Below are 70298 nucleotides of genomic sequence, written 5' to 3'. Positions count from 1 at the left end.
ACAAATGATACTGCTTAACTTCCGGCTGGAGTTACAGGGGAGGAAATGTAAATATGCTAATTTCTCACTGATTTTAGAGGAAACTAATGGATACTGTCTAAAGAAATGAAGAACTAAGGTGCTAAATAAAGATGTAATAATACAGGTATTCACTAGAATAGAAATATAAATACCAGAATTATACCCACAAAACCCGCAAACATAATATGGAGCGGAAAAAAAAAAAACAACCCTGTAGTTTAAGACATACGGTATGATTTCATTTGTATAAAATTCAGAAGCTACAAAGCTAGACTGTAGACTTTTTTTTATTATTGAAGTGTAGTTGACATACAATGTTAGTTTCAGGTGTACAGCACACTGATTCAATAGTTCTGTACGTTATTTAGTGCTCAACACAAAGCATAGTCCCCATCTTTCACCATGTAACATTATTACGATACTATTGCGTATACTCCCCAGGCTGTGATTTTCACCTAGGCTGTTTTTAGGTGATAAAACTAATGAAAACCCAATGACTACACAAATTGTGAGTGGGGAATGGGGAGAAAGATAGAGTCAGGACTTAACAGGGCTTCCAAGTTCTCAAATGGCCATTTCAATATTTCAACATATCAGTAGAATATTTCTTAGCATACTACTCAGATTTTCTAAATGTAAAGAAATATTAAAAATTTAGTTGTAAATCTTTTAAGCTAGGAGCTGAGAAACTTTTTACTCTGATATCAACATGCAATTTGGTGGGTTTTCTTGTTCACATCTTGATAATGTGTTTTTTTAAAAAACTGAATATTTTTTTCCCTAATATTTAAATTAATGTCTATATTTGGTGGACATTTTGGAAAATAAACAAAAGTATCAAGAAGCAAATAACCATCACATTTTATACACTACTCAGAAATAGTCAAAACTACTCAACATTTTGGTGTATTTCTCTCTAGCTATTTCATGCATGTTTGAATATAGGTAAATCATACTGGGTATATAATTTTGTATACTGATGTTTCCCCTTCAATTTTATGTTGTAAGCATTTCTCCCTAGTATTGAAGACTTTCAAAGGCAGGGGACAGGCTGGGACTGAAAATGGGTTTTTGGAAAGTGTGCTACTAACTGCGGACTCAAAACCATTGCTCACTCTCTTTCTCCAAGGGAGTTCGGCTTCCAGCTGGGCAGGATATTCAAGGGCTGTTTTCTAGAAAACTATTTTCTGGAACAGATCTAAAGGAAAAAAAAAAATACCAGTGAGAGCTTTGGCGTTTTACCACAAAATTATTAGCTCTTTCCTTTGCATGCCCCCATTTCTGCACACCCATCTCTTCACCCCCAGAGCACCCAACCCAGTATTTAGTGCCTCTTTAGAGGAATGGATCATCAGACTTTTGGGAAAATCTCCAAATATGAGAAAGAGAGAGATAGAAATAAGCAGAGACAACAAACCAACAGACCTCTAGTATTAATGTCTTCATACAGGTAAGAGATTAAATTTATTATTTAGAAATATGGAGGTAAAAGAAGATGGACCTAAAAGATTTAAAAGTCATTGCTTTTGGAGAGCAGGACTGGGGTAAATAGAAATGGGATAGAAAATGGTTGCTTTTCATTATAAGCCTTATTTATATTTGATTTTTTTTAACTGCAGGCATTTATTTGACTAATACAAATATTTTAAAAAACATGGATTTTTTAGGGTCTCAAGACATCATTTTCTTTTTTCTTTTTTTTTTAATTTTTAAAAAGATTTTATTTATTTGACAGAGAGAGAAACAGTGAAAGAGGGAACACAAGCAGGGGGAGTGGGAGAGGGAGAAGCAGGCTTCCAACTGAGTGGGGAGCCTGACACAAGGCTTGATCCCAGGACTCTGGGATCATGACTGGAGCTGAAGGCAGACACTTAATGACTGAGCCACCCAGGTGCCCCAAAACATTATTTTCTTCATGCGTATTTTTCCATCATGTAGGTGTTTCTTATCAGAAAGAACTTTCCATTCTGTTACATTAATTTTTTATCATGAGTTGTCATTACTTAATGTTTTTAAAGAGCTCTTCCTGTTTTTACCCTCCCTGTTAAGATAAAATAAATTCATGTTATCTTCTAAATAGTTCTTTAAGAGATCAGATGTGGTAGAAGAAAGAATTCACAGATTCTAATAACTCTTCAGGATTTGTAAAACTTTCTGTGCAGCACTCAAGTATCTTTTCTATACATGCTAGTTAGTAAAACCACTGTTCGTAAAATTCAAACTGTATAGTCACAGCTTTCACACCCAGCAAGGTATATGGGGAAGGTTATTTCAGAGGGTGGGTGCTGGACAATGACCCAGATATGTGACCTCTTTAGGGTTTTAGCTTGGGCGTTTAGCAGTTACACTGAAATTAATGACCAACTACCAAGTTGACCACAGTTTCTGGGTTATGTTTTCTAAAGGCAATAGCTTTCTGGTTCAACCACAGAGATATCTCATGAGTTGTAGAGGAACTTGAACATATTGTGTTTGTAAAGAAAGAAACTTAAAAAAATTCCAGATTTTATAGCTTTCCTTCTTGTTTTCTTCAAATTATATTTTAGTGACACTTGAAGGACCTGTTACCAATGGCTGCAAAACCTCAACATGGTTTCCTTGGCAATCCTTAGAATGGGGAAATGAAAGGAAAGTTACCCAATTAAAGAACAAAAACCCACAACCCTTCATGCTCCCCTTTGATTCCCACCAAATTAGAGGAAGCTCTGTGGAGGGGATAAGCCAACCCAAGTATTAGAGAAAATATCTGGCCTCCTCCCCAGATGGTCACACAATCTGTGGGAAGCCACCACAATATTGTTACTTCATGGTCAGACTGGTATGAGATACAGCACAGGTGAGCAAAGAGATGAGATTGAAGGATATTTTCTGTTGAGGAAAAATGAGTTAGAAGCTGAAGAACACATCTTCCCGAAGTCTTTAGGCTTTTTTTCAGTATTGATACATGGTTAGGTTTACACCCTGGCCAGGTTCTTATGTGGACAGTTGGGGTAGAGTCCTCTCATTCTTATTATACTTCTGCGGTGGGATATTCTTTCACTGTTATTTGTTCCTCATAATTTTTCAGTGCCTTGCTATCATTTTACATAAAGCCATATATGCCTCAGACTCCTCTTATTGGCATAGGATGAAATTGTACATCAGTTATTATCAATTCAGAAAAATATGTTAGAGTATACACATTTGAAATGCGTATGTACAAAGACAACATAGCAAATGTTTTCATTGTTTGACACTGTCTTCTCTACTCATATGTCTTTTCCTTGAACCCTCCAATTTTCTCTCATTATAAAATATTTTTACTTACATAAATCTCATAAAAATTTAGGTGTATATCCTAAAACAAACTCATTTTCCCTTTTTTGTAACTCATCTTTTATTTTTTTTAATGTAGAGTTTTTAGTTCATTATCGTATCTCTGTGACTTGATGTTTTATCCTCTGGATTAATTTCAATACTTTCTATTCTGTTATTACAATATTTTCCCTTGCACACACACTTGGGCTTTCATTGAACATCTTTTTAAGTTCTGGGGATTTATCACCTGTATCTCTTCATCATTTCTTCTTTGATTTGGATAATTCATGTATCCCTTCCTTATATGTGGAAATCAAAATCTAGCCTTACATAATTGCTTCAAATAATGACAATCTGTTTACTTATGATACTTCTAATGTATCCTAAAAAAGAATTAAGGTGATTTATAATCACACATAATATAGGATGGGATGAATTCAATTAGAAGTAAGAAAGTTAGCACTAATGCTAAAAAATTAAGAAGGCAAGACTGCATTCTATAACTGTATGTTGCCAGAGCCACAGTTTGTCTTCTTAATGTTGGATCCCTGGTTTTTGTTCACCAGCTTTAATTTTCTTTCTTGTAGTCTGAGGATTACAACTCACTTGTATTAAGTCAGGGGTTTCCAGAGAAATCAAACCAGTAGGATGTATATGGGATGGATAGATAGATATAGATATATTTCCATCCATCAAGGTATATATGTGTACACAGAGATCTATTTTAAGGAATAGCCTCATGTGGTTATGGAGGCTGGCAAGTCCAAAATCTTAATCCCACAGACTGGAGACCTAGGAAGGAGTCAATGCTACAGTTACAAGTCCAAACGAAGGCCAACGGCTGCAGATTTTCCTCTTGCTTGGCGCTGGTGGATATTTTGTTCTCTTTGGGCCTTCAGAAGATTGGAGAAGGCCCACCCACATCACGGAAGGCAATCTGCTTTGCTCAAAGTTCACTGATTTCAATGTTAATCTTATTGAAAAATATCCTCACAGAAACATCAAGAATATTTTTTGACCACCTATCTGGGCACAGTAGCACAGCCAAGTTGACATATAAAACAAAGTGTCACACTGCTAAAGCCCTCTCTTTACCTTTATCTTTTACCTTTGCCTTTACCCTCCACTTACCTTTCTTTTCCTCTGTATGTGCTCCCTTTCCATTTTTCCTAATCTTTGAAACTTCTCTTCATCCTTTTTTTTCTTACATCTTACACTAAAACTAAAGAGATTCCAAAGGTGCCATCAGGCCACAAGTTCATATTTCTAGGATTGGGTGCAACTTCTCACCTTTTTTGGTGGCCAAGAACCGCTTATCAGTAGGCTCTTGGGGCATCTTGGGCTCCTGATAACCTGTCCTCCAATGGCCCTGCCCCCCTCTCTCTTGAAAAAACTCTTTATGTTGCTCCAGGCCTGTCTTGAACCACCATTCTGTTAAAGCATTTCACAGTAGGAAGTAGCTTTGCTAATCCAGGCCATATTTTCTAGGTGCTCATGAAGACAGTACACAGGGTTGTGGCTTTAACAACTGACTTTAGTCCCAATGAGGATGAAGCAATGGGACAGTTCTGGGAAAAGCTTTCTGGGACCCAGCCTTCAGATGTGTCTCTGCTGCTGGAGGGGCATCTTGTGCTATCATTCTCTCTCTTGTTTCTCTGAATAGGGCCCCAGGCCACACTCAGGAAGTCGTGGGAATTAGTTGCTCTCCCTGGCAGGGTTGTGAAGCTTGTGAGGAAAAATAATCCTCTAGTTTTCTTTCAGAGGGAAAACAAAAACAAAAATGAAATGAAAGTAAGACCAATAGAGGGCAACACACACACAAAATATAGGCAGAGACTCAAATATAAGTCTGTATTGTCTGTCCTTCCCCCAAATTTTCCTTTTTCAACCAGACACCAGGAGTCCCTTAAATGCATACTGATCATTTCTGAAACGTTTTACAATATTCCCATTCTATCCAGCAGCAGACGGACCAGTCATCCCTCTGTGATCTAGGGAAAGTCACACAGACTCTACTCTTAAGTTACCTCATTTGGAAACTAGAATGAGTAATGTGAACTTCTCCAAATTACTGTGAGATAATGTGTGAGAAAGAGTTCTGTAACCTCGTAAGTGTTGTCTGAGTAAATCAGTTAAAATCATCCCGAAGACATTAAAACAAGCGATCAGAAAAATGGACAAATGAGTAGTGGTCACTTTATTTATTTATTGTCACTAGATTTATTTTTTTATTGTGCTATGTTAGTCACCATAAAATACATCATTAGTTTTTGATGCAATGTTCCAAGTTTCGTTGTTTATGTTCAACACCCATTGCTCCATGCAATATGTGCCCTCCTTAGTACCCACCACCAGGCTCACTTTAAAAGTAGGGAGTAGATGAAACTTGTCAGGAAGAAAAGTTGAGTTATTTGCATTATGCTTACTCCCCTCCAGGTAGGAATTATAAATGTACCTGTATGTTTTCCTGTGTGGGGAAAGCTGGATTTTTCTGCCTTACACATAAACACCTGTGCTACCTGCCGGGAGCTTTCCACCTGGCCAGGCAGCAGTGGCCATCAAAAGTGACCTTACCAATTCCAGGGCTTCAGTCTGTGGGGTCTTAAATAAAAAACCCTTTTGGCGTGAAAAAAAAATTAATTTAATTTAAAAATCAAAATTAAACTGCTTTTCACTTGTTCTGGTCAATGTAAGAAATAATCATTACTTTTAAAGCTAAAAAATGTGAGGGATGCCTGGGTGCCTCAGTCCATTAAGCGTCCAGCTTTGGCTCAGGTCATGATCCCACGGTCCTGGAACCGGGTCCGGCGGGGAGAACCTGCTTCTTCCTCTCTCTGCCTGCTTCTTCCCCTGATTGTGTGCCTCCCCTTCTCTCCGACAAACAAATAAATAAAATAAAATAAAATTAAATTAAAATAAGAAATTTGAGACATCCAATGGAGAAATTTATCTGGAAAAGTGGAAAACAATTCAGTGATAGGTACTTAACATCTATCAAAATATTAAACACATTTTAATATATATATATTTATTGGGGGAAGGAAGTAACATGTTACCTCTGTGTATCTAATTCTTTTTTTTAGCACTGTTTCCCATGTATTATTTAACATTTTAATTCTCTTCTTTATTTTTCTGTTTTGTTCCTTTATGGCCAAGTGCACATCACAGACTGGGGACAGTATTTGAAAGTATGCCACATTAAAGATGGCCAGAAGAATTTGCTCCCTGGCCCCGCAAAAGCCTCATACCCCTTACAGTTGGCCCTAGTGCCCCCACCATATCCATCTCACCCCACGTTGAACCCAGGAATATTTGGTATCTGTAACTCTTTTCTGATTCTCATTCACTGCTTAGCAGTATCATTTACCTTTTTGCAAATTTAGATTTACACTTAAATGCTCTATTTCTCCTCACACTAGCTAATATTAATAGCTACCCTAACTGGGGATTTACTACGTGGCCGGCACTGTTCTAAAATTATATGAGTTAATGTATTCAATATTAGAAATATTCCTATGAGACGGATACCATTATCCTCATTGCAAGTATGAGTAAAGCTGAGGTGTGGGGGTCGGGTAAGTGTTCCCAGCCACAGGTTGTCTGAGTTAAGAAAGCTCCTTTGGGGTCAAGACTTCCCTGACAGCTGGGTACCTTTCAGCAAGTCACCACGATTTGCATTCAATAAGGGACCTGTAACTGTGCGTGGTAGTTCTTCTGTGAAAACAAAACCTATCATTATGGAAAAAATAAAGAAAAAAAAAAAGGCCAGGGAATTTACGCTCTGCTAATGCTATTTTTATGGTTTTCTCCGTATGTTTTTTTTTTTTCTTCATTAACTTAAACATTTTAGATTAAGCCGACTTGTACTCAATTCAGAAACGAAGAATGTTAATGATACGGAGGCTTTTCTGGCACTGAATTTTTTTCAAAGTATCATCCTGTGCTTTGGAGACATAACTAGAAACATGGACAGAAACTCCCTATTATGCAACAAACCACTTCCTGTGTCTGTTTATTCATTTATCTGCAGTATTTTAGCTAAACTCTTTTCCTCCAGTAGGGTCCTATAATTGCGGCTATCTCATCACAATATCACAGTATGGAAGAGCAAGGAATTGGTAGCAAGATATTGAGGTTTGGACCTTAGATAATTTGGTGTAAATAATACTTGTCTCATTAGGGTGGTTGAAAGGATTACTTATGTTAATATATGTAACACACTTAAAACAGCGCAAAACACATAATTAAGTACTTTATATCTGTTCACTATTACTAAAACCCCACAATCTTAGGAGACACACTTAATTACGCCTTCTGCAGTCAGCAGCTTCAACTCAGCTCAACCTGAAGGATAACAGAATGGAAGCCTCTATTCTCACAGCAACATCAGAGACTAGATGTGAAAGGAACCCCAGCATACGCTGTTCACACTTCTCTACTATGCACCTGACAGGTGGCAGTCGCAATTTTCCTTGAACATTTCCAGTGATGGGAAGTTTACTATCTCAGGCAATGTCCTTCCATGATTGACAGTTTAATTATGAATACGTTTATACTTTATACTGAACAGAAATTTATCCTTCTGTAAATTCTACTCACTGGTTCAAATGTTGGATCAGCAAAGCAGTGGTTTTCTGATTTCTTAGGCAGAAGTGCTTTGGGAGTTTTTAAAATGTTTGATTCAACTTTTATTATTTTTTTAAATTATTTGTTTTGAATTATTTGTTAAAACTGAAATTTCAAAAAAAATGTTATCTAATATCCCTGGGGAGATTGTTTAGCTTCTCCTATTCTCCTCATTTTAATCTGTAAAATGGGCATAATTAGTAAATGAATAATCAGCATTCAATAAATGTCAGCTGCATCTTTATATAGTTATCATTGTATTTGTGGCATTTTGATACAAACTATTAGGAGGAGACCTTAAAAACCTATAACTCTAGCTTGCTCATGCTTGCTGTAGACAGTCCTCAACTGCCCTCTTCCTCAACCCAGCGGAGGTCTTCTTGAATTTGTCATAGAAGTTTGTAATACAAACTTGACCTTGTAATACACTGAGCTGGGCCCACATCCCCAGCCTGATAATCCATCATTAAGTGATCACTCTTGCCGTCCCTGAGGATCTTCCAGGAACGATGTTCACATTCCCCGTTCTCCTGGTAGTGGATCCAGGGGAGCTGAATTTAACTCACACTGCAGTGTCGAGAGGCTTTCCGTGGTGGTTGAGTGACCCTGTGTAACCGCTCCCCACTGTGAATCTTGCCATTCCTGCACGTTTTCAGCTGCCAGACCCTCCATAGGACTCTGTGGCCTCAGAATAGGGGGAAATCCACCACTGTGGCTTTTCGCTTTGGGATAACTCCCGTCTCATGTGAATCCGGTTTTGCAGAGTCTAGAGACCTGGAGATTAGGGAGACTTCATAGCACTCAATCTTCCAATTCAGAAAATCCTCTTAAGTTTCTCCTTGCAGCTCTGAGCAGGAGCTAGAGTAAGGAGGAAGTCTGAGCTTGGCTAAAATAATATCCCCCTTTCTTTATCTGTCCTATAAATATCTATGAAGCATATTTTTAAACTAGATTTAAAAATTATAAATGTAATATATGTGTATAGTAACATTTTTCTCAAGACTTACCCGCATAGGTATACAGCATAAAACAAAAAGTTGCATATCCCTAACCACTATCACCTTCAATTCCACCCACTAATAAAATTCCTTATAAGTTGTTGCCGAAATGGTATACTCTTATGTATATCATTATGCAATTATGCATATATGCCTATTTTAATGAGAATACTCAGGGATTCTTACTATAAACATATAAACGTATGCTCCAAATTTAGGTCATGTTTTCTGTGGCAGCACATATAGGATGCTTCTGCTGCCTTCTTTCCAAAGGCTCTACAACATTTCATTTAAGAAATTTATTTAACCAGCACCTTATTTGTTAATGGATACTGAGATTCCTTTTTTTGTCATTGTTACTTTAGACTGCGGTAGCCAACCTCAAAGGATGCCCTCCAGTGAGTCTCATGTGCCCTTTAATTGCCCTTGGGAATCCCCATCCCTCACTGAATGGGGCTGATCTGTGTAACAAGAAGGAAATATGGATACAGTGATGTGGAACTTCTAGGACTAGGTCATAAAAAAGCATTGGGACTTCTGCCTTGCTCTCCCTTGGGTCGCTCTGTCTGGTAGAAGCCAGTTACCATGTCATGGGGACCCTCCAGCCTTCCGCTGACTGAGAAGTCTGTGGGGTGAGGAACTGTGCATCCTTCAGCTTGTCAGCCATATGAGTGAGTCACACTGGAACCTGATCTCCCAGCCTCATTCAGACCTTCAGATGCCTCCACCCACACCTCGCCTACAGTCTCGCCTGAGAACCTCTCCTGAGACACATAAACTGTATAAGATAATGAGGTTTATTATGACTTGAAGCTTTTAAGTCGTGGGGTAATTTCTTATGCAGTAATGGATAACTACAACACAAACAGTTCCATAACAATCATCTTGGTCTGCTCATTTTTGTGAAAACATGAAAGCTTATACAACAAATTCCTAGTTTTAAAATTACTGAGGTGGAAAGAATGTGAATTGTAAATTTCACTTAATAATGTTAAGTTTAATTTAATAATGACCTACAACAGTAATGAATGAGTGGGTTTCCTGACATCCACCCCAGCATCACAGCCTACACTAGATTTTTGCCATTTTATAAATTTAAAAACGTATTTTTTTTTCAATTTGGATTTCTTACTTATGGATGAGGTTGAGCATGTTTTTCATAGATTTATTAGCCTGTTATATTTCTGTTAACTATCAACTGCTGTCTTTTACTCGCCTTTATATTAAATTGCTCAGCTTCTTCTCATTAATTTGTTAGAGCTCTTTGTATAAGAAAAATTAGCCCTCTTTTTATATGTGTACATATTTCCCCCCATTTTGACATTTTAATTTTAACATTACTTGTAGAGCATTTTCCGAGAAGAAGATTTTTAGTCTTTGTAGGGTATCTTTTAAAAAATATTTTGGATTTTGTAAAAAACTTTATCACCTCTAAAATTACTAAAAGAAGTCTTCATATTATCTTCTGGTTCATATCATGTATATATTTTTTTCTACCAAGAGGCGACTGGAAAATTAGGTCTCAAAACACAAAAACAACAGCAAGAGTCCTGATTTGTAGTATTTGCCAATTACTGAAGTGTAAACACTCCCACCATGCCCAATTATAAGCTATCAATGTGAACCGAACACAGAGTGAACTAGGAAAAGATGCCCACAATTGGCTCCTGTGAGTTGGTGTATGGCAGGTCTAGCACATCCCTGCACCAGAAATGTAGTTTGACATAAGGGATGAGAGAGATCCAGGTTCTTTTTTTGTTGTTTTCCATATGGCTCCCCCCCCCCAAAAATGGTAAATTCACTTTTTTTTGTACTGAAGTGCTCAACTTTATCATATTCATATCTCTTACATATATTTGGGTCTATTTCTGTACCTTCTCTCTTTTATTGATTGTCTATCTATTCCAACACACAAATAGTTTAATTACTAGAGTTTTATAATATCTTAGACTATCTGGCAAGGCTAGTCCTCTTCAATAGTCTTCTCTTCCAGCATTTACCGTAGCTCTATTCAGAGATTGCTCTTATAGATAAGTGATCGATTTAGAAAACCTTATAGCTTGACATTTGCAAAATTTAAGCCTATAAAGGCACACCACTAAACGTATACCATCATAATGGTTATGTGATTGTGTTCCCGGCAAGACCCAAGAATACCTTTTGGTGAATGTTTTTGTCATATGTTAACACTCAGATAAAAGCAATTGAGCACATAACTTGGTTGCATTTTGATATTTTTATATAGATAGTGTTAATGCTAAATTTATGTCTTAGATACATGTCAGACTTTAATATGTATACGAGGGAATGAAAGAAAGTAGTGCCCTCAAGAAGTTTTGATTCAGTTTATTGGAAGTAGTCCAAGACAGCTAGGTGAGTTCTTTTAAGGAACTATTTGTATATTATTTATTATTATAAATTAGATTTTTTCAATGCCATACAACTAAAGAAAAATTTTAAACGAATAGATTGGAGGCTGCCAGCAGAAGTAGATGCTGAGGTGTGTATAAGACTATAACTTTCATTGAAGTAACTAAATTTTCATTTTAACATAAAATTTTACCAATTACATTTTTAGTTAATATTATATATATATATATATACACATATATATATATACACACACATGTATATGTATATATATATATAGACACAAATGTAAGCTTTTATTTCAACATAGGTTTTCACTGTTAAAAATGTTTGAAATCCATGAGCTGAGCCTTCAGCAAGATGTAGGGATGGCTGGGGCAGAGAGTTGTGTCTCTTAACTCAATTGTAAAAAGTTGCTAGAGTTTATCTTTCGATATTCAGTTCCCCAACCCACATCACCCCATATACCTTAGGAATGAAATGCCTTCATCTTCTATGTTTTTTGTTTGTTTGTTTTCTAATATTCATCTACCCCCATCAAAAAATGATTTTAAAGATTTTTTATTATTTATTTATTTAACAGACAGAGATCACAAGTAGGCAGAGAGTCAGGCAGAGAGAGAGGGGGAAGCAGGCTCCCTGCTGAGCAGAGAGCCAGATCCAGGGCTCCATCCCAGGACCCTGAGATCATGACCTGAGCCAAAGGCAGAGGCCCAACCCCCTGAGCCACCCAGGCACCCCCCAAACTGAAAAAACTATTTACATTTAGAAATGTAAATAAAAAGATCAGTGGTCACCAGGAGTTAGGGTGGAGGTAGGGATGAATAGGCAGAACATAAAGGATTTTTAGGGCAGTGAAACGACTCTGTGTGATAAAATAATAGTGGACACATGTCATTATGCATTCATCCAAACCCCCAAAATATGCAACACCAAGAGTGATTCCTAGCATAAACAATGAATTTTGGGTGGTAATGATGCATCACTGTACATTCATCAAATTGATGATGATGAGGAAGGCTGTGCATGTGTGGGGCAAACCCATTCATTCAGGGGTGTGTGGGAAACCTCTGTACCACCCCTTCAATTTTCCTGTGAACCCAAAACTGCTCTAAAAAGTAAAGTTTATTAAAGAAAACCTGGTCTCAGACCCTTTGTCACACTGAAGTGCAAATGAAAGATTTGAGGTGCCCCTTCTCTTAAGGGTTTCCATGTTTTAACAGGGAACAAAGCTGTAGAGCTGATGGACTAACACTTCAGTTCTGACCGCAGGTGGATGTGAGAATTTACAGACATCACAGTCTTCTCATGAATCATAAGGAAAGGAGGGGGAGCAGAGATGAAAGGCAGGAGGTAAAACTGAAAAAGCTAAAGAATTAAAGGCACAGGATTTGTGTTCTAGTTGAGGCTTTATCATTTCCTGGATGAGTGTTCCCAAGACTCGTTTTTCTTACCTGAGTAAGAAGCTTAACAGTAAGAGCATCTTATCGGTGCTTTTTGTTTTGTTTTTAAGATTTATTTACTTATTTTGGAGAGAGTGAGCATGGTGGTGGGGGAGATGCAGAGGGAGGGAGAGAGCCTTAAGAAGACTCCCTGCGGAGTGCGAAGCCCAAAGCGGGGCTCCGTCTCCCAACCCTGAGATCACAACCTGAGCTGAAACCAAGAGTCGGTCACTTAACCAACTGGGCCACCGTGCACCCCCATCAGTGCTTTAATGAAGATAAATTGAGATCATATAAGAGAACATGCTTCATTAATTGAAGTAATACAAAAATGCTGTCCAGTCACATAGAACGTAGATCTGCTTTAGAAACATCTAGACTCCAAAATGGCAAACAGATCAGTCTGCCTTGATTTCATCAGTTTTACTCTCCTTCTTAAACCCTGTGTCTCAACTTTCTCATCTCTAAAATTGGGATAACAATATTTACTTCTCCAGATTGTTTGAAGGACTAAAATAGATAGGCTTGTGAAGTATTTAGAAAAGTGTCTGTCCCTCCCTCCTTCCACTCAAGTTAAGTGCTTCACAAGAGTTGTTGTTGTTGTTACTGTTTCCTCCCTAGATCCACAGGAAAAGACATTAGAGTCTGTCCCTGAAATTCAGCTCAATCAAAAGTCCAGCCCCTTTGCCCCAGGAGGGAAGGAACTCTGACCATCCCATGACTTCTCGTAGGGCATTTATTACTTCCTACCTCCCTCCACGCACTGCTCCCATGCTCCTTCCTCAACACTTTGGGTGGGTGTATGGCTTTTGCCCCAACGTTCTATTAAAATTGCACCTGTTTTAGAGGAAGTAAACTTTAAAGTGTTCTTTGGAGAGTTAAAAGTGAAGTGACACATTTAGAAACGCAGAGAACTTTAAAAAGACAACTTTACAAACACGATAATCAATTCTATTTTAACTTGCAATATGCAGTTAAGAAGAGAACTGGAGTAACACTCATTATTTGTAACTGCTGATACATATCTGAAAAAGATGTTTATTCTTCTTTTTGTATTTTCAGTTGCCACCTGTCTTCTTAGATAGAAATAACTTCCTTTCTCTAAAACTGCTTGGTTTCTCTGGGAGCGGGGAGACTGAACATCGCGTGTGATTGCTTTACTCATTTTAGTAAAGAGATCAGTCACCAAGTCACCCTTTGCTCTCCAGTGATAGCTCTCACCTCTCATTTTCGCAAGAAATGATAGAGCAAATGAGTCAGTCCCAGGGCCCTTCAAGAATGGCACGCGATGCTCAGGGCAACCTCCACCTTCGCTAGACCAAAGACGTTTCACAAAAAGCCTTCAGAAACCCTTCTTCCTGAAATACAAGCGCACATCTGGTTTCCTCTTTTTTTTTTTTTTTCCTCCCTCTATTTGTCTCTATTTGGCTTTCCGGATTTCATTTAACTTTTTAAAAACACCAAGGAATGATCTTTAGTTGGAATAAAAGAGCAGAGATAGAGTAGCCTTGATGGTCCCCTTTAAGGTAAGATTCTGCATGTTTATGTGTAAAGATACATGTTTATGTATTTTGAATAGCAGAAAAGGGTGGGTGCGTTTATTCTCCTAATCATCAGTCACCTCCGAGTCAACAAGTACAACACTAGAAAAATCTTTTTGCTTAAGCTGCATTCTTGGTTTCCTTTTCTTCCTGAGATAAATTTGATTTTAATGACATTTTCAAAACGAGTACCATGTTTCCCCCCCCTTGTTTTTTTATGTTTTTAAAAAAATCACAACAATGTTGAATTACTTGGAATGATATGTGCAGTAAAATAATTCTTAAATAATTGGAGAAAAACAAAATATGTGGCTGAGAAATTCAAAATGAATCATAAGTTTAAACTACTTTTGAACCAGCTTTGTAAATAACCACTTGTTTGTAAAGGAGGAGGTAATTTATGTGGTGAAAGGGGGAAGAAAGATTTTGGCTCCTCTGAACTTTTATTATTGTTCCTGTATGTATATCCTCTAGAAAGTAAGCAAACCAATAACATTTTAAAATGGTTTAGTCCCTAACTATTCATTGCATCCCATGAGCATTCTTTCTTGTTGGCAAGAATTCAGCGTGTTATCAGAATGGGTAGTGTCAGCCTGGTATCATTAGACACAAGGACTTTGGGCAGCAGGACAGTGAATAAAGTTGGTGTGAAAGGAAACTTTGATATTAGAGAAGCTGATTTAACCCCATACACAGGATAGAAAAAGTCAACTATTTGACCAAAACATCTGTCTTTAGAAAAATAAAATAAAATTCTAATCAGATGAACAAACGGGACTTCGGTTGGAATGTTTTTGTCTATTTATACATGTTCTTATAATCACTCTGATCAAAGGATTTGGATTAGGTAGTATTATTCTTATGCATTGGAATAAATCAATATCTATAATAAAAATGCTGAAAGACTGTAGGAAATGACAAAGTGGGCCAGATCTATGATCCAAACTCCTTAATCCCACCTGTTTCAGACCGATCCAGGGGTAGTAGGTGGGATGACCTGGTAGTTACCCTCCAGGCAACATCTAAAGTTTGGGAAGAGCTGTGAACAATGCCAGTTGCCAACAACTGGCAAATATTTGGCTTGGTGATGCTAAATATTTGTTGAGCAAATGAATGGACTGAGAAGTAAACTATCTTATAATTATCTATATTCCCTTGAAGCCAATCTTCTTTTATATTCCTTATTGGATATGACAAGTTCTTTAAGTGTCTTGCATTATCTTAAAAATTACCTGTCTTCAGCATGAAGAAAGTTTTTTTTTTTTTTCTCCCAACTTGATATTCCAGGATTTCATTTGATTTATCTTAAAGCATAAGACAGAGAGGAAATGTTATATCCCCCTAACTGATGTTCTCCCTGCCTCAGTTAAATTCCGGTTTCATTCAGAAATGGAGGAATTCTGGTTTAGGTTGTAAATGACAAACCTGTAAGAAAACAAACTGTTGACCAGAGTATTTATAGCATGGCCACCGTGAGGTTAAATGTTAATTAGTTATGATTACTCCTTAACACCAGGGATGTTACAAGAGCAACAGGAGCAGATAAGAAAGAGGAGCATAATTTATAAGCAATGCCAACTGAAGGTTAATTGCAGGGGAATGAGCAATTATTATGTGGTAATGACTTACTGCAATAGACTCTAATAAGGTTTTGTAGTATATATGAACACCATTTGGAAAGGCCTGGAGGGACTAAAAGAGGAAGGATACAGAAGATAATTCCTTTGGTTAACAAGAGAATTTGTTGACAGAGACACTACCATATTTCACAATTTCCAGGAACTAGAAACAGTTGATTAGTCACATCTCTTTGTGAGTATGGGAGCGAAAAGTGGAAACCATTTGCAATATTATGGGCTACCCCTGATGAGACATTGTAGAGAATTTATTTGGCTTATGCTTTGGGGCATTGGAATGTAATGAAAATAGATCCAACGTGGAGGGGACACGGGATTAAAACGGGACATAGTATAAGATTCTCAGATTGAAATAGCTTTAGGGTAAGATCGTAGAAGTGTGATTCCAATGGCCTTCTGAAACAAATGCTGGACATCTAAGAGAGGGCTCCAGAGTGACTTCCCCCAGTTTTAAGTATAGGAGTGTGGTCACTGGTTCCCTGGATTCACAATGAGTGTATCCAAACAAAACCCAGTCTCTTGTATATTTAATTACAAAGAATGACAAGTAGCAAAATTTTAGACCTTTTTTTCTTTTTTCTTTTGGACAACCTTGTTCTCTCAGGTAGAAGTGCTTATTCTGGGCGTAAGGAAGCATTTCAGATTTACATCTATCCCACCAAAAATTCTGCATTGCTTAGAGAGTGCATTGGCACAATAATTTTCTGCCTCTGGCTTTTTCCTCTGTAAGGATACATTTTTACCTGATCGGGGACATTGTGGGAATTATTTCAGGAAGTACTTTAACTAGCAAGGTCTGAAATGTTTTTCAAATGCCTTGTATTGGTTTCAAGGGTATTCATTCCTTTGGCTCCTTGTCTGTGGGGTTGCTTCAAGTCGGCAGCCCCCTTCAGTGATGCTTGCGGGTGGGGCACGACTCCTCTTTCAGTGTGGCGGTTGCTTGCTCCCCCTCTGCTTCCTTTTGAACACAGATTCAAGCTCTGCTGTTACCAATCTCGGGCTACTGTGCTATCCTTTATTAACCCTCTTTATTAAGCCGCCTTGAATTATTTATTAAGACGCCCTGAATTATTATCTTTATTACTGATAAAATGAGAGAATAGAAGAGTAATGTGAAATAAGAGTTTGTATAATCTGAGAGTGAGACAGAGAAAAAGACAGAGAGAGACAGAGATCTTCCCCTGATTGTAATAAGGCTTTGGACTCAGAAATGGTGGAACATGAAGTGCAGAAAGGGGGCCGAGGTCTCTGCTTGCCCACAGCCTGGGAATGGTTTGGTCTTTTCCAGTTGCAAGACTTACTTCTCTATTTCCCTATGGGATCATCTGATGCTGTAACACTTGCCATAGGCATCTACCATAAAACCCCTCTACTGTGCTTCAGTAATGTTTCCATGTTTTCAGTGATACTTCTTCTTTTTGTTCTTTTTAAAATTAACCAGAGATAGAAGATTACAGGATCCATACCCTCCTCTCTTGTGAATAGAGAATCAAAGTCATAGGATTTTCATGTTGCAAGGGTCATTTGAAGCCATGCAGTACAACTTCCTCCCTTCATGCAGAGAAATAGGTCTCCGTAACCAGATGGGGAAGGTCCTCATGCCAAGCCCCATAGCTAGTGTTTATTGGGGGTGTCCAATCCCATGAAATTTCTAGCTCTATTTTCATTTGTCTAATCTTTCTCTCCAGAAACTTTGGACTTGATGTGCCACTATTCAGATTAGAGACCTGAGGAGTAAAGGCCTCCATAGGGTGTTTTGCAGGAAGGATGAAGAAAGAGAACAATAGAAAAAAGGGAAAATGTTTTTAAGTCCTGTGAACATTTTCTAAGGTATGCTTTGAAGCATGTGCTTTACCAGGAAGCTTATGGTGATTGAGCCAACAAAAATTTCTGTCATTTTTTCTTTTTTTTTTTAATAGGGAAGACATTTTCAGCAAATAATCAGTGGTCAGGGCATACATGAGGTAATTAGCCCACTTCCTCCTCCCCCAACTTTGTTTCAGTTGTGTCCCCTACATGAGGGCACCGGGGTGGCTCAGGGGCTGGCATGGGCAGGGCTGAGCTGGGCTCAGGCTTCCCCCTGCTAGTTATAGGGAATGGAGTAGAGCCAGTAAGTGCTGCAGCTTTTCTATCATTGGCTGAATCCCAGGGTTTATCTATTAAAATTAAAATTTACAGGCACACTTCATTTCATTGTGTGCCATTTTATTGTGCTTCACAGATACTGCATTTTCTTTTTAAAATTTGAAGGTTTCTGACAACTCTGTGGCAAGCAAGTCTCTCTCAGAGCTGTTTTCCAAAAGCATTTGTTCGCTTCATGTCTCTGTGTCACGTCTTGGTAATTCTCGCAACATTTCAAAGTTTTTCATTATTATTGTATGGGTTATCATGATTTGTGATTGGTGATTATGAATCACTGAAAGTTGAGATGATGGTTCACATTTTTTTTAGTAATGAATTATTTTCTTATTCTGGTTATGTACCATGTTTTTTTAGACATGTTGAGCACTTAATAAACTACAGTGTAGTGTAAACGTAACTTGTACATGCACTGAGAAACCAGAAATATATTTAGCTCTATTGCCATCCATGCTGTTTCAGTGTTTGGAAACAAACTAGCAGCATTTCTAGGTGTGTCTGAATTCTTAATGCAACTTGGTTGGCCTCTAACACAAATGTTTTCTTTTTAAATGTGGCAACCTCAGAAGAATATACCTGTTACCCCTTCAGTAAAAGAGATGGTTTCTTAACCATTTGAAATAAAAATTGAGAATAAGAAAACAGCATTCTCGTCAGTTTAATCTCATCTCCTCTGTATCTTCATGATGTGGGCTTCTCCTATGTAGAATTTCTACCGTCATTGGAGAGCTCCTGGATTTCGAGGAGCTATTGAAAGTGGGCAGGAAGAAGGATAGGACGGCAGCTTTTAGGAATTGGCATGTTGGGAGAGATCTACTTTCAGATAATTTATTAGTTTCCCAGAGCTGCTGCAGCTGTGCTCTGCACTGCATGGCTTAGGACAATGGAAATGTGTCCTCTCATAATTCTGGGGACAGAAGTCTGAGAGCTAAGTGTCAGCAGGGCCATGCTTGCCCTAAAGCCTCTAAAGAAGGATTTGCTCTGTTCTCTCTTCCAATTTCTGGTAGCTTGTAAATGCCATCTTCTCCCTCTCTTCCCATCATGTTCCCTCTGTGTATGTCTGTGTCCAGATTTCCCCATTGGATAAGAGCATCAGTCCTGTTGGAGTAGAGCCCACTCTAAGGACCTCATTTTAACTTGATTACCTCTGGGAAATCCCTGTCTTCAAATAAGGTCACATTCTAAGGGTCTAGCAGTTAGGACTTCAACACACCCTTTTTTATTTGGGGGCAGGGGCACAGTTCATCCCATAAGAATACAGTCTGTTAATATTGGGAATGAAATATCTACATGGCTACTCAAGCTTTCCGTGCTACTCAGAACCAAACATCCTGACTGCGACTTCTCCCCGGCATCTCCAGCGTCCACCCTGGCTTGGCGTGTGCTGCTTACCGCAAGTTAGGACACAACCATACGTCTCCAGCAAGTGGTCCTGGGGTGTGTGCTTTTGGGGCTTGTGTTTTTGGTGTTTTCCCTCTACCCTCACTGAGTTTCACATGAAAGGGAGACATTGCTCAAAAAGCAACGACAGTGGTGTGCGTGGCTGGTTCTCTCAGTCGGGGGTCGGGGGCTTCAGGCAGAGCTGCGAGTGATGAAAAATCACCTGGCAGAAAAGGTTGCATGTTTTAGAAGTTTGGTTATGAACTAGACCACTCTGTGTTTTGCTGTTATTATTTTTACCCAAAGTTGCTAAGGATGTTCTTTTTTCTTTGAGAGGAAGTTCTCTCCTTTCTCTAAAAATTACCTGATAACAGCAAGGGTAATTCCTAACTATAGAATCTTCTAACTCTGTGAAAATGAAGTCCAACATTTCAAAAAAGTTTTGTGTTCCTAAACATGAGAGGATTAAAAAATTATGGTATTATTTAAAGGACTCCTGGGGCATTTTGGTTCACTTAACTATATTCCAGTGTACGGAAACATTTGCTTTTCAAATCTGTAAAAGTAGAAACAGGTGGATTTGCAAACCAACATGGTGTCCCAATGCATTTAAGACTGCCATTTCATAATGATCACCTAAGCAGCCCCACGACTCCTACTTTGACCGCTACCAATGCTATTACTACTAATAGCAGCTGAAGTTATTGAGTACGTGTTCTGTGCCAAGCACTGTTCCAACTTATTTGCCATGTTTTGACTAATTTTACCTCCACAACAACTCAGTGAGGTAGATACCATTCTCTTTAATTAATTAAGGAAACTGAGGCACAGAGCCTAAATTTATACGCTAAGTGGCAGAGCCAGAATTCAAATCTGGACTCAGACCTCTTAAACTTGTTTTCAATCACCAAACAAAAAATATTCTAGAACAATACATTCCAAAGTCTGTGCCACAGAACACCCATTTTGTTCAAATCTCCCAAAAAAAAGGAAAAAAAGGAAAAAAAGTTTATGTAATTAAATACATTTGGGAACTACTGCAAACTACCACCCCTTCATGTAGACTCATAATGTATGCTATATTAAAAGTTGTGAGAATTTTCCCAGAAAAGAAACCTATATAACAGAATGTAAAATTGAAATTTCAGCTAGGCATCAAGATAAAATAAATGCTAAATTCCCAAGTGAGTTGCTAAGTCACCATGTGCAGACTCTACAAGCATAATATCTGGGGACCTATTCCACAATTCTTGGATCCTTTCAGAGAATTGAGAGGTTTTTGTGAGATTTTCTTGGGAAAGGCTGGTCACTGTGCTATGGGGTCCCCACTTTTAACCCTTGGGAAAGTTGCTGCCTCTTACACCAAGCCCAGTGGCTTCAGTGGGACCAGTTAAGAGATAAATGTGTGTTCCCGTATGTCAGGGACACTGCAGACTGAGGTTGATGCAAAAGTTGACTTATTAGCATTTTGGTGGCCAATCTGGGAGCTTCCTGCTGCAAAGGGGCAAAGATGACTCACTCCTTCCCATAAGACAATGCAGAGGGTGGTAATCACTGTGGGGCCCCACAGCTGGTGGACTAGGGGCTAACTGGGATGGATGTTGGGAGGGAATGAGGAGTACCCCTTACGTCTTGACAGTTGATGCTAGAGAGATCTCCTCGGATGCGATGTCCAAAGAACCCTCCAAATTGGCACATATGAGTCACCTTCACCATCTGCCATGCCCAAGGAACGTGAAGTCACTCACGAAAGTAAGCACTATAAACCTCCTCACCTCTTTTTCCTGTGCTCACCTAGGGCAGCCAGATAAAATACAAGATTCTCAGTTAATTTAGAATTGCAGATGAATGTTGAACAATTTTTATTATAAGTATATCCTATCCAATATTTGGGACATACTTATATTAAAAATTACTTGTTATTCATCTGAAATTCAAATTAACTAGGCATCCTATATTTTTATCTACAAAATCTGGCAAACTTACCCCCTCCCCACCTTTCCCCTAGCAGCTGGTGAGTAGGTGAATGGTGAGGGGCAGGAAAGAACAGAAGTTGTTCTGTTTTCTGAATTAAAACTATTTAAAGAGATTTAAAGATCTTCCCCAAAGAGTAAGTAGAAAAGTCAATAGATCTGCTAAGGTCAGTAAGCATGGGCAGGGAATTATTGTACTACTAAATAAATTTGAAAAGAATTGAATGAGAATAAAAAATTAAATGGTATTTTGAGTATATCACAAATCTTCTTGGTTAGATGATTCAGGTCTACCTTCTTGACTTTGTGTGTTGAGCTGTTCCTCTCCAGGACCGTAACTATCAACTTCTCTTGGAAGTTGTGCTCTTCAGGATACTTTTTTTTTAATCATTGTATTTTATTTTAGTTTATTTCATCATGATAAATGTATTCTTTAATCTCCATCCCTTATTTCTCCCATCCCCCACATACCTCCCCCCTCTGGTAACCATCGGTTTGTTCTCTATAGTTAAGAGGCTGTTTTTTGGTTTGTCACTTTCTTTTTTTTTCTTTGCTCATTTGTTTTGTTTCTTAAATTTCACATATGAGTAAGATCATATGATATTTATTTTTCTCTGATTGACTTATTTTGTTCAGAATAATATGCTCTAACTCCAACCATTTTTTTTTTTTTTAAAGATTTTATTTATTTATTTGACAGACAGAGATCACAAGTAGGCAGAGAGGAAGGCAGAGAGAGAGGAGGAAGCAGGCTCTCCGCTGAGCAGAGAGCCCGATGTGGGACTCGATCCCAGGACCCTGGGATCATGACCTGAGCTGAAGGCAGAGGCTTTAACCCGCTGAGCCACCCAGGCGCCCCTAACTCCAACCATGTTATTGAAAATGACATAATCTCACCTTTCTATGGCCAAGTAATATTTGATATATATATGTATATACACACACACACACGCACACACACACACACACACACACACACACATATATATATATATATACACATATATATATATATATATATATATATAGTCTTTATTCATTCATCTGTTGATGAATACTTGGACTGCTTCCATAGTTTGCCATGGCAAATAATGTTTTTATAAACATAGGGGTGCGTGTATCCCTTTGAATTAGTGTTTTTGTATTTTGGGGGCAAATGACTAGTAGTGTAATTGCTAAGTCATAGAGTTCTATTGTTTGAGGGACCTCCATACAGTTTTCCACAGTGACTGCACCAATTTACATTCCCACCAACAGTGCAAGAAGTTTCTTTTGTCTCCATACACTAGCCAACACTTGTTTCTTGCATTTTTTATTTTAAGCCATTCTTCAGAACACATTTTGAGAAATTCTGCTTTGTTTTGTAACTTTGTCGTATAATTTAACGAAAGGGCTGTCCTGGAGAATTTTAGCTAAACTTAGATGGGAGGCCACGGTATTAGCATATGAGGTCCCATAAGCTTTCAGATTAAAAAAACAACAACCCAATTCAGAAGGGCTTTATACAACAAAAGAAATGCTTAGGTTCAGGTGACTGGAAAGTCCAAATTAGGGAGGACTTCAGGATTGGTTGAACTAGCAGCTCAGCCATGCCACTAAGGACACAGTTTCTTCTGTTTTGTGTTGCTTTGTTTTTCTGTCTTATCTCTTTACTGTCAACAATGTTAATTTTATTCCAAGACTGGGTCCCTTGCTCTTAATAAGGTGGTTACAAATTTCAACAGGGCCTGGGAAGGGAGAGAGCAGTGTTGTCCTGGCATTCTGGATAGCCTGGTGGGGCTGTTGCCTGCTGGCCCTGTGCTTCCTGTAGCCAGAGGATGGAAGTTACTGAGAACCTGAAGTTTATCCAGGCTTTTCCAGGGGGCTGAGAGTGGGTTCTAATTTTACCAAAACATAGGAGCTGTGTGGGAAAGAACAGATAGATGATTGCCAGGGAGGGGGGTGGAGTGTGAGATTGGATGCTGGGTCAAACAACAAATGTCCAATACAGCTGGGAATTTGTGTTGCTACCATTGACTGCATGCAGGCGTGATACTCACAGCTGTCAACAGTCAGGGCACCTGGGTGGCTCAGTTGTTGGGCATCTGCCTTCAGCTCAGGTCATGATCCCAGGGTCCTGGGATCCAGTCCCCCAAAGGGTTCCCTGCTCCGTGGGGAGCCTGCTTCTCCCTCTCCCACTCCCCGTGCTTGTGTTACCTCTCTCGCTGTCTCTATCAAATAAATAAAATCTTAAAAAGACAAAACAAACAAACAAAAACTGTCAACAGTCTGTACCCTCTTGGGCACCAGCCAGTCTGAAAAGATACTCTCCTCTCATTAGGAGGGAGGCAGGTGCCCAAAGGCCTCTTGCTTACAGAGTGACTTTAACCCTTTAGTTGCTTGATATTGAAGGGTCCAGGAGCTCCTAAGGAAGGTGACAGAAGGCTATGATAGGTGGGCACCCAGAGGACTCAGAGCAGTAGCTATTTAACAGCTGAAACAGAAATACAACATTGTCTTAATTTAACAGCATTTATAATTGTACCCATGCATACTAGCTCAATTATTTTTTTAAAAAAATCATTTACTTATTAGAGAGAGAGAGAGAAAGATAAAACAAGGAGGAGGAGTGGCAGAGGGAGATGGAGAAGCAGGGTCCCTGCTGATCAGAGAGCCTGACTCGGGGCTCGAACCCAGGACCCTGGGATCATGACCTGATCTGAAAGCAGATGCTTAACGACTGAGCCACCCAGACACACCTAGTTCAATGATTTTTTAAAAAAAGTAAAAAGAAAATTAGGATTATGAATAAAATTCTTCACTTAATTCCTTATTTGAAAAATGAGTGGGTTAAATTAGATGATTTTACAACTCCTTTGACAGCAATGTTTATGCTGTATTCTATAAAATTTATATAAATAAGCCTTTAATTTTATCTATCATGCACATTGTGATATGTCTGCATTAAATAGAACATAGTAAACAGTTATGTATCTTTAAATGCAGAGAACCAAATTTGCATTTAAACTTGGCACATTAAATTTAACTGAATTAAGTCTGAATTTAACTAGATCTTTATGCTGAAATTTTCGAATGCACTATTTCTAAAGACCATGAGGGTCTTTCTCTTGTTTTTCATTTTCTATGTTTTACAGTAAAACAAGGGGTGGGGGGGAACAACCATTTAACATGTTAAAAACCATTAATGTTGTTTTGACCTTAACAGAAAGCAGAGAAATGGCTAGAGTTAAGATGGAAGCCATGCTTTCACATTAAGATGGTTCAGTGGCTGAAGTAATTCATTCATGGCCACTATTAGTAGGGTTACCGAAGGGTGGAGGGGTAGAGGGAGTAGAAGCCATAGGCCATTTCCTCTCCCACTGGGTCAAGGCCCACAGGGCAGAGCTGATGTGCAATTTGGAGAACATGAATTTTTCTCAAGGGCTTTGCCTGCCTGTTTTCTCACTCCCTGAGAAGGTTTCTCAACTTCTTAGGTCCTCAATTGTCTAGTCTTCTCAGATACATAAAAACACAGGGAAATCATTTTTTTCCTAAAATAAATGGAAAATCAGTAACAGTGACAAATCTTTTCCCTATTTCCCATCCTCTTCCTTGTCCCTTCTACCTCCCCACCCATCCCTTTTCCCCAAACAGAGTTAATTATTCCAGAAGGTAGTGTTGTTTGTCGGCACCAGAATTACAGGTGGGAAGAATATTATTACGTATTTCCTATTTTTTTTCTACATAGAGATATGCATAAAATGTTTGTGATATTTTTAATTTTCAGTCTGAGGAGCATTTAAAATATTTGCAGATCTATTTTTGTAGATTTTTTTCTGTATTTTAAGTCATCAAAATGTCAAAGCCAAGAAAGGTTTTGACTTTCTAAGAGAGAAATTTTTGACTATAGCCAATATTTTCTCCTGTCTTCAGAGCAAAAAGCTATCCTGATTTGGTAGATCCATAGGTCCTTCTCTCCTTCTTTATACATAATTTCTGATAGAGTTATAGGCATGCACACATCTGCATTGATTAATCCAGTTGAAAAACCTTAGAGACTTCCAAGAAAACACATAAGCCACAGGAGTAAGGACTGATCATCTTATCCCTTTAGAGGTGTTTTCTGTTACAGGCCTAGCTAGACCTAAATAATAAATGTATTATAATGTTTTGAACAAAATAGTTCTCAAATATAATTTATAAAATTTGCCACCCAGACACTGTAATAAATTTATTAACCATGAATGAGGACCCTGTTTTATTGGGTCTGCATCTTTGGCTATATACATATCCAAACATATCTTCATGTTTGGATATGTACATATCCAAACATATTCAATTATGTATATAGTCTGCCTTATCTTTAATGTTACATATAGTTAATATATACTCTAACAGCAACCTGATAAACCTTAAGTCTCCACAGTTAAATTATTTTAAATTAAATTAAAATTTGTTTTTGAAATATATGTAACTGCGTTTGGGCATATAGGATTCATACAGAATTTAAAAACAAAACAAAAATTACTCTCATCACCTACGTAAGTTTGCTCATTTAGTTTTCAGTAACCGCCAAGGAACAACGTTACCCACATTTTACAGGTGAGAAAACTGAGCCAGAGAATGTCAATAACTTGTTCAAGTTTACACGGACTTCTTTAGTGGTTTGTTGTTGTGGTTTCCAACTCATATTTTGCTGATTCTAAAGCCTTTATGTTTTCTACTACATCACACCATGTTTTTTTATACTCCATTATTTGAAGGCATTCTTCATTTTAATTTTCTAGGTATGTGGGTGAAAGGTTGAAAAGAGTAGAAAAGTGCAAATAGATAAACTCTAACGATGACTACAATAGCAGCCATCACTATAGAGCTGAGAATTATTACCTATTACCTGAGGTGTCATCGAGGACTTTTCTTAAGACAGCTAATCAAAATACTTCTCAGAGGCACATATTTATAATTCTCTGCTTAACATATGACTTTAACAGTATAAAAATGCACAAAACACTTGTTATTATACTGTACAACATGCTCCATCTTTGACATGTCTGAAAGAAACTATTTTCCGAAAGGCTTCTTTAACCCTAGAAATTTATACTTTCTCTCAGAATTTTTTTCTTTATATGTTAGTTCAAGTTAGTTTGCAGAGAAGCAGACCCCATGGAGTATGAAAGACATTTATTGAGAGAAGAAGGTAGAGAAGCTGGGGAGAAAGGTTCAGATTGAAAAAGAGCTCTGACCACTGCGGAAAAAGAAAAAGAAAAGGAAGGAGGACTGGATAGGTTTTCTCACAGGTTGGATTAAGCATAATAACATATGCGAACTATTCAGCAGTTCCTTGGTACTAAATGAATACTCCGTAAACACAGGTCTTGTTCTTTAATCTCTGTTTTTAAAAATCATTGAAATGAGAACTGTAGGTACTTTTTTTTTTTTTTTTAATTTTGCTTATTTATTTGAGAGAGAGAATGAGTGAGAGCATGAGTTCGTGGGAGGGGCAGAGGAAGAGGGAATAAGCAGACTCCCTGCTGAGCAGGGAGCCTCAGGCTGGCCTGGATCCCAAGACCCTGGGATCACGACATGAACTGAGGGCAGATGCTTAACTGACTGAGCCACCCAGGCACCCCAAGAACTGCAGATACTTGTTACAACTCATCTGCCCTGTGCATTTTTTTTTTGGTAACAGAGCTGTACTGTTACAATGGAAAATGGATGTCAAGCCAGTGGTTTTCTTTCCTTGAGTGCTTAGTGAACAATGTTTAGGCATCCTGAAAGCTAGAAAAGTTTCCAGGAAAGTCGAAGTGACAGAGAAAAGCTTTAAAAGTCAACATTTTCCCTCATTGATTGCTCAATTTAAGAAATTAGTTTCTTATATTTTAGAAATCTTTCAGTTGGAAATATTTACACTTTTTGAGAAGTATGTTGTTTGCAAATGCTTTAAAATAGATCATTTGGACTAAATGGTAAAGTTCATAGTCAACTATTATCCAATCAATTCTAATTTGCACTTAATTGGAAAGTTGAGGTATTTTAAAATAAGATTAAAAAACTGCATCTATACACACAAACTAGCTCACCTTTGACTTAATGAGCAAGCGAATTTAATGTAAAAGTAAATTGAAAGCTTTGAACAATGACTTGCTGCACTTGATATGAGAACAAATATGATTTGGTTGAGTTTTATTAAGGTTTTGTCCAAAGTTAAAAAATCCCAAAGTTACGGATATTAAATTTAAAATTGAACATGATATTTTAAAAAAAATCCTGCTTTGACTTTAGAGGAAGAGACAAAATTGGGCTGAAACATTAATGCATGCTTTATACCACATATGACATTTATTTCAGCATCCTTTATTTTACAGTTTAAGAAAGAAATTCATATTCATTAGAAGCATGCATAAAAATATTTAAAAATAAAAATAAAATTGTCCTTGGTTCTACTACCTAAAACAACTATTGTTAACGTTTTAATATATTTCCAAAATAGAGCAAGCTGAGATAATTATTCTCAAAAAACATGTATACTTATAAAATAAATAGCAGGTTTAATACTTGAATACTATGCTCTCTCATTCTTAAGAAATTATGTCTCCTTTCTCCTAGATTGTGGTCATTGGATTACTGACCTTATTGTTATCTTACTTCAGAACATTCTTAACTGACCCTCTTAAAAATGCTGCATGGAAAAATACTATTTCTTATTTAAAGTAAATATTATTTCTTATTTAAAATAAATTTTAAATCAAGATTTTACATGTTTGGGGCAGCATATAATGTTCCTAATTTGAAAAACCCCTTTCTTTTTTAAAGCTCCACTTGGAAATCCTTACTAATATTCAGGAGTCATTTATGCAAATTTATACATGTTTTCTAAAAAGCATAAATGAGGTTTCTGGAGGACAAGTTTTATCTATTTTTCTGCACGTAGAGCAGCGAGTGCAGCTTCTTGTCATAACAAACAGCATTTCATAAGATGGTGAACCTTTCAGCGTCTGATACTAGTTCTGGGGACATAGTCCATAGACACACAGTCTATGGTGGGACTTTGGCACTGGATTTCTCTTTTCTTCTTGCTTTGGGAATATCATAAGAAATTAGTGGCTAGAAAAAGTTTGAAAAAGAATATGAGACTATAATTCTTACCTAGTATGTGAGACTATAATTCTTACCTAGTATGTGTATGCTCTGTAAAAAAAGAAAATGTTTTCCTGTGAGGTCACTGTCTTAGATGCTACTGTCCTTTAATGTGGGGTTGGGTGTGAGAGGGAGGAAAAGAGACAGCTGTCCCTTCCTTACATGCAGCATATGTTGGATTGTCTATATCAGATTTTTAGTGACCACTGGGAGGGATAGAAGATGTCATTTTCTTTTCTTTCCTTCTTGCTTGCTTGCTTTTTTAAGATTTTATTTATTTTAAGAGAGAGACAGAGAAAACAAGCTGGGGGAGAGGCAGGCAGAGGGAGAGGCAGCCTCTCCACTGAGTAAGAAGCCTGATGCTGGACCCTGGGACCCTAGGATCCTGGTCTGAGCTGAAGGCAGACGCTTAACCCACTGAGCCACCCAGGCGCCCCAGAAGATGTCATTTCTGATGAATCACAATTAAGGGATCACATTCAGGGAAATGTGTTACAAGAAAATATTCTTTTGAGATTGTATTTTCAATAAAGTGGACTTCCTCTTCCCTTGAACAGTATCTTCATTATGTTAGCCATAAATAGGTAAAGGGTTTGGTGATTTGAGATATTTGCATTAGAAAAAAATAGGAAATAGAGTTTGAATTTGGAAAGTAATTAAAGATAGAAAGAATAAACTAAAACAAGGGAAGGTTGTGGTATTAACAGAATCCATTAAAGAATCTGGGAATCAGAGGGGAAAAAATATGAAGTGGAAAAAGCATAAGTTTTGGAATCACATAGGTAGCCCTGGGTTTCATTGAAATCAAAGTTTTGTTTTTGGTCCAGTTCATTAAGAATGATGTGAAATCTGATTTCTTTGAATCCAATTTCCTTCATCTATAAAATGGTGCTGTTTCTCAATGGTCATTTATCAAGGTCTTTTTTTTTTCTTCAGGTTTTATTTATTTGAGAGAGAGCAAGAGAGAAAGAAAGCATGAGTCGGGGGGTCGTGCAGAGGGAGAAGCTGAGTCCCCGCTGAGCAGGGAGCCCATGGGGATGGATCCTGGAATCATAACCCGAGTGGAAGGCAGACACTTAACCGACTGAGCCACCCAGGCACCCCTCATCCAGCTCTTAATGTGTACCAGATACTGTGCCAAATTCCTTACATTCTCACTTTAATTAATTAGAGTAGACATCATCTAAGGCAAGTATAACTGTCCTCATTTTATGGAGAGAAATAGACACAGGAATGCTAAGAAACTTGCTCACGTTTATAGAGAATAGATAGCAAATTTGGATCTGTGTTCTTTAGCCACAATGCTATATCACTCTCCCTGTGGTCATAGCTATATCATGATGAATATTATAAGCTAATGATTTAAATGTTTTATATCATGGTGTTTGAGTTAAGTTAGCTCTGCTCTTCCCAGGTAGTGCCAGTAAGAGACTATTAACTGCTCTGGCATTTTCTTAGTTTTTATAGAGTTTATCTTCCAATTACTTGACCCATTTCCTCATTTCATCTCAAAAGTGCAGAGTCATATACATTAGTTACTGTCTAATATGAAATATAGGCTTGGAGTTTGTGAAAAGGCTTACAGTATCCTGGCAATGGCTGGAGGAATTCTTGACTATCGCATGATTATAACTGTGAGTCACTATTTTTTTTATTACAAATAGCATTGGGTTTGCACCAAAGAAAAGTTTTCCACTTAAATAGGAAATCAATGTCCAGAGAGAAAGAACTGAGTAGGAATTAAGTAAAAATTACTATATCACTTATTTCTCTAATCATAATACAACTAGAATGACCTAAAAAGTTAAAGGAGAATGGCAAGATGTGTGTTCCTAAATGAAGTGTAACTGGGTACAGGTTTCTAGGCCCTCATAGTTACAACATATTAGAAGCAAAAGTAGTAATATTAAAAACTGGAATATTTAATATTTGTAAAAATTCTTTATCTTAATGTTCGTCAAAGGTGTGATATTCCTAGAATGGTCAACTTAGTTCAACAATCATGAGGGCCTGATTTGGAACAAGGATATAGATATACACGAATGAAGAATGTCTCTTCCCTTCTCCTTAGCCAGGGGACAGACCACCAGTGACTCCATAGGCAGGTCGCAGTTCTGCTGTGCTATGGGAGGGCACTGGGAAACGGGGAATGAATGTTGGAATGGTCAAGCCTTGATCACCATTTACAAATTTTAAATGTGTTACAACTCTGAAATTGTTACTCTTAAGGAATCAGGTACTTGTACAGGTAACAGAAAGGCCCTGTTGAAAAGAATCATTAAATTATTAGGGAAAGTTTCAAGGCCAATGTAGGGGTTATACTCAGAAATCAGAAATACAGTACAGTGAAGAATTGGAGGACCTTTGATGCAGAATTAGTGTTTTACTTTTAGCTACTATTTTTACTTGTGTACTTCATTTAAAAAACTTGAACTAGGGGTGCCTGGGTGGCTTAGGTGGTTGGGCATCTGCCTTTGGCTCAGGTCATAATCCCAGGTTCCTGGGATCGAGCCCTGCATCAGGCTCCCTGCTCAGTGGAGCGTCTGCTTTCTCCTCTGCCCCTCTCCCCTTCTCGTGCTCTCTTTCTCTCTCAAATGAATAAAAACAAAACAAACAAACAAAAAAAACCCCTTGAACTAAATTCAGCTTTATTTTTATTATTTATTTATTAATTTATTAAAGATTTTATTTATTTGAGAGAGAGTGAGAGAGAGCATGAGAGGGGAGAAGGTCAGAAGAAGAAGCAAACTCTCAGTGGAGCTGGGAACCCAATTCGGGACTTGATCCTGGGACTCCAGGATCATGACCTGAGCCAAAGGCAGTTGCTTAACCAACTGAGCCACCCAGGCACACTTCAGCTTTATTTTCTTACTGCAAAATTAATGCATATTCTTTTTAGAAAATACAAGGAATAACACAAATAAAAATCCCCCTTTACCTTACTACATAGTGAGGAACGAAGCTAACATTTTGCTCTATAGGGTTCTGAAATTGCTGTATTCCAATGTAAATGATATAGTTGCAACCATGTGATTATTCTGTAAGTACTGTTTTGTAGCCTGCTCTCTTTTTTTAACTTAATTTCATTTAATTTATTATGAAGATCTTTTTCATGTCAGTACATGGTACAGTACTTTTAAAGGCTATGTAGTCTTCCATTATAAGGATGTATAGAAACCTTAATTATTCAGTCAATTCTCAGTGGACATTTAGGTTATTTTCACTTTTCTACTTTTGCAGACAATGCTGAATAAAAATGCATGCACATATATTTTTGCACAGAGCCATAATTACATACACAATTATATTCCATGATTACATGAAAATCCTAGAAGCAGAATTGCTTTTTATGCATGTTTCTAAATTTTCTCTAGCTTAGTCAACTTATACTCCGTCGACAGTCCAGGGAATCTTACCCATACCTCACACCTCCAAACCTGGTCAACTCAGTACTTAACATTTAAGTCTTTGCCAATTGACTAGGTAAAAATTGTATTTTGTTATTCTAATTTGGCTGTCTTTAATTATCATGCTAAATATTTTCATAGGTTTATTGGTAGTATTTTTTTCTATGTTTGAATTATAGAATTGAAATTGTTGTTGTTTATAATCCTAAACACTGTATAAGTTATGCAGCTTTGCATTTACTTTTTTCCAATTCTTTACTAATTTTCTAATTTTAAACATTTTTATTAATGCACATGAGTCAGGTCTGCACTGAATGACATCTTTTTCATTAAAATAGAGTAGCCACCTCTATCTACCTTTCACTGGCCTGAATCTGTTTTTTTTTTTTTTTTTTTTTTTTTTTTCCTTTTGCTTTAAACGCGAAACCATGGGTCAAGTTTCATTTCTCAGTTGCCACTTCTCCCCCTGAGTTGTCAGTTTTGTTTTTGGTCTAAAAGGAAGGGTAAGTGAGAGGGCATCTCATTAAATCAATGTCTTTGGGCAAGATTTGTACAGTTATCTACTTTGCATATCTTATTTTAGTTTGTCATTTGAAAATAAATTTTAAACATAATAATACTTAATATGCATTCTCGTGTTTAAAATAATCATTTATACCTGAGAGTCTTTAAAAACAACAAAGGTATTTTTATTTGGGGATACCAATATGAACATTTCTTTAAGGAAATGTGACACTCTTTTAGAAACAGCCATATACAAAATGGCAGTTACATGAAGTAACTTATATAAGACTGTTCATGGGCCTTTCCCTAAACACTGGAAAAGATCAAAGAAAGCAATTTGACTTCACCTTTTTTTTTTTTTTCCTGGTCTAACAAGCTCCTCTTGGGTGTCAGTACTTCATTCCGTGGTTCAAAAAAACAGGTAACTGTGGGGATTATGAATTTCATGAAGAAACAAGTTCTACTGTTACCTCTTTAAATCCTACAGTCTATTAGTTATATATGTATATAGTACATGACTGTGGGAACAGGTTATTTATTGCACCTTTTAACAGGGAATTATAATCCATTTATAATTTCATTTGGATTGTTGATATATTTACATAAGCCATTTTTCTTTATATTTCCTATTTACTATATGTTTTCTTCTCTTTATTTTCTTCTTTCTTGCACTCTGTCAAGTACTTTAGACAATATTAGCAACAAGATTCAATAGGTACTTATCAACTGCATTTGTACAGCATGTGTTTGTGTATTTGCGTGTGTGTGTGTGTGAGAGAGAGAGAGAGAAAGAGAGAGGAGTATTGTTAAGTGACAGCTCTAGGCATATTTATGAATCCCTTAGTTATAACAACAAATTTTGGGCTATCATAGTACATTGTGTACAACAGACACTTTGCAAGAACAGTGTAATTTTTGAGTTATTGACTCTTTTAAAGGAACTCCACAAGTCTATGGCATAAAAGCCATAAATTTAAACCACTGACCTATGATGTGATGAGCAATAAATGACCTGGTGGGTGAGGTCAAACATGCAGAATTGACCTTTCAATTCTGCTTTATTTTTTACACGTCATACCGTAGCTCTGAACAGTTTACGCTGTCTTAAATTTATATGAAGTAAATGGTATGCTATTCTAGAATTTGCAAATTTAGAGATTTGTAAAGGTTTTGTAATACAAAGTTCTTAAATACTTGATTTCCTCCAAAAAGGAAAAGAGCAAAGTTGCTTGTTGAAGACTCTCCCACAGGAAATTTTTTAAAAATTAAAAATAGTCTTTAGTCACATATTGTTTGATGCATAACATTTTATTTGATCTAAGAACATCACAAGAATATTTATGTCTTCTGCCTTGTATATAATTAAGAGCAAATGGAAGAGTGAATTTATACAGTATAGATCATAAAGTATTCTAGCAGGGAGAACCATTTATATTTCATTTTGAACTAATGGTAATATGGAAGTGGAATCTTTCCAATCAGAACTCATAGGAGCCAGCAGATAAAAATGTCTTGTCCCATCAGTGTTGACATATGAAGTACTCGTATATGAAGCCTAACACTTATTAACATGGCAGTGATAGGAAACTAGCTAATTAGTAAATCAAGTAGCAAATAAGAGAGTCTCTGAATGATGTCAAATTGATGATATCTTTTACTAGGTCTGTAGAGCATTATAAAAATATTATGAACATTGTATCATAAATTCTTTAAATCAGCGACTTGCCTAAGTTAACCATAATTTAACTTAATCACATATAGTCAAATTTAAAAAGTTCCACGGTAATTTAAAAGTTACCTTTGGATATTAGAAAGTTGTTACTCACATACTTAAACCAAGAACTTTTTAATTTAATAAGATCACTTATTAATTAATTAATTAATTAATAAGATCACTAACAGAATACTTCCCCCTACTTGGAGATTAGTAAATAGACATTTCATGTGAGTTTATATTTTACTGTGACTTAACTCGTCATAAGAGCCTTCACTTCATTAACAATTTGACACAATGGGTATTTAAAAATAGGTTTGTTTTCTTTTCAGTGTTGCAGAATGCAGTCTTAGGATGCAATTCCCATTTTTATACTTCAGAAATGTAACTCTACTAAGCAAATGACAAAGACAACAAGAAGCGATAAGAGTTAGCTCATTCTCAGGTGGATTTTTACATCTGCAGTGTACAATCAGGTAAGCAGTATTACAGTTTTTCCCTGTACACTTATGTAAAGTCTAGTCATAACTGTTTACTCATAGACTTGATAAAAACAAAGTCTGACTCAAAGGAAAGAATTTAAAATAAGATGCAGCATTTGCAACAGACAGTCTTATCCATACCAATCTCTGTGGAAGGCAAAATCCAATAACGGTTTACAGATATTCGGATGGTTGGAATTATCCTCCTGCTTTTTTTCCTGGCACTTCTGTCTGGTACTGAATGCCATCATCTCGCTCCCTGGCTATACCAGTGGCTCTTTTGCAGGAAAATTTGTTATTATTTTAATATGGCTTAACTTCTCTGAATGAACTCTGCAGGAAAACTGATGCTTACTGTTCATTGTGGCACGCACGACTGACAAGTCATTTCTCACTTTTGAGATTGCCAGAGGGTATAGAGAATGATTGAAGGAGTCGAGATGAATCATAGAGGAGTTCTTTCACTCAGCTCACCACCATCCTGTACATTTCTGCATCTATTTAAAAACTAACTTGTGACCCCTAGTATATTCCACCTTCAGTCACGCACATAGATTTCCTTTTAAGACCGTTACTCTCACTAGTGTTACTCTCACTCAGAGGTGATTTTGACTTGTTAAAGTGCGCAAATCATGGGACTTCCAGAAGCGTCAGGTTGGTTGGTCTCTCAGGATGGCCCAAATGGAGTAAATGTGTGCTTATGACTGTGTGCGCCTTGAGTACGTCGATTTTAAAATTAATTGTAAGTTATTCGATGACCTCTCGTACAGATTTTCATGGAGAGCTTTTCTGTGGTAAGTTCAAGAAAAATTGCTTGAGAAATGCTTGGGAGATGACTGTGCTTTTATATTTGTTGTTAAAGTCCTGGATTTGGACCACTTAGACAAATGACAATAAATGACTCTGCAGTGATTTCCTCATATATTTACTCTTATTAAGGTTTGTTTTGTTTTTCTAACTTTAGATATAACTGGCAAGGCACAATTGTTAGGCTGTCAGATTAACTTTCTAGAAAAATTCATGGCAATGTGTATTGATTTGTTTTAATAATGACATGAAATTACCACCAAGTAGCCCTCAGAGTAATTCGAGAGAATAAAAATCTTGATAAGCTATGTTTCCACATGTATCTGTATGTATATATGCATATAAATAAATTTGTATTAAAAATGTGGAAATATTATGGTTTAAAAATCTGTAAAATGAGATATATGTAATTTGTAATATAAATTACAACCATGTATTTTATAATATATGATTTACAATGATTTATAAATTATAACCATATAATTTATAATAAACCTTTTAAGGCTATTATAATGTAAATTACATTTCCTACCAGAGGAATTCATGTATGACATACCAACTTTATCAAGTTTCGAATTTTTTACTATCGGAGTTATTCTATCTGTAAAATTATGTCCATTTCTCCTTCCATCATTGGACCATTATGAATATACAATATGCAAGATTTTCTAATGTACAAAATTAGCGTATCTACTTAAGATATTAAGAAGTATAATAATATATTTTTCTTCCATGTTATTTTATATATTCCCAGAAAAAACTAAAGGGATGAAACAGAAGTAAGGCAGATTCTTAATCTTTGTTAAATGAGAGTGATTGTCACTTGACATTCCAGTTTGGAAACTTTATTTAATTTTATTTATTTATTTGAGAGAGAGAGAGAGTGCACACAGAAGCAGGGGACATGGGGATGGGTAAGAGGGGGCAGAGGGAGAAGAGGGCTCCCCTCTGAGCAGGAAGCCCAACCTGGACTTGATCCCAGGACCCCTAGGATAATGACCTGAGCCGAAGGCAGACACTCAACCAACTGAGACGTCCAGGAACCCTTTTAGTTTGAAAAATTTAAAGCAACACTTTAGAAACCCAATAGCTTTATATAATAATTTTTAACTCAAGATTTTAAAAAACCTTTATATTTATGAGTCTTATAATATCCTTGAGAATTCTATAGACTTAGATATTACCAACTACCCTTAGATATGAAAGATTAAAATCATTTGTTCAGTGACCCAACATTTCTAATAACCCATTTTTTTTTTCTTTTCCAACACTTTACCTGATTGATTGAGCTATTTTTTTAAAGTAGCATTTCTCAAGGACACTTATTCTCCTGATTGGTAATAGTGCTTTTGCTGATTTGTTTTTAAAAAGCAGATGTCTTCTACCTTCTGTATTTTGTTTTTATTTAACATTTGGAGATATATTTAATTGTTTTGAATTCAGTTTTGAAGTTTTCCAAGAAAACTTCTTTCTTATGATTTATAGTTTTTTTTCTGTATTTTTGAAAAAGTATTAAAAGACTGTTATAATATCAATATTAATAGTAATGTGTTGATAGAAATTAATATGATAGAATACATATATAAGGAAATTATATTTTTATTTGATAAAAGTTTAAGAGAAATTAACAAATTAACTGATTTATAAAACCAAAAACTATATTTTCAACTTCCAAATAGATTATAAGAATATGCCCAATATTTGAGATTTCTCTTAATGTGAAAGATACATAGGATGAGCTTGAATTACTTGATCTCTGAAAAGATTCTAAGCTTTCTCTGATATTCAAACCTAATATTTAGAGGTACATAGTAATTCATTTGAGTCACCACTGAAGGTCAAAACATAACCCATTTTCTCTTGAATCAAAAGATGTTTACAATAGTATGTTTTCTGCAGCAAAGCCTTTTGTGGTTGCTGCTAATTACATGTTTTTCACTTCAAAGTCTTTAAAAGGAATACAGGTACAAGTAGACTTAATAAATATTTCTTAGGTGAAAGAGTTCAGGAAAGTCTCCGGGTTTGGAAAAATGTATATATAGATAAAATATCAGTAGTATCTTCATTATGGATTTTTTTTTAAAAGATTTTATTTATTTATTCGACAGACAGAGATCACATGTAGGCAGAGAGAGAGAGAGAGAGAGAGAGGAGGAAGCAGGCTCTCCACTGAGCAGAGAGCCCGATGCGGGGCTTGATCCCAGGACCCTGAGATCATGACCTGAGCCGAAGGCAGAGGCTTTAACCCACTGAGCCACCCAGGTGCCCCATCTTCATTATGGATTTTTAACTTCAGCTGAATACAGAGCATCCTATCTTCCTATATTACTGAATCAAGTCAAAAAATTATATATACCACACAAATGATGCCACAGGGAATGTGTAGCACTAATATTTTTAATTAAAAGAAAGAAAGGATGAATCCCCAAGTTTTGTAGCAACATGGACGGGACTGGAAGAGATTATGCTAAGTGAAATAAGTCAAGCAGAGAGAGTCAATTATCATATGGTTTCACTTATTTGTGGAGCATAACAAATAGCATGGAGGACAAGGGGAGATGGAGAGGAGAAGGGAGTTGAGGGAAATTGGAAGGGGAGGTGAACCATGAGAGACTATGGACTCTGAAAAACGATCTGAGAATTTTGAAGGGGTGGGGGGTGGGAGGTTGGGGGCACCAGGTGGTGGGTATTGTAGAGGGCATGGATTGCATGGAGCACTGGGTGTGGTGCAAAAATAATGAATACTGTTATGCTGAAAAAAATAAAAAAAATTAAAAAAAAAAAAGACAAAACGATAATCCACATGATGCTGTAGCTAAGCATTTGATGATCTCCAATTATATTAGCAGTAACATTTTCATTTGATAACTAAATAACTGAGTAATTAAAAATATGTAATTAAAGCAGTCATATCCTAATTTATGAAGTCAATGAAAACAAAGAACATAGTAGAACTCTATTGAAAAATAGTTACTGTTCTATCATAATGAGATATATTTTTACCAATATACCTTACAAGGAAAACAAAGGTCAAACTTTGCCTGATGCTCCCTTGTTAAGATATTCTAAAGAGCATGTGATAAAATAAGTCCTGATTCATAAACACAATACAGAATGATTTACCCCCACGAGTTTTTTGCCAGTCCTAAGTTATTGTGAATGGCAAAAGGTGAAAGATAACATTGGAAAACAGTGAAGAATCACTATAACAAACTTGTAAAGATTAAGGCTAGACTCTTAATTTATTACTCAGTAACAATTAATTTCAGGGCACAGGTATAAGTTTTGCTACCTGCATTGTTACCACTTTTCTCACTAGATGAAAGTGGGCAGAATCATTCAGATTGGAGCCCAATATGAAGGGTGGTGTGGATCAAGGCACCACGGTTCTTGAGAGAGGAAAAGTCCTGAACGTACATAAGCAATCATGAAGAAAGGAACTGATCCAAGCAGAACCTTTCTGTCAGAGTTCAAGGACCATAGGAGTTGTATTTTGCCTTGTGAACTTGATTGGCAACAGTCAAAGAGGTCCACTCAGCCAAAACAAAAAGAAAAATTAAAGCAAAAACAAAAAACCCAAACCCCCAAACCAGCGTATGACACAATCATACCCATGAACACAGGGACTTTTCAGTCATCTCTTTAAAAATAAACTCTTCTTGTATTTATGAAGCACTATGAATGGTATCAGCAATACTTTTCCTCTTTCTTTGTTGCTGACACCAATTAACTCTCCAGTCTATGAACAGAGATTGAAATGTCACAGTCCGTTTTAGAGTGATACAGACCTCTTCCTTCTTCTGGCAAAATCCTCTGCATGAATGAAGTTGGAGAAAACCTTAGTGAGGTGACTATCTGATGTCTCTGTGCTGCTCCCAAAGTCATAGTTCTTCACGCAAGGGCACAAGCAGTGCACGATGGCCCGGCGGATGTAGCTGTCAAAGATATAGTAAATGAAAGGGTTGATGCAGCTGTTGGCAAATGCCAGAGGCCCACTCACCTCCATGCCCAGCTGGAGAAAAGCTGATGAAAAGTAGACTTCTTGTTGCAGCCCAGAGACAATGGCCAGGAGCTTGAAAGTATTGAAGGGCAGCCAGGAGAAGACAAAGGCTGCCACGACAATAAAGATGATCTTTATGGATTTCCGCAGCTTTCTGCTATGTTTTCCCGCCTGTTGGTAATGCGCACACAGCTTCCTTGTTATGCAACAGTAGCAGGTCACGATGCTCACCAAAGGGACGAAGAAGGTAAAAATTAAGGCCACCAGGGCCCAAGTCAGTTTCGTGGATGTAGCCCTCTTCTCTGCACAGTATGGCTTATCATCAATCAGGGTGAGTTCTCTGGACAGAAGAGTAGGCAAACCCAACAGGCAGGAGATAAACCAGACGCTGGCACAGACTCCATATGCACAGTCTCTCCTCCTGAATTTCCTGGATATGGCTGGACACATGATGGCCAGGTAGCGGTCAACACTCATGCAGGTGAGCAAGAAGACACTGCAGTGCATGTTGACTGAGATCATGTAGGAGCTGCCTTTGCACAGGAAGGAGCCTGTCCTCCACAGTCCTAGAGAAGCTTCTTTATCCACCCAGAGAGGCAATGTGACAAGAAAAATGAAGTCAGACACAGCCAGGTTGATGATGAAGATGTCAATCAGTCTTCGGCTGCCCTGTTTGAAATGCAAGGCGCTAATGAGGATGAGGTTCCCCAACACTCCAGTCAGGAACACAGCTGTGTAAAAGACTGGAAGGAAGATCGACATATAAGAAACATGGGAGCGGGTGTCCTCAAGATCAGGATTTTTGCTGGTAGCGTAGAAATAATCCAAATAAACCGAAGTTGCTTCTGGGTCCATTGCTAAAGATTGGCTGCCAAATCTGGTATTTCTTTATCTAGGAAGTTTTTGTATACATTTTCAAAATCTCAGGTGGCTTCTTTTATCTACTGGCTGCCTCTTCCCCACCGCCCACACCACCCCACCCCTTAAAAGATCTTGGAACAAGCATAAAAACAGAGATGAAAAAAATGCAGTTTCTACCAATCCTCAGAAAGGGCCTACAAGGAACACCACCCTGATTGGTGTTTGGTGGTTGTGGTTGTGGTTTTCTTTATTTGCATTTGCCCAGGAGACTGGGGTGCTTTTTGACTTCTGTCTTGAAGATATTGTTTTTTTCTCTAAATCCAGATATTAAAAAAACACATTAACTGTTTTTCCCCTACCTACTTTAAACATATCCTTCGCTTTTCTGACACTGACAATCCTTTTGATCTTTCTGTTACACATACAAGATACTTTCTTTTAGATTTTTAAAGGTGATGGTGACAAAGATCCTCCTTTTATTTACATCGAAGCGAGGAAAATAGTCTTTCACTGCAGAAAGAGTGAATTAATAATTCCCTAAATCATACACATCCACATCTGCAGCAAACATAATGATTCCAATTAGGGTATGAGATACTTTACACTTATTTGGCTCTTTTGGTTCATGCATAATTAATATTGTTTTGTTCAATAAGTTTAAAAAGTCCTCCAGAAACTGGGAATATATCTTGTGCTGTTGTTGTTATAATGTGTAAAAATTTTCCACAGTCATTAGCACAGTACCTTACATATCGTAGGTGCTTTGGAAATGCTAGTTTATTTGAATTAATTAGGAAAACTCTGGGTTTCATGATCCAGTATAATTAGCAAGTATGTATTCCTTAGGTTCAACTGTAGGCATTTTTGTTAGTTACGTAGTTGACAGGCACAGGTTTAAAAATTGCCATTTTTTACACTCTTATCTGCTATTGTAATTCAACCAATGAAGTTCCTTTTATTAGATTTAAAATCCTTGATTAGGAGACTTGCTCACTACTAATCTTCAAATAGTTATCCTTCAGCAGACTGTAGGTCCCTTCTGATCTTCTCTTCTTCACACTTCATAGCAGTGATTTTTTAGCTCTTGAACTATGACTTTTCTTTAAAGTACCTTCACACATCAGTGAGCTTCACATTGGGGATTACTGACCTAGCAAGAGACAGACCTCTAATAAGTGACATTATAAAGGAGTTGCTGGTACAGGGATGATAAAAGAAAGATTTGGGGTTCCTTCAAAACACTTGAGAAACAGGCTAACATCAGAAGGATCCTATCCTATTTTTCTCTCACGTATTCCTTTTTCTACATGGAAAACTACGGTGAAATATAAATTCTGAAACTTACAATTTTTACTGGCCAACGTAGCTCAAGGCTCTTTCCTTCTCTCTTTCCCTCCACCTCATTTCTTTGCCAAAGTTCCAGTTTCAGGTTGATATCACTATTGCATAGAAAAATGTATGCCAGTGGATAAAAACACCATTGATAAGCATGTAAGTCCTTTCTACTGAATTTTTATTTATCCCATAATTAATATATTGAAAAGAGTGATTCTGCTCTTTTTCCTGATGTGTTCTAATGTTACCGCAGTCTCAGATGTGTGAGTGTGTGCAGGGCAGGGAAGGATGAGGACTCCCCTGATCTGGGGGCAGTCCCAAAAAGTCACTTGGAATTTGATTTATGACTTGGCTCTGCCTCCTTTTGTGTCCCTGCCAGCTCTGTGTTGTTCAGGGGGGGGCGTATCCTTCCCTAAATATAGGCTGCAGATGAGAGAAACTAATTAATGCTTTGACATTTCTGGGAAAGAAATCTTTCCCACTGAGTAAGCCTTACATATTTAATAGAATAAATTCATTTTGTCAAATAGTTTGAAGTAGGACAATATTTACTTGACAAGGATTGATGGGGTAAACATAGAATATTGAAACACTACATCTATATATGTCTCTCTATATCTATTTTTCTCGTGTCTCCAGAATTCCACATAAATGTGTTAAAAAATGGAAAAAAGTTTATGCTCATACGCTGGAGAAAAAACATCTGGCCTATATTTATTCTGTCAGCCTTAAATTTTCTTTCAGCATTCAAAAGTTGTTGGCTTGGTGTAAACTATCTCAAATAAATCTGACTTCTTCACTAAACTTTGAAGCAGCTATAGACCAAATGTTTTGCTTTATCATAAATACAGTTACTTTGGAATATGATAGTTAATGGTAGAATGTTGCAATGTGAGAGTATGTACCATGTATCAAAACTATCCTAGGACCCAAGTCGGAAAACAGATTAAGTGTTTTGAAGCAAAAACAGAACAAATAGCATAGTCCTGGGCTTTTAATAACTCCGAGTGCAAAGCTATTATAAGACAGAACCCACAATAAAAGCCAACAAGATAAAGTAGGGGAAGTCATCGTTCTAAATAAGCTTAGTGCAACGGTCATTTTAGAACTTTGAATGTTTTCTTTTTTGAAATAAACATGAGGATACTAACAACAAATAAGCAAGTCGACAAGACCTAAACTCAGAAACAACACTGGATATTATAAGCCTACGAAAAGTCAGCAAGAACAAGGCGATGATAAAAAAAAAAAAGTAAGATGTAAATATTAATAACTGAATGACAACACACATGCTCACTTTTAATAATTGTTTTTCCAGAAAAAAATGCTTAACCTTCCTTATTTTACATACAAATACATAGATATACTTTATATTCAACTTTATATGTTATGTTTTCCATCCCTGGCAGGGATAATTGCTTCCACCTTTGTGTTCTTTAAGAACTTTTACAATACTGCTTATTAAGTTCTTATTACCTCATTTCACATGGTTAATTGTTTTGATGTCTGACCTCCTAAGCTGATCATGAGCCCCTTGAAGGGAGAGACCATCCATTATCTCTGCATTGTTTCTAGCATAGGAATTACCAACTTAAGTGTTTTTTGGATTCTCAAAGCCATTGTTTTGAACTAGTGGATGCCAGGCCACATTTCCCCCATTAGAATCACCAGGGGTGACTCCCAAATTGTAGCTTTCTGAACCCTGTCTCAGATCTACTGAGTCAGAATCATTTGGCGTGGACTCCAAGACATTATATTTAATAAGCCTCCAAGGTGATTCTTACACTAAAGTTTAGAATCACTGCTCTAATTTATATATCTTAACTAACTTTATATGTTATGCTTCATTATTATTTTGGCTTTTCTTCAAATCACCTCTAAACTTGAACTTCTAGTGGGAGGGATGGGGTAATCGGGTGATGGACATTAAGGGGGGCTACATGATGGGATGAGCACTGAGTGTTATATGTGACTGATGAATTACTGAACTCTATTTATGACACGAATGATGTATTATATAGATGTATTATAAATATTATATATTTATAAATAAAAAATAAACTTGAACTTTTTAAAAAGATTTTATGTATCTATTTGACACACAGAGAGAGACATCACAAGTAGGCAGAGAGGCAGGCAGAAAGAGAGGGGGGAAGCAGGCTTCTCGCTGAGCAGAGCGCTCGATGCGGGGCTCGATCCCAGGACCCCGAGATCATGACCTGAGCCGAAGGCAGAGGCTTAACCCTCTGAACCACCCAGGTGCCCCTAAACTTGAACTTCTTAGCAATTTTCTAGTCTGGTTCTCACAAAATTTTCAGAATTAACTTAGACTTCTGGGCCCTCCCTGTTTTGCATTTCAATTCCTGAGATTCGTGCAGAATTGGGTCAAGTGTTGAAGATGGGGAAAGAGCAAGGTGTCGTTCACTGAGATACCTGCTCAAGGGAATATATTATCTGTCACACGGCCTTTAGTGGTTACTTGCAGACTGTGCTTCACAAGTTGGCTAAAGGTTTTGTGTGAGTACAGCCAACCTTAACTGGCATTATTGCATATTACTTCTGCTTTTCTCCACATATTAGGTAGGGATTAATCAGATTATAGAGCAAAGAGCATAGCAGAAAGAAATCTCTATGCATATGCTCTACTGATATGTTCCTGAATAAGTGACAAAGATTATGAAGCAAAGTATTTGTTTTTCATTGATCTTATTGGTCAGAGTGATCATATATTCGTTTGAAACATTCTCTTGTCCATTTCTTACTTGAGTAACATAAAGGGTATAAGCATTTAAACAGACCAGTTTAAGAGATCTGTTTATCTTCTAAAAGTCTGTTTTTTTAATTTGGACAGTCACTTAGTGACTGTTGTGTAATATAAAATAATATATCATGCCGGACTAAATGGCATTTATTTGCTGTTACCAGGGTCTTCCCCCACTTCATTTAGATTATTTCCTTTGGTCCCCCACATTGACATAAACAAAAGTGCTGTTCCTATTTTAGGCACATACACTTTAGGCTTCTTTGTAACAGTTGATTTAATCTGGATTTAGGTTGTGCATCACAAAAATTGTGCTTATTTACATTGGTATTCCCCATATCCAGCACAATGGCTGACATATGACAGAGAGCCAATTAATATTTGTAGATCTGGACTGAATTATGCTTGAATCTTGAGTTATTTCCAATGGTTTCTTTTCACAAACTTCCTAAACAGCTTCCACTTTCCATGATTAGTGTTTATCATTGGAACAGCAAAGGCCGGGTTGCTGTATCTTTTCTAATCAGAAGCATAGAGACTTCCTTGTTTTCCTTATCCATCTGCATTTCCCACTCTCTCTGTCTTTTCGTACATTGTCTAGGCTGGAGGTATAGAATACGTGAATCTCCTAGTGAAACTTAAACATGTGGCTCTATGACAACCCCATTTTGGAGTTATGTTCTTCTTCCAGAATTATGAATCAGAAAATTTTAGAGTTTCAAGTGATATTACTGATCATCCAGTATATCCATTTTTTTTTAAATTTTATTTTTTATAAACATATAATATATTTTTATCCCCAGGGGTACAGGTCTGTGAATCGCCAGGTTTACACACTTCACAGCACTCACCATAGCAGTATATCCATTTTATGAATGAGAACACTGGGACTCAGAAAGAGTCACTTGCTAAAGACTCACATTGATGTTATTAAAATAGAGGATGATTTAAACTTCTCACCTACATTTGGTCAATTCACTGTCCTTCAGAAGCATGGACATCTAAAAAACTATAGTTCACTACTCTATGCAGAATTTGACAGGAATTGCTAAAAGGAAAGCCATTCTAGATGCACTTTTCTATCTGCCTTTTCTTTAATTTTGCCATTGTCCTAAAGTGAATCGGCACAAGGAAATTCAAAGATTGAGACATTTCCTGAGGAAGGCTGTTGATTGGAACCCACAGCTTGCATATATTTCTATTTTTCTCCTTTTTGCATTCCAAAGTTTATAAGGAAACAACCAGGATAAAATTGTAGGAGAAAGACATAATGTAGATATATCTTTCTTAAGATAATTTTCAGTTTCTAAAAAAGGTGTGATTAAAAATAATATTTAAGTATATAAGGGAATTTGTTATTGAAGGGAATTCTCACACAAGGAGTCATCACATAAACACATAACATAAACAAATTACAATACCTGCATATTTAGATTTTCAGTTATTGGATTTATTTAACACCTTCCTGGTGAAACTAGAACCATAATTAACAAATGAAGCCAGAGATCTAGTTCAAGTTTATTTTTAAATCTAAATTTCATAATCTGTACTTGGTTGCACTAAATCATCCTTAACACTTGTGAAAATGTGTCAGACCAGCTACTGTTTCCCGAGGAGCAGAGTAAGGAAAGGAAGCAGAATTTAACTCCATTAATTTTTAAGGATTTATTTTGCCCACACAACAAGCAAGCACCCAAAATAGAAAACATGCACAATGCAGAGATAAATGAGAAGTGGTACTGGTGTCATGAGGTAGTTTATGCCCTCTGTGCTGAGTGGGCAAGACTGTCACAACCTCAAACACACAGACATGTCCAAGTCCATGCTAAATCGTAAGTGAAATATGTCTTGAGTGTTTTCTATGCATTATGCAGACTTAATGCATGCCAAGCGGCATCCTCCTTTACAGGTTTCCCAAGAAACACCGACCTCCTGAATCATGAAGATTTATGCATCCTCTGAAGCCAGCCTGGGAATCAGGTTGTTGCAAGTCTTTCCTGGTCAACTGCAGTTAGTTCAGAGGTTCGATAACCTGCTGAAGAGAACAGGACACCAACCTCTATAAATGGCTTACTTCCAGCTTCTAGGGGAATCAGAGGCTTTTAGATGCTGTTTATAGTGACCCTGGCCAAACATTATCGATATTCAACAGATATTTGCAAATACTAAAGTTTAATGATTGTTTAATATATGCCACAGGCCCTGGGCTGGACATTTTATGTGCATTTTTTCATTTAATCCTCACTGTGGTCAATTGGAATAGGGAATATTTTCAACATTCATATTTTGGAGAAAAGAAATCCGAGATTTAAGAGGTTAACTAAGTTGTCCAATGTAACAAAACTAGTCAATGCACCCTATTATTCAAGCTTGATAAGTCAGTTATTCACTCTGTCCTCAGCTTCCTTGACTATGAATTAAGGTGCTGTCTTCCTCTTCCTCTTTCAGACTTCCCTTTTACCTGGGTTTGTTTACCATGTGACTTAATCACAGAGGTAGTTCTGGAGGTAGGGGATTTCTAAAGAAGGCCAATGGATAAAGATATTTCCTGCTGCATGAATGAATTTAGGAGTCAAATTGCACATTAATAATTTGTAATTATTATATATTATAATATGTAATTATTGTATTAGTAAATTTAATAATTTGCCTGTGTATTTCCACCAGTTTCTCTAGTTGGTGCCTGGCAAAGTTCTCCTCTGATCAGGTATTCTACATGAAAATCCAGTCATATTTGAATATTGTATTTGGCTATTACTTTATTTTATTTATGCACTGGATATGAATATCCATTTGCCAACTGAGGCAAAAGACATAGAACTACAGAAAAACAGATACCATGCCTTCAATCTGTCAGACTGGTAAAAACTTAATATCAACTTTGAGCTAAATTCCAAGACATTTGGGGATGGCATAGAGTTTGAGAGCTTTTCTAGTCCTTGAGCTAGCGGTCTCTGTAGGTCTCTGTTGAGAAACCTATCATTTACAGGTCCTAGGCTATGTTCATGCATCCACATGTGTGCAAAAATGTCTCTGTTTTCTATCAATGAATTTCTGTGTGATACTTGAAGGCTTAGAGTCATTCTGTTACTGCTGTGAACACATGGCCATCTGCGAATTCTGAGGCTGTCAGTGACCTTATTTGCTCAAGGCCATGTTCCCCAAATTCAGTCTTTTTCATACTCCATAAACGATTTTTTTTAATTCATGTTTTTTGACATGTCTTGTAGCCTCAGTATTATTATAATTTAATAGGTTAACTAACTGAAATTGATTTTAAAATGAAACTTTAAGCACAATAAATAGAAAATTAGTATCACTTGCCGTAAAACAAAACAAAACAAAACAAAACAAAAAAACAGCCACTAACATAAATTATATGAAACCCAAACACTGTCATTACATTCTACATGGATACCGCCAAGTCACATCCTTCTTAGTCTAAACTTAAGCAATAAAACCAGAAAGACTATCTGCTTCAATGGAAGTGAGGTTCTGAGAAGAAATAAATAGGTTGATATTTCAAAAGTATACTCACGTTGTTGACGTGTTTAGAGGTAGGGTGTGTGACAGGAAAGCACAGGACTGGAAAACCGTTATATAAGTCACAATCAATGACTAGCCGTGACCAGAAACAGGTTGTCTTACTTTAAGGACCTTTGTTCCTTCCTTCATAGTACATAAGATTCCATCAGCCCACAACTCCCTTTGGCGCAGCACCTCCTTACGCTCCGGAGTCGAACTACACCCCCCACAATGCACTGCGCGCGGCGCCAGAGATGCGGCCCGCCGCCTCCCGCAACTTTCCTTCTGTCCCTCCTACAACTCCCACAAGCCCCCACGGCCCCGGGCCTAGGCCCGGCCTCGGGTGGAGGCGGAGGCGGAGGCGCGGGAGTTATGGAGGGGGCGGGATCTGCAGGGAAGTGCGTCAGAGAAGGCGCGGGGAGAGTAGGGTGCTGTGGTCTGAGCTTGAGGGTGAAGCTGGCGGAGCAGGAGGATGGGCGGTGAGTGAGCGGGGTCGGCGTCGCTGGGCGGGGGTCGCGTAGCCGTTAGACGTTTCCAGTAGTTTGAAGAGGGGCCCCTCCTGGGGAGGGGCCGGGGCCAGGGCCGGCCGGTTCTGAGCCGCAGCGCTGCGGCGGGGTTTTCTCTTCGGCTGAGTGGTCTGGGGAGGGGCCTGGTTGGGTACCTGGGGCCCCTGGCCTGGGGCGGCGCAGGACTGCAGGGCCCTGGCCCCAGCTTGCTTCGAGCTACCCCGGCCCGGTAGTGCGCCCTGCGAGGTGACAGCGTCAGTTGTCCGGCCTGGCAAACAGCCACTCAGGGTGCCGGGACCTTTTAAGGTCATTTGAGAGCACCAGGTTGAAAGAGGATTAGGAAAACAAGAATACAAAACCAACTTCTGGAGTTATTGTTAATCACTGTAATTGCCCTATCTCTTCTGTGTTACACTTCCTGTCTTCCAAACTCAGCAACCCCAGTTTGTGAGCCTGTTTTCGTGCGCCTTTGTAAGGTGTTTGGTGCGGTCACGGTGTATACTTGCAGTATTTGACTCAGCTTGATCCGCCTTGAGTCATTTTACTGCGGCCATTTACTACTGCCATTGAGCCCTGTCCACGCCTTGGGAGTGTTCATATTTTGCCTAATACAGTTTTCTTTCTGGCTGAGGAGAAATCATTTAGTTTGCAGATAAGAAGATTCAAAAGTGTAAGGAATGGGGAGAGTAGATAGGAGTGGAGAATTTGGCGGGGTAGGGGAGTTTTCCTTAGCTTCGATGGATCCTAGGAGCAGATTGCTATCTAGCATTATTATATGTTACTGTTCTCTTTGCTCTTCTGCTCACCCGAACAACCCTTCTGTCTGGGTTAACAAACATAACTCTGCCTTCCAAAGAGCTGCTGACTCTTAACCTTGTTTTTAGAAGGTTTTTCTCCTCAGTGGAATCTGGGAGGAGCCAATTTTCTCTGCTTGCTTTTCCTGTGCCCTTTCACACTCAAACCCAGAACACTTAATGCTTTGAAGCAATAAAAATTCAGTCTGTAATTAAAAATATATGTATGGTACACGGCTGACTCTGAGCATGTCTATTGTTTGTATCTGTAATGTGTATGTCCATTTCAGTGTTGTCTGTTTTAGTGTGCAGGTGATAGACTAGAGAACAAGACCTCTGTCTCCGTAGCATCCTGGGTATGTGAGCATTCAATAAGTACTTTCATGATAATGAGTTTTATTTTGAATTTAATTAAGAACATGCTTGCCTTTATTTATTTTTATTCTTTAATGATTATACATTACATTAAGGGTCACGGGGTGGGGAATAGGATAAAGGGTGATTTTGAGATAATTCCTTTCAAAATATTTCCTGTATGTCCTTGAAGTCTAACTTTCTTCTTTTTCCAACTTTTAAACAGAGCAGTCTGAATGCCAGAATGGATAACCGTTTTGCTACAGCATTTGTAATTGCTTGTGTGCTTAGCCTCATTTCCACCATCTACATGGCAGCCTCAATTGGCACAGACTTCTGGTTTGAATATCGAAGTCCAGTTCAAGAAAATTCCAGTGATTTGAATAAAAGCATCTGGGCCGACTTCGCTAGTGATGAGGCAGATGAAAAGACTTATAATGATGCACTTTTCCGATTTAATGGCACAATGGGATTGTGGAGACGGTGTATCACTATACCTCAAAACACATACTGGTATAGCCCACCAGAAAGGACAGGTATTTCTCTTATTTTAACTTTTGTCTACTTTACCTACTCAATAATAAACAAAGTGATGTGATGATAACCCAATTATGTATAAGTAGGTTTGTGGGTTTTTTTCTCTCCAAAGAAATAAATCTATGTCTCCCTTCTCTCTCTACCACTTTCTTTGCCCAACTTCTATGAATTATCATGATACTCAATACCGGTTGGATAAGTAACTGTCCTTATCTTGAGAAAGCCATTTTGAATCTTTGTACTTACTCAGTAAAATTCTTTTTATTAATTTCACATATGTCATGAGGAAATAATTGGGAAAGCACATTGGAAGACTTTAAATATTTGGTAACTGGTAAAAGAGTTAGTATCCAAAACAAATCAACACATACAACTTGATAGTCTTTTTCTGTGTTAGCTGTGTTTTGGTAGTTATTATCATTTGCCCTGTAAATCTTAGAGGATATAATTTGACCAACTCTACATTCAAATCTGTGCATATTTGAGTCTGTTTTATAACAATCTTGACAAGAGTTTGTAGGTTAAAAATATGCATTACGGAAATAAAAAAATATAAGAAATTGTCTGATTTATTTTGCAAGCATTCTTAATATTAAAAAGTTTTAATTTCCAGATATTAAAATGGAAACTTTAGAGCTCTAAGGAACAACTTAGAATTTGTTTCTATTTATGACTACTTCTGTTGACCACTTAGTGGGAAGCACTGTATTCAGATCACAGCACAACAATTATTATACATCAAAAGGACAATTGTTATGATAATATAATGGAAAAAAGAAAGTAGGTGGGGGAGTGAGGTTGGGGGGACTGGTTGAAATTAATTGTAAAGTGTTCATTTCTACTTATGAGAGCATAGGAGCACTCGATGTTTGAATCTTACCAATCATTTATTAAATGCCTCCATATTCCATCATCAGTACATCAGGGAAGAATATAAATATCTTTGGTCCTGGGGAGCTAACATTCTAATAAGGGGTGTAGGTAGTAAGCTGAAGAAATAAGTATAATGATATAAACAATAGTTAATTATATGGTATGTTAGAAGATGTCGCATTGTATGAGAAAATGCAACAAAATAAAGGGATATGGAATGTGTAGGGAAGGGGATATTGATGGGCATAAGTTACGATGTTCAATAGTATAGGCAGGATAGGCTTCAACAAGATGTCACTTCAGTAAAGACTATGTAGGTGAAGGAGTTGGCTATATGGAAAACTTCAGGGGGAATCTTTTAAGTTGGAAGGAACAACAACTGCAAGGGCCTCATGATGGGAACATTCCTGAAATAGTCAAAGACCAGCAAGGAAGCCACTGGGCTGGAATGGAGGTGGGGAAGAGGGAGAGTTGAGAATGCTGTCAGAAATTACTCTGGGGGTAGGGCAAACTTTGCAGGATTCTGTAGGCATGATGAAGGCTTCCGGTTTTTGCTCTCAATGTGATGGAGTATTGAGTTTTGAGCAGGAGAAATGATCTGGTCACCTAGACAGATGTATTGAAAACAGGCAGTAAACAAAAGTGGAAGCCAGGAGGCTATTGCACTGATTCTTAGGAGAGATGACTGTGACTTAGACCATGGTGGTAGCACTGAGCAGTGGCTGGATTTTAGATGGGTTTTGAAGGTAGATCCACAGAATTTCCTGGTGGGATGCATGTAGGCAACAATGACTAAAGTTCCTGGTCTGAGGAACTAGAAGGATGGAATTGTCATTACCTGAGATGGGAAGATGGCTGGGGGGTAGATTTGGCATAGACAGTCAAAGTTCCTATTTATTTAAGTCTTTGTCTTCTCCTTCTTCCTAGTCTTGCATGTCTGTTCTCATTCATTTTACTGCTCCATCTTTTTTTTTTTTTTCTTCCCTTCCTTATGTCCGTGTCTTAAGCCTGCTGGTAAGAACCACTGGCATTCATTGGGTATCAGTGAATCCTGTGTGTCACTCAAGGCCAAAGAGGTTGCTGTCCTCTTTGAACATCCTTTTATATCACTTCTTATTTCAGAGAATAATTACTGAAAGGGATTTTTGTTAAATGTTTATAATTAAAACAACAAGCAGTCATTGTTATTCATGTTGCAGAGTCATTTGATGTGGTCACAAAATGCATGAGTTTCACGCTAAATGAGCAGTTCATGGAGAAATTTGTTGATCCTGGAAACCACAATAGTGGGATTGATCTACTTCGGACCTGTGAGTACACTGATCTCTCAGCAGTACAGTTGGGGGAAGAAGGAAATAAATTTTCCATTCATTGATCTCCATTATTGGAACAAACGTGTCCATACATTGCCTCAGTTTGGAATAAGATCTCTAGTGGTATCCCAGTGAACTCTGTTCTGTTGATAACATATTTTAAAGTTAGATACATACTTCCCAAATTGGAAGTATGAATACATTGGATGACAGAATCTAGACCTTCGCAAAAGATGTTATTAGTGGGTCCTTTTAAAGAGTAAATTTAATAGGGCTAAATAATAAATTCCTGTATTTGAGATAAGCATTTCAGTTACTTGGGTTCACATAGGGATATGTGAAAAAAGTTGACTACAAGCTCTATAGGAGTCAAGGGTTAGGACTACCAAAAATGTTAATCCAGTCTTAGGCTGTAGTAACAGAAGTATAGATATCAAAAACAAATGAAAGTATTTATTGGGAGCATTCTGTTCTTTGACAGACTACCTAGAAAATACTGTCTTCATATTTGGACCTGATATTCAGGCTGTAGAGACTTCCTGGAACTTGTGCATAGAATGACCATGTCATGAGGGGAAGCATTGAATAAATATGGCAAGTAGACTTGACCCTGGAATAATGTTGGGGTTAGAGCACTGACCCCTTCACACAGTCGAAAATCCATACATAACTTTTGACTTCTCCAGAACATTACTAACAGCCTACAGTTGATCAGAAGTCTTACCAATAACATAGAACAGTCAATTGAGACATATTTTGTACTATATATATATATATTATATGCTATATTATTACATAAAGTAAGCTAGAGAAAAGAGAATGTTACCAAGAAAGTCATAAGGAAGAGAAAATACATTTACAGTCCTGTTCTATTAAAAATTTGCTTGTATGTCAGCTTGTATAGTTAAACTGTGTTATTCAAGATATTCAATTTTGTATTGCAAATATATAAGAAGAAGTTTATTACTAACCGTGTTTGAAGGGAAGTTGGAGAAAAGACTTTTATGTAGTTCCAAAAAGTAAAATGAGCCCTAGAAGGTCAAATTTGGTTTAGAGTTGATATTAAGATATTACTAATAATTAAAATACTGTAAAAATGGAAGTCATGTAAAGTCCATCAGATTTCCTCTCCTGTTGAGGGAAATTATGATAATTAAAGCTGCCATTTATTGAGTGCTGAGATCCTCTGCTCTGTGCTTTATGTATATTATTTCAACAGGTCTTTTATAACCACCATTCATTTACTTCTTAATCCTGCCTTGAGATCCTAGAAGGATGTAGATTCATTTATATGTGGAGCCAGAAGGTTTTGCTTTAAATGCTGGCTCTACTGATTACTATGTTATCTTATACAAGTTATTTATACCTCTTGCTTCTGTTCCCTCATTTATAAAATGGAGATAATAATAGTATGTCCTTCATAGGGATCTTGGGAGGATTAATACACAAAGCATCAGTGCCTGACACAGTGAGCCCTCAGTAACTGCTGTTAGTGTCCTTTTGCTTTTATCAGGTAGCATCTTTTTGAACAAAGTGCTTTAAAGAAGAATCTCCAATATTAAAGTATTCCTTTCTCACTTTTTTTTTTTATAAAGATTTTTATTTATTTATTGAGAGAAAGGCAGTGAGAGAGAGCATGAGCGAGGAGAAAGTCAGAGGGAGAAGCAGACTCCCCGTGGAGCTGGAAGCCCGATGCGGGACTCGATCCCGGGACTCCGGGATCATGACCTGAGCTGAAGGCAGTCGTCCAACCAACTGAGCCACCCAGGCGTCCCCCTTTCTCACTTTTTAAAAAAAGATTTTAAAATTTATTTTAGAGAGAGAGATTGGGAGAGAGATAGCATGAGTGGGGTGAGGGGCAGAGGGAGAAAGAATCTTAGGCAGACTCCCCACTGAGCTTTGAGCCCAGCACAGGGCTCTTTCTCAGGACCCTGAGATCACCCATCTGCTCAGAAACCAAGAGTGGGATGCTCAACCAATAGCACCATCCAGGGGTCCCTCCTTTCTCACTTTTTGAGGAAAGGTCTAGTAAGTACATGAAAGAAATTGCCATTGTGAAAAACTGTCTGAAATTGTGGTAACATAACCTTTTTTTCTCTTTTTCAAAATCAGATCTTTGGCGTTGCCAGTTCCTTTTACCTTTTGTTAGTCTAGGTTTGATGTGCTTTGGGGCTGTGATTGGACTTTGTGCTTGCATTTGCCGGAGTTTGTATCCCACCATTGCCACAGGCATTCTCCATCTCCTTGCAGGTGAGTCTTGTCATTATACATACGTTTTATCTTCTTCCTGTTTCCATAGAGACAAAGAATCATAATTCTTAAACATTCACATATTTTTGCCCTGTCACGTTGCCTGAAAAGCTCTTACGATGCTCTTACCTAGTTAACGTTTTGTTTTGTTTTCCTCCAAGGTCTCTGTACGCTGGGCTCAGTGAGTTGTTATGTTGCTGGAATTGAGCTACTCCACCAGAAGCTAGAGCTGCCTGAGAACGTGTCTGGTGAATTTGGATGGTCCTTCTGCCTGGCTTGCGTCTCAGCTCCTTTACAGTTCATGGCTTCTGCTCTCTTCATCTGGGCTGCTCATACCAATCGGAAAGAGTACACCTTAATGAAGGCATATCGTGTGGCATGAGTGGGAAGCTGCCTGCTTTGCAATTGCCATTTTATTTTTCAATATTAATATTCTCCTTGTCTCCCCCCCATTGTTTTTAATTTATTTTTTTTCTTTGTGGATATACCATTTTATCCTGAAAATCCATTCTATTTATTCACACAGACAGTTGTTTCTTAATACCACTAAAATTTATATGGATTATTCTGAATGAGTCCATCTTTTAAACAAACTAATCTAGGTTCAGAGTCCAGACAGCAAAAAATGGGTAGACATTTGTGAAAGAAAACGGATAGTGGGAAATTGATCCAAACACATCTACTGAAGTCTGTTAGACTTTTCAGTAAATATCTGTTGAACTAGAAACTCTTCAGTGTCTCTGAGAAACCTCTCATCGTTGTCAGAACTTAGGGTCACTTTGCCATTGTAGATAGCCTGTCAGCCAGAGCATTAATGCTATTTTCAAAGATTTTAAGCTATATAAAATGAGGTTATCTAAGATCCTTATCCCCAAATACATACAGCTTTATTCAAGGTGAAGTATGGCAGGTGTTTAACTAAACTGTGTCTGTCTGCAAGAAAGGAAGTGAAAAATACAGTGTTTACTGGAAATTTTAACTTCGTAACTGCAAGAATTCCAATTCAGCCAGACAAGAGGATTAACCTTATTTTACTTTACCTTTTTTTGTATTTTTTTTTTTTTTAAGCTTCCTTAATGTCAGTAGGATTTTCAGTACAACCAAACCATTTTGGATTTTTGCTCCTTGCCTCCTCACACATCAGGCTTATTAAGAGTGCTTTCTTTCTAACATGACTTTGGGGTCACGGAGTAATATTTTCCAACTCCTTTCTATTTATTTATTCCAGCTCAGTACCATGAAGAAGGTTCCACCATAATGACCCTCCGGAGCTAGGAAAACTACCACAAGACCTAAAGCTTTGGCTGGTCATTAACTTCCAACTATGGTCTTTATTTCTTGTGGTGAAATGATGTGCCTTTCCTTGCCTAAATCCCTTCCTGGTGTGTATCAACATTATTTAACATCTTCTAATTCAGTCATTTTTTTATAAATATGTCTATAAACATTGAACTTTAAAAAATCTTATTTACTTATTCCATTACTGTAGCACTTGACAGATTTTAAAAAATGTAACTTAGTAATTTCTTACAGTATCCTAAATCTGTCTTTTTTAAAAAATAAAAAATGAGAAGAAACTCAATTGTGTATCATGTCTGAGTTGATTTAAATCTCAATATTTTAGGATAAAGAAGTACAGGATTCTGAATGAGTATCTCTGGTTCTTTGGAAAATGCCTTTTTCTGGCATCTCTGTTTTATCTTCCAAAAAATATGGGAACTCCTTGCCCTCATTAGAAAATAAGAGCCTCTTTATCCATTATGTTTCAGAGTTTTAAAAACATGTTTTCAGAGTAGCTTTATGATCCTATGTGTCCTATTTAATGTGGCTAGCTAGATTTTTTTAAAAGTCGTATAATGGCTATGGGTGTTTGTGTTCTATAGCACAGAAATAATCAAGTCTGCTTCTGACTTAAAGCCAGTACTACTCTGCAGCTGATAACTGCCTATGCAGTTGCTGCTTACTCACTTTTCTACCTCTTCCTCACTCTTCACGTTTCGTTGCCTTTCAGCACCTTTTGTGGAAGGTAGAAAAGCTAAGTAAACATACAAAGCGTTTGGGCACAGGGTTTTAAAATTGACAAACATGACATTTTTGTATTGGGAGATACTTATTTTGGACAACGTCCCTGCCTCTTGTCACCGCAAGTTGTCTGTGACTGTCAGTCCAACACCAGTCTTTAATATGTACTGTGGAAACTCAAGTCACTATCCGACTTTGAGTTCCAGCCTCACTGGTAGTATCCTGAAGCATGGAAAGCTGGCATCATAAGCCCTGGTGTTACATATGTGTTGTGGTTGATATTTCTTTCTTTTTTTTTTTTTTTTTAAGATTTTATTTATTTATTTGATAGACAGAGATTATAAGTAGTCAGAGAGGCAGGCAGATAGAGAGGAGGAAGCAGGTTCCCCGCTAAGCAGAGAGCCTGATGTGGGGCTCGATCCCAGAACCCTGAGACCATGACCTGAGCCGAAGGCAGAGGCTTTAACCCACTGAGCCACCCAGGCGCCCCTGTGGTTGATATTTCAAGCACAGCTGAGGTTGTCTTCTTTTGTGAAGACTTTTTTCTTTGGAACACATAGGGCTGTGTTGTTTCATTTGATGTGAAAATTAGTTTTTCAGCTGTCTCGTGTCTAATCGGGTAGAACCATATGAAATGGGTGATATTTGACCATTTTGACAAGTATAATTTTGTTCATCTCTTTTCACCTAATCTTTGAAAGCCACCCCCAAAGTTAAAACTTAATTTTCAGAACATGAGTTTTATGGCAATTTAAGAATCATGTTTTAAAATCTTAATTTCATGGTTCCTAACCTCATCTAGTGATGTGAATAAATATCTTTTAATCCTTTTTGGCAAAAGATGCATTTCAAAAATTTTTAGAGATAGCCATAAAAACAGTAAAAGTTGACACAATAAAGTGGGAATAATCCTAGAAGAATTTATTTAGTTAACACGGCACCTACTATCTATGTCATGATACTCTAGGGTCTCAGTAACTTAGTAATGAAGTAATAGTAATGTGTTAACATTTGCCTGCTTAAAGTACTTCTGTGTTTTCGTGTTGGGGTGGAGAGGAGGGAAAAAGTTGGTAAGTTACTTAAAGATGGACTAATGTAGTCACACCAGTGAGAAAAATGAGATGACCATAGAACAGTTCAATTTATTTTTTTATCCATTCTTGAGACCACCAAATTGCAGACTAGCACTATTAAAACTTATAGATCCAGTCATGTTCAACTGACTATAAGAAGATAGTGTGAGGGCATTTTAAAAAGTAACCCTCATGTGAACTTTCACCAGAGATGAAAACAACCTATTGAATTAACCCGATTTTGCCTGTTACACTTGCCAAGATTTCTTAGCAAATAAATGGGCTCAGCTTTGAAGATGCAAATTGTAATTTCACAAGCTTCATGGAACTCTGTGCTGGCTGGGATGGGTGTAGTCTTGTCCTCCTTTCAGCCCTCTACTCATAAGGAAATAATGATTCATACTTTAAAAAAAGAGGAATAAAACGAAACACATCTGTGTATAGGAATTCTTTTTCTACTGCTCATCAGGTATGCCAACATACTATTTTCCCTTGGATCAAATTATGATGAACTCCAGCACCTTGCGAATTCATTATATGAGCTTTTAAATTGCAAAAAAGAATAAATTAGATTATTTGCTCTATGGAAGAAATTGCCATAAGATTCCTTAAGTTCCTCTACAGTGCTAAAAATTCTCTTAGCAAAGTTAATATGTTATTTGACATATTAACATTTACACACTTTCTTCAAACTTACATAAAGTGAGATCCAATTTATATTACTTTCTACCTTTGCAGTGTTGTCAAAACATGAAATAAGGAGAAAAAGATAATTCTGTTTTGTCTTCACCTTTTAAAATACTTGTGTGTTACTGGGTAACACATCACCTTTTATCTCTGACTCAGTGTCTCAGGGTGTGAACTTGACCTCAGCTCTCCTTCAGCCTTTCTGCTGCGCTCAGTCTTCTAGATTTCTGTTCTTGTTTTTCTTCATGCAGCTTGTGTTGTCATTGGTATATTCAGGAGCAACTTGGACTCCCATTTTCCCATAACCTCTCACGGCCCCTTCCTTCACAATCCTTAGGCTTAAGGCTTATCTTCGTAGACTGTGCTATCCAGTTTTCTTATTCTGTCTCAAGATACTAAGGATGGCTGTTCAAAACTGCTCAGCTGATTCTGTTTAAAAAGTTATGCTCTTTGACTTCAGCTGCTTGACAATTGTTGATTTATTATTACTCCCTACCACACATTCTCCAAATCTCTACAAAAGTTAGTTGTTGGAAACCCTTACTCTTCTTCCTCAATTTACATAGAGGGAGTTTTATGTTCTTTTTAATGAGGAAATACTGGAATGAACTCTTTCAGTTTCTGCAGTCATTTTTGCTCCTCCCTAAAAAAGAAGGAATATATTATGACTGGAGATATTGCTAGGATCATGGCATCCACAAAAAGCAGCACAGTGTATGATGGTTAAGTATCTAGCTCAGAAGACATTCTGGAATACTAAATTTGTAATCCCAGGTCTGTCACTTAGCCTTTCCAAGCCCCACTTTCCCCATCTGTGAAATGCTATGATTATCATACCTGCCTCATACAGTTGCAAAGAGGATTATGTAAATTGCTGAGCATAAAGTACTTAGTCAGAAAATGCTAGTTATGACTGGCTGCCTGAAGAGGGGATGAGGTTACCAAGCCTATAGAGCAGTGCTGCTCAGCCTAGGCTGCACATTGGAATTGCCTGGAAAACTTTAAAAAATATTTGCGCCCCAGACATTTTGTGATTTACTCAGTCTGAGGTGTGGCCAGGTCACTGATTTTTTTAAACCTTTCAAAGTGATTCCAGTGGGTATGTTTGGAAACTGTATTTGAAACTTCGTTTAAAAGCAAGAAATAGGATTCTCTGTCTCCTAGGCAGATTGTTAGAAACTGACAGTGGGCTTTGTCAAATAAACAGACCTGGTACGGTGCCCGCTTTCTAGAAGCCATTTCTTTCCTGTGCTTTCCAACACTCTCTTCTGGTAACTAACTGGCTTTTGGAGACAGGCACTAATCCATCCCACCAGTGCTGGATGGAGATGTGTATGAAGAATGTGCCTGCAGACCCAATACATTCCTGTGGCTTGTCCTAAGGTTCAGATTTGGCAAGAAGTATAGGAAGCCTCATTTGTTTTGGCTTCAATTCCAAATTATTTTCTTTAATCTTGTACTTTCAGGGACTCTGTACTTTGGAGTGGCTAGGTCTTGATAAATAAAGTGAATACTTTGACCCCTGTCTGCTTATCAATTCATTGCATTCCCGCTGTTTTGTTTAGAATCACACAGGACAGGGGCATGAGTTATTGACATCAACCTCTTCACAAGTCAGAAGTACTTGAGAATGGACATAGAAAATGAGGATAAAATAGTATCTGCCTTGACAGTTTACTGTGGCAGTTAAATAGATCCTGAAATGTAAGAGCTTAATAAAGGGTAGGTATTCGTTTCTGGAGGCCAACGCAGCATGTGGGGAGGAGGCAGCCTTTGCCTGGCCTCTGTGGTCAGGCTGTATGCACGAGAGTTGGAACTACTCTGGCTTGTTCTGTGACTGCCATTCAGCAGGGATTAGGGCTGGGGCTGGTGCTATATTAGTGGGGAGAGTCTAGTTTCCAGTTTAAGGTTCAGAACAGTTCATTACATGGACTTTTTAGCCATCCTTGCATCTCAACGTGGAAGAATTTTTAAAGCTTCTGTTTGTATCTTTTGTCTCGAACGAGACAACACTTAATGTGGGATCTTTGGTTTTTCAATGACTTTGCTAAGCGTCAATTGGTGATTTAAGATTAGCTGCCTCAAAAATCTGTCTTTATCTTGTTTAAATCCACATCCATTGAGGGAACAGGAAGAAATTGGATTTCTGTGGCTTATTCTCAGACTCCTAAAATCAACTACTACCACCTGCAATGCAATTTGATTCAGATGGTTCATTTTAAGAGCTAAGCATAGTGGGGCACCTGGGTGGCTCAGTGGGTTAAGCCTCTGCCTTCCGCTCAGGTCATGATCTCAGGGTCCTGGAATCGAGTCCCACATTGGGCTCTCTGCTCAGTGGGGAGCCTGCTTCTTTCTCTCTCTCTCTCTCTGCCTGCCTCTCTGCCTACTTGTGATCTCTCTCTGTCAAATAAATAAATAAATTCTTAAAAAAAAAAAAAAAAAGCTAAGCATGGCAACAGATTTCAGGAACACATACCATAGGTCCAATCTCTGGGTATTATTCATGAGTACTTACAATAAATTGTAGAGTGGGACTTTTCTTGTTGTCCTGAACTTAAAGGAGCATGTAAGGTCATGTAAGACAAGAAATTAACCAAAAAGATTCTAGAAAGACTTCAAACAGTTAGGGCTATAAACCCCTTCTAGGACTTATTTAGAGGTAGCAGAACCAATTTTATTATCCTAACTCTGCAACTATCACCCCAGGCAGTGCTCCCCCTTCCTCCACACTTGAAATAAGAAGATGATGGGAAGGAAAAAAGGGAAGAGGCCTGGGTCATTAAGTTGAGGATATTGTGGCCTCTCCTCTCCTCCTCCACAGCAGGAAGGTAGGGACTTCCTCTACATGCTAGACACCATTCTAGACGAACAAACCCAGCTACCCTCTGGTTCATTCAAGACTTTCACATCCACAGAACTGCCTTGGATTTAGACAAATCTACTGAAAATCCCAGCTCTTTTTTTTTACTGCTTGAGAACCTGCCAATTTAAATAATTTTTTTACATCTCAGTGGGATAAAAATGTCCATCTTCATGTTTGTTGTGAGGGTTAAATAGTACCTGCAAATCACTTAGCATGGTGTCCAGCACATCTTTGGATTTCAAGAAATGGTAACCATAATTAATCTGCAGATGATTTCAGATCCCCAGTCTCACCTTCTCTCCAAAGCTCTACGTCTAAGCTTTCTAACTGCCTTTAAGACAGCTCCATTTGAATATTTTCATGATACCTAAAACTTAATATGTCCAGATTAAACTCCTCTTTCTTCTCATAATTTCTCCTGTTCCCATTATCTTTATGTTTCTTCCATCACCTAGATTTTTAATGCTGACAACATCTTCAGCTCTTGTTTCTGTGCCTCATATATATCCAGTTGGTTATCAAGGCTTTTTGATTCTACTCCCATAAGGTCTATCTCACTAAAACCCACCTGTCCTACCCTGGTTCAGGCTCTTGGATGACAGTAACTTCTCTGCTCATGTCCTCACTGCCAGCTCTCTCCTAAAATCCATTTTACACACCCTGCCAGTCCAATTTGCAAAAGGATAGATTTGATCACATCAACCCCCCCTTTTTTTTTATTGAATATGTTTTATTATTTTTGGAGGGAGCAGTGTTTTTTTTTTTAATTTTTAAAATTTATTTTCAGCGTAACAGTATTCATTGTTTTTGCACCACACCCAGTGCTCTATGCAATCTGTGCCCTCACTAATACCCACCACCTGGTTCCCCCAACCTCCCACCCCCCGCCCCTTCAAAACCCTCAGATTGTTTTTCAGAGTTCATAGTCTCTCATGGTTCACCTCCCCTTCCAATTTCCCTCAACTCCCTTCTCCTCTCCAACTCCCCTTGTCCTCCATGCTATTTGTTATGCTCCACAAATAAGTGAAACCATATGATAATTGACTCTCTCTGCTTGACTTATTTCACTTAGCATAATCTCTTCCAGTCCAGTCCATGTTGCTACAAAAGTTGGGTATTCATCCTTTCTGATGGAGGCATAATACTCCATAGTGTATATGGACCACATCTTCCTTATCCATTCGTCTGTAGAAGGGCATCTTGGTTCTTTCCACAGTTTGGCGACCGTGGCCATTGCTGCTATAAACACTGGGGTACAGATGGCCCTTCTTTTCACTACATCTGTATCTTTGGGGTAAATACGCAGTAGTGCAATTGCAGGGTCATAGGGAAGCTCTATTTTTAATTTCTTGAAGAATCTCCACACTGTTCTCCAAAGTGGCTGCACCTACTTGCATTCCCACCAACAGTGGAAGAGGGTTCCCGTTTCTCCACATCCCCTCCAACACATGTTGCTTCCTGTCTTGCTAATTTTGGCCATTCTAACTGGTGTGAGGTGGTATCTCAATGTGGTTTTAATTTGGCTAGTGATGATGAACATTTTTTCATGTGTCTGATAGCCATTTGTATGTATTCATTGGAGATGTGTCTGTTCATATCTTCTGCCCATTTTTTTATATGATTGTCTGTTTTGTGTGTGTTGAGTTTGAGGAGTTCTTTATAGATCCTGGATATCAACCTTTTGTCTGTACTGTCATTTGCAAATATCTTCTCCCATTCCGTGGGTTGCCTCTTTGTTTTGTTGACTATTTCCAAAGGTATCCAAATTGGCAATGAAGAAGTCAAACTCTCTCTCTTCGCAGATGACACGATTCTTTATATGGAAAACCCAAAAGACTCCACCCCCAAACTACTAGAACTCATACAACAATTCAGCACGTGGCAGGATACAAAGTCAATGTACAGAAATCAGTGGCTTTTTTATACACTAAAAATGAAAATACAGAAAGGGAAATTAGAGAATCGATTCCATTTACTATAGCACCAAGCACCATAAGATACCTGGGAATAAACCTAACCAAAGAGGTAAAAGATCTGTACTCGAGGAACTACAGAACACTCATGAAAGAAATTGAAGAAGACACAAAAAGATGGAAGACCATTCCATGCTCTTGGATCGGAAGAATAAACATTGTTAAAATGTCTATACTGCCTAGAGAAATCTATACTTTTAATGCCATTCTGATCAAAATTCCACCAGTATTTTTCAAAGAGCTAGAGCAAATAATCCTAAAATTTGTATGGAATCAGAAGAGACCCTGCATCACTAAGGAAATGTTGAAAAACAAAAATAAAACTGGGGCATCATGTTACCTGATTTCAAGCTTTACTACAAAGCTGTGATCACCAAGACAGCATGGTACTGGCATAAAAACAGACACATAGACCAGTGGAACAGAGTAGAGAGCCCAGATATGGACCCTCAACTCTATGGTCAGTTAATCTTCGACAAAACAGGAAAAAATATACAGTGGAAAAAAGACAGTCTCTTCAATAAATGGTGCTGGGAAAACTGGGCAGCTGTATGTAGAAGAATGAAACTTGACCATTCTCTTACACCGTACACAAAGATAAACTCAAAATGGATAAAAGACCTCAACGTGAGACAGGAATCCATCAGAATCCTAGACGAGAATATAGGCAGTAACCTCTTCGATATCAGCCACAGCAACTTCTTTCAAGATATGTCTCCAAAGGCAAAGGAAACAAAAGCGAAAATGAACTTTTGGGATTTCATCAAGATCAAAAGCTTCTGCACAGCAAAGGATATAGTCAATGAAACATCAACCCTTTACTTAAAAATTTTCAATGAGGGGCACCTGGGTGGCTCAGTCAGTAAAGTGTCTGCCTTAGGCTCAGGTTATGGTCTTGGGATCCTGGGATCCAGGCGTGTGTCAGGTTCCCTACTCAGCAGGGAGTCTGCTTCTTCCTCTCCCTCTGCCCCTCCCCCTGCTCATTCTCTCTCTCTCTCTCTCAAATGAATAAATAAAATCTTTAAAAGAAAATTTTCAATGATTCCTCATTGCTTATAGAAACAATCTAGAATAGTCTAGATTTAGTCTCCCATCCAAGTTCTAGAACTAGCTAGTTGTATCTTTGCAGTATTTTCTGTTTCCCTCCTTTAGCTTTGGTCAAACTCACTATTGCTTTTTCCCAGTTTGTGTTTTCTTAGGTGCATGATTCTTATTACACTGCCTTTATTTCTGGAATACTATTCTCCACATATTCAAATTCTGTCCATATCACATTATTGAAATTACAGTTTCAAAATCATAGCCATTTCTTTACCAATTAAAGACTACCAAGTAGACTAATTTAAAGCTTATCTAAATGTCTTATTATTTTGAACTCTTTTTTATTTTATTTTATTTTTATTTTTTTTTTTTAAGATTTTTATTTATTTGACAGATGGAGATCACAACTAGGCAGAGAGGCAGGCAGAGAGAGGAGGAAGCAGGCTCCCCGCTGAGCAGAGAGCCCAATGCGGGGCTCGATCCCAGGACCCTGGGACCACGACCCGGGCCAAAGGCAGAGGCTTTAACCCGCTGAGCCACCCAGGCGCCCCGCTTTTGAACTCTTTATAACACACTGAGCAACTTCTTTCTTGTGGCTTTGGTCACTTCCTGCCTTGCATAGCACTGATTAATATGCATTCATCTTCTGTACTAGAATGTATTGCTTATTTAATCTTTGTATCTCCAAACATCTTCTACATTGCCTTGCAAAGAGTAGTCACTCAAGAAATAAGAGGTTTCTGAGTGATAATCCTTGAAATTATTAGAAAGCCTCAGTGTAAAATATATGCTTAAAATTACATTATCTAGGAAAGAATTAGAATTGATAGACAAGAGCTTAAGTCTAACACTTTGGAGGGAAAGCTCTATAGCAGGTCCTGCAAGGTAATTGAGATTTATAGATTTAGCCTTCCCACTCTTACCTAGAATAGGATGTGGGTGCAGTTCTTTGCCACTTGTGATGGGAAATGGACAATTTAAGTTAACAACTTAGGCTTTTGTGATTTTTTGCACATTTTATATGAAGAGCTTAATCTAGAAAATGTTTAAAGTTTTTTAAATCAACTTGCTTAGAAGACATTTCAGAACTATATAAAACACTGATGAAAGAAATTGAAGATAACACAAACAAATGGAAAGATAGTCCATATTCATGGATTGGAAGGACAAATATTGTTAAAATGTCCATGCTACCCAATCTGTAGAATTAACGCAAATGCTATCAAAATACCAACAGCATTTTTCCACAGAACTCGAACAAATAATTCTAAAATTTGTATGGAACCACAAAAGACCCCAAGTAACAAAAGCCATCTTGTAAAAGACCAAGACAGGGGTATCACAATCCCAGATTTCCATATACACTGCAAAGCTGTAGTAATCAAGATCGTATGTTACTGGCACACAAATAGACACAAGGATCTATGGAACCGAAGAGAGCCCAGAAATAAACCCTTACTTATACGGTCAATTTATCTTTGACAAATGAAACGAGGAAAACAATGGGAAAGAGAGTTTCTTCAACAAATGGTGCTGGAAAAACTTTTGCATGCAAAAGTTTAAAACTGAGGCACTTTCTTACATCCTATGCAAAAATAAACTCAAAATGATTAAAGACTTAAATGTGAGACCTAAAACCATAAAAATCCTAGAAGAGAGCATAGACAGTAATTTTTCTGACATCGGCCATAACAACATTTTTCTAGAAATGTTTCCTAAGGCAAGAGAAACAAAACCAAATTAAACTATTGGGACTACATAAAAATAAAAAGCTTCTGCACAGCAAAAGAAACAGTCATCAAAACAAAAAAGACAACTTACTGAATGGAAGGAGATATTTGGAAATGACATATCTGATGAGATTAGCTTCTAAAATATATAAAGTACTTATACAACCGAACACCCAAAAACCAAGTAATCTGATTAAAAATGGGCAGAAGACATTTCTCCAAAGAAGACACATAGATGGCCAACAGACACAATATGGACATTCCTCAAAAAAATTAAAAATAAAATTACCATATGATCCAGTAATTCCACTACTGGGTATTTACCCAAAGAATACGAAAACACTAATTCAAAAAGAAATATGCACCTCTATGGTTATTGCAGCATAATGGAAGCAACCCAGTGCCCCTCCATAAATAAATGGATAAAGAAGATGTAATACACACAGACACACGCACACACACACACACACACACACACACACACACACAGGAATATTACTCAGTCATAAAAAGAATGAAATCTTGCCATTTGCAACAACATGGATGGATCTATAAGTATAATGCTCAGTAAAATAAGTCAGAGAAAGACAAATGCCATATGATTTCAATTATATGTAGAATTTAAGAAACAAATCAAATGAGCAAAGAAAAAAGAGATAAACAAAAGAACAGACTTAAACAGAAAGAACAAACTGGTGGTTACCAATGGAGGGGTAGAGGAAGAGTGAAATAGGTAAAGGGGATTAAGAATACACTTATTGTAATGAGCACTGAATAATGTAGAGAATTATTGAATCATTATATTGTACACCTGAAACTAATACAACAGTGCATGTTAACTGACATTTTAAAAAAGTAATGGAGACTGATGGCACCTAATGTTAAAGAAATGCCATCACCGTTAATATACAGACTGGCTCTGAGAGCCACCTATTGAAAAAGCTGAGGAATAATGACAACTATTCAGGCAAAAAATTTCGGGAGAAACTCAATTGCCCCAAAAGCCCTTTTTAATTCCACTACTAGTTTTCATGAACAAATTGTCATTTGTATTGTAATGTTTACTGTATGTTACTATAATATTTTTCTTTTGTGATATATTATCAAAGCACATATTCAATAATAACATGAATAAAAACAAAAAAGATTCAGAACTCAACACTGTTGGAGAAGTTTGATGCAGTCAATCCTTATCTATCTTTATCTATATTTAAACTATGAAGTAAAGTTCTACAATGAAGTCAGGGCATTGTTCCATTGTTACAAGTTTAATAGGTAAACTGAGGGGAGTATGAGTACTTTAATGGAATGAAGATGTCTCATTTCAAAGGCATAGTCATCAAGAGGTAACTTTTCATCAAGAGGAAATTTTATCATATATTTCCAATCAGGATCTGTTCTCAAAGAACTCTGCCAATATTATGCCAATCTCTCTTGATTTCTAAAATAGTACTCATCTTGATTAATAGATATTTAACAAACAATAATTATTTCCTTCAAAGGAAATTAGTCCAATATTTGGTTCAATAAATAATTTTTACATTTTCCTAAGTTGCCTTAGATGATTATTTATTTATCAACAATCTTTGCATTCTGTCTCATTATTCTTAGGATACCTTCCAAGCTCCTAAAATGGCCTTATGCTCTCACCAGCAATTTTCATTCTCCAAAAAGACTGACTTTTGAATTTTCTCAGTGGGTCATGCCTACCATAGTTTAAAAACATGACCTTATAATTCCTCATTCACCCGGCCATTCAGAGGTGTATTTTCTGTCCCCTTCCCCTGAATCTGGGCTAATTTGTATTGCTTTGACTAATAGAGTTTGATTTAAATAATACAATGAGTTCATAAAAGGTTATGTGGCTTTAGGTTGGTTTTCTCCTGAAACAATTGGTTTTAGAATACTCACTTGTGGAGCATTCCCTCTCAGAACCCACCTGCCATGCTGTGAAGCCCAGGCCACGTGGAGAGACCTTGTGTAGATGATCCAGTCAAATCCCCAAGCTAAGCTCCCAGCTGACAGCCAAGATCATCTTTCAACCATGTGCTCAGCCAACTTGGATGTCTATTCCTTCTAAGCCTTCAGATGACTCCGGCTCCACCACTATCTTACTGTAAGCCTGCAAGCCTCCAATCAAGAACCACTCAGCTAAGCCCATTCAACCTAAAAACTCTAAGAGATAATAATAATTTGTTGTTTTTGCTGCTACATTTTGGGGTCATTTGTTATACAATCACAGTATCTAGAACAATCTCCTTTCCCACCACAGGCTTTCAAAAAGTATTTTTCTCTTCCTGAATGGTTTTTCTGACCGCCCCACCCCATGCTGTCCCCACTCTTTTGCATGGCTAACTCCTATTGATTTTTTAAATCAAGCGTAATATTTACTTATTCACCAAATTTTCCCTGGCCATCTACCTTGGGCTCATTCTCCCTCTTATTATTTCACACTCTGTGAAGTTCTTGACTATGGTAATAAAGTTCAAGTTGGGGAGTGATTCTATGTGTCATCTCTCTTATTAAACTCCATGGATCCAATCATCCCATACCTTAGTATAATATAAGGGACATTCTAGGATTACTAAATACTATCAAAGTCCTTTTTGAGAAGGACATGAAAAAATTTCAGTCCAGTCTGGTAATCCAGGTCAGTTAGTGAAATATTAAAACAAAAAAGCCATTCAGAGTTGGAACTGTCTCTCTTAGCTTAGGCTTGTCTTTGGCTCGGAGGCCTACAGTAGCGGAGGGAAGTGAGCTCTCTTTTCTGCCCTCAGTCACTTTCTTCTACATGAACAGAGACTTTCTGGCCTTCCAAGGTTAAACTGTGGAAAGAGTAGGTTAGGAAGAAGGACAGTATAATGTGGCTGGTACAGATATCATCTAACGTTGGGGCATATAGCCCATACACAATTGCTGGTTCTTTCTCTTTTAAAAGCCATTTCAGGGGAGTTTCTCAGAGACCCTCCATCAGCAGATCTTCAGACTATATTTCTTTTAACAAGTGAAATCAGTGTCTCTCCTTTAGCTGTGGGCTTACCACTCCCTCCTCAGTCCTTGTGTTCCTGGTGCTTCAGGAAAATAAAAACCAGACCCGCAAGAGACCAAGTGACCCTTGGAGAAGTAGGAGAACTCGGATTTATTTTACACCGGTGGACCCAGATGAGTTTGTACTTGAACTTCTGGGCCCCGGAAAACAGGGTTATGGGCTTCTATAGGGGACTGCAGGCAGTTAGGTTCCAAGAGCCATGCTGACTGCCGATAGGTGGGTTTAAACTGGGGGAGCAGGGACTGCTTTAGGGGGGAAGAGTAGAGCAATTTTTGCTTTTAAAAAAAAAACTAAATAAGGAGCAGGGATTGTGCCTATGTAATTCTTTTCACTGTGTGTAGCTCTGTATCGTTTCCTGTACTAACAGGAGCTCAGTACATGTTTTCCTGAGGATCAGGAAGAAAGATGACACACTGTACAGGAGGGACTGAGGAGGTCACTGGAGAGCAGTGAAAAGGAGGACTACCCTCGGGTTACTGGGGAAATTATGTCAAAGATTTCATCTCTTTGGTGGTTATAGCTTGCTTCTGCAAAAATTCTTGTCATAATAAATTTCAGTATTACATTTGTTTCTTGCGATAAGACTGAGAGAGTGCTCAGGTGATGTGTCTTTGAGAGCCACACTTCCAGTGTAGCCAACATAAAACTAAGAAGATAACTTGTTTCAGGGGCTCTGTCCTTCCCATTTTTAGTTCTGCTTCTTCCTGTCCAGCCTGGTGTCCTCAGGCTGCCCCTGAGGACTACACATTTGGGGCATTATCTGACTTTTGGTGTGTGAGAATAATAGCTTCCTAGGTTTGTGCCTCTAGGCTGCTTTCTTCTGAATCACTGTCAAAATACCCACTGAATTCATTTGTGCTACTGGTATAATGAGTCACTTCTTCCAGGTAAGCTATTTCCATTTTAACCCCTGAACTTCCAAGACCTTATTCTTAATTATTTGTTTTATATCGTTCTTCCTTGCCTTTCTTCTTTCCTTCTTTCCTGCCTGCCTTCCTTTCTCTCTTCCTCTCCTTTCCATCCTACCTTCCTTCATTTCCCCCACCCCTGCACCACCCCGCCAAATCTTTAAATACCTCAACTGGTGCCAGGCATTGCAATAGGCCCTGGTAATGCACACTGCATCCCTGCCCTCTTAGAACATGGGCTGCTACTAAAAACACAGATTTTTTTCTGTTTTTTCACTAATTTTCACTAATTATTTTCACTAATGTGGAAGTGTAACAGATTTCATTTTGAGTCTAAGAACAATACCCTTCATTAATTAATCATGCTATTGCTTGCTCATTTGGCAGGA

The 70298-nt window shown here is 37.7% G+C and overlaps 2 protein-coding genes and 1 long non-coding RNA gene across 9 annotated transcripts; 2 read left to right on the top strand and 1 right to left on the bottom strand.

Moving 5' to 3' along the window:
* The first annotated feature begins 14055 nt into the window (after positions 1 to 14055).
* On the top strand, positions 14056 to 38901 carry LOC125096114 (uncharacterized). Of its 2 annotated transcripts, XR_007126067.1 has the most exons (4): positions 14056 to 14280; positions 34498 to 34641; positions 35270 to 35441; positions 38774 to 38901. It is a non-coding gene; the product is annotated as an uncharacterized LOC125096114 (long non-coding RNA). The 2 variants fall into 2 exon arrangements; XR_007126072.1 differs by lacking the exon at positions 35270 to 35441 and having other exon boundaries at positions 38774 to 38894.
* Positions 38143 to 48173, bottom strand: GPR15 (G protein-coupled receptor 15). Of its 5 annotated transcripts, XM_047722753.1 has the most exons (4): positions 47950 to 48173; positions 47815 to 47817; positions 46341 to 46446; positions 38143 to 41465 (listed from the first exon to the last, which is right to left on the bottom strand). In XM_047722753.1, exon 4 carries the CDS (start codon positions 40307 to 40309, stop codon positions 39227 to 39229), a length of 1083 nt encoding a protein of 360 aa, XP_047578709.1. In that variant the 5' UTR covers positions 40310 to 41465; positions 46341 to 46446; positions 47815 to 47817; positions 47950 to 48173; the 3' UTR covers positions 38143 to 39226. The 5 variants fall into 5 exon arrangements, with proteins under 5 accessions (XP_047578709.1, XP_047578719.1, XP_047578725.1 ...); XM_047722763.1 differs by lacking the exon at positions 46341 to 46446; XM_047722769.1 differs by lacking the exon at positions 46341 to 46446 and having other exon boundaries at positions 38143 to 40346.
* Positions 48174 to 48258: 85 nt separating this feature from the next.
* Positions 48259 to 56145, top strand: CLDND1 (claudin domain containing 1). 2 transcript variants are annotated; one of them, XM_047722784.1, is made up of 5 exons: positions 48259 to 48415; positions 49817 to 50126; positions 52200 to 52310; positions 54426 to 54563; positions 54725 to 56145. In XM_047722784.1, exons 2-5 carry the CDS (start codon positions 49835 to 49837, stop codon positions 54943 to 54945), a joined length of 762 nt encoding a protein of 253 aa, XP_047578740.1. In that variant the 5' UTR covers positions 48259 to 48415; positions 49817 to 49834; the 3' UTR covers positions 54946 to 56145. The 2 variants fall into 2 exon arrangements, with proteins under 2 accessions (XP_047578740.1, XP_047578747.1); XM_047722791.1 differs by lacking the exon at positions 48259 to 48415 and adding an exon at positions 49527 to 49592.
* Positions 56146 to 70298: the final 14153 nt, after the last annotated feature.

Source organism: Lutra lutra, chromosome 1 (assembly GCF_902655055.1).
Source record: "Lutra lutra chromosome 1, mLutLut1.2, whole genome shotgun sequence".
NCBI classification, from domain to species: domain Eukaryota; kingdom Metazoa; phylum Chordata; class Mammalia; order Carnivora; family Mustelidae; genus Lutra; species Lutra lutra.
The sequence above is the reverse complement of the archived record's forward strand: the minus strand, read 5'-3'. Positions and strand labels throughout refer to the sequence as shown.

Bases quoted from the DNA above. Each gene is read 5' to 3' on its own strand.
- CLDND1 (XM_047722784.1), top strand. From the start codon at position 49,835: ATGGATAACCGTTTTGCTACAGCATTTGTAATTGCTTGTGTGCTTAGC. The intron at 50,127-52,199 runs GTATTTCTCTTA...TTCATGTTGCAG, and splicing joins TAGCCCACCAGAAAGGACAG to AGTCATTTGATGTGGTCACA. The intron at 52,311-54,425 runs GTGAGTACACTG...TTTCAAAATCAG, and splicing joins GATTGATCTACTTCGGACCT to ATCTTTGGCGTTGCCAGTTC.
- GPR15 (XM_047722753.1), bottom strand. From the start codon at position 40,309: ATGGACCCAGAAGCAACTTCGGTTTATTTGGATTATTTCTACGCTACC.